This window comes from Hypanus sabinus, chromosome 15 (assembly GCF_030144855.1).
Source record: "Hypanus sabinus isolate sHypSab1 chromosome 15, sHypSab1.hap1, whole genome shotgun sequence".
In the NCBI taxonomy this organism is placed as follows: domain Eukaryota; kingdom Metazoa; phylum Chordata; class Chondrichthyes; order Myliobatiformes; family Dasyatidae; genus Hypanus; species Hypanus sabinus.
The window spans coordinates 15,097,245-15,169,333 of NC_082720.1; the positions used below are offsets into that span (position 1 = coordinate 15,097,245).

At 39.0% G+C, this 72,089-nt stretch overlaps 1 long non-coding RNA gene across 5 annotated transcripts; it reads right to left on the reverse strand.

Moving 5' to 3' along the window:
• Positions 1-490: 490 nt before the first annotated feature.
• On the reverse strand, positions 491-44,863 carry LOC132405312 (uncharacterized). Of its 5 annotated transcripts, none has more exons than XR_009515810.1 (6): positions 44,732-44,863; positions 23,093-23,174; positions 15,798-15,930; positions 10,285-10,390; positions 6,198-8,376; positions 491-3,072 (listed from the first exon to the last, which is right to left on the reverse strand). It is a non-coding gene; the product is annotated as an uncharacterized LOC132405312 (long non-coding RNA). The 5 variants fall into 5 exon arrangements; XR_009515809.1 differs by having other exon boundaries at positions 6,198-9,761; XR_009515806.1 differs by having other exon boundaries at positions 6,198-10,390.
• Positions 44,864-72,089: the final 27,226 nt, after the last annotated feature.

Below are 72,089 nucleotides of genomic sequence, written 5' to 3' on the forward strand. Positions count from 1 at the left end.
ATTCTTCCTTATCTTTGTTTTAAGGGGATGTCCTTGAATTCTGAGTCTGTGCCCCCTAGTCCTCGACTCCCCCTCTGTGCATCCTCACCATATCCACTCTATCTAGGCCATTCAGTGCCTGACAGGTTTCAAAATGAACCCTTTCCCTTTCATTCTTCTAATCTCTTGTCAGTTCCGACATTCCTAGTCTTGGTTTGAATGTATCTGAAGGGATTTCCATGCACAACAGTATCTAGAGTTTCAGGAGAAAGTGTGAAAAACAAAAACCATCCATTGAGCAGCTGTTTTGTGGGTGAAAATGCCCTGTTAATGAAAGAGGTCAGAGGAGAATGACCAGACAGGTTTGATCTGACAGGAAGGCAACAGTGACACAAATAAACATACGTTACAACATGCTTTATACTTAAAACACTTGCAACTGTTGACTGTCTGCATGAAGGGTTCTCCTCTTTCTAAGTCTTTAAAATTATACATAATGCTAAACTCTGAGTGAGTGTTTCAAGTTCAAGTTTATTGTCATTCACCTGTATACATGTATACTGTTAAACAAAACAAAGTCCCTCCAGACTAAGGTGCATAACACTGTACATATAACTCACACACATAACATATAAAGTAATACAGTATACCAAAAATAAATTACAAATAGTAAAATGCATATATGATACAACTTAAAAAGTAAACAGTATAATGCTACTGGCGCTTCCTATTTGATGAGACCTGCATGGTGACAGGGAGTTCAGTAGTCTCACTGCTTGGGAAAGAAGCTGTTTCCCATCCTAACTTGTCCTAATGCGACAGAACTTTATGCCTGTTGTTAGGGGGCCAAAGGGATTGTCGGATGGATGGGAGGGATCACTGACAATGCTAAGGGCCCTGTGCATGCAGCACTCCTAATGGCTATCTCTAATGTGTGAAAGAGAGATGCCTATGATCCTTGCACTCATTATTAGGTACTTATCAGATGACTTGTAATTGCCAGGCCAGATGGTGATGCATCTGGTCAGGACATTCTCAATGGTGCCCCTGTATACACTAGTTAAATGGAGGGGTGGGGAGAGGAGCCTCACTTGCCTCAATCTCATGAGGAAGTGGAGAAAGCTGTTGTGCTTTCTTGACCAAAGTGTGGTGTTGAGGGACCACGAGAGATCATAGGTTATGTGCACTCCCAGAAATATGGTGCACTTAGATCTCTCCGTGGAGGAGCTGAGTATGTGGAGTGAGGAGTAGTCAGCCTGCACAATCTTAATGTTCACAAGCATCTCATTGGTCTTGTTCACATAGAGACTCAAGCTGCTGTGCTCACACAGTTCTACCAGCTGCTCTACCTCTCAGTACACTGTCTCGTCATCATTGGTGATGAGGCCAACCACTGTTGTGGCATCAGCAAACTTGATTATTCAGTTTGAACTGGATTTAGCATTGCAGTCGTGTGTCAGCAGCGGGCTGAGCACGAAGCCCTGGGGAGCGCCTCTGCTCAATTCAGTGGAGCGCAGGATGTTCCTGCCAACACAGATTGACCATGGCCCTTCTGTCAAGAACATTGCAAGTTGCATTTCATAGTTTGATAATGGGAAGAGTTAGCTGAGAGCTCAGTTCCCAGAAAAGGCTGCAGCAGAGAGGCATAGAGCACTACAGCATAGCAACAGTCCTTTCAGTCCATCTAGTCAGTGTCAAACTATTATCCCACCAAATCTCATCGAACTGCACCTGAACCATAATCCTCCATATCCTTCCCATCAATTTATCTGTCCAAATTTCTCTTAAATGCTGAAATAGAACCTGAATCCACCATTTCCACTGGCAGCTTGTTCCACTCTCTCGCCACCTCCTGAGTCAAGTTCCCCTTCATGTTCCCTTTCACCTTTCACCCTTAACCTTTGCCCTCTACTCTCAGTGGCCTCTTTATTAATTAACTCCTGTACCTAATAATCTGTCCACTGAGTGAATGTTCATGATCTTCTGATGCTGTAGCCCAACCGCTTCAAGGTTCAACATGTTGTGCATTCAGAGATGCTCTTCTGCACACCATTATTGTAACGTGTGGTTATTTGTGTTGCTGCTGCCTTCCTGTCAGCTTGAGCCAGTCTTGCCCTTCTCTCTGATCTCTCCCATCAGCAAGGTATTTTTCCCCACAAATCTGCCACTCAATGGATGCTGCTTAAACAATAAATACATGAAATTCCCCAGAGATCAGTAGCTTCAGACAAAAAACAACACCCAGAAAATGTTGGAAGAACTCAGCAGGTCAGGCAGCATCTATGGAAAACAATCGAAGTTTCTGGCTGAGACCCTTCTTCAGGACTGAGAGGGAAGAGAGATAACACTAGGGTAAAAAAAGTGGGAAGGGGAAATAGACTAGCTGGAAGGCAATGGGTAAACCCAAGTGGGTGGGAAAGTTCAAGCGCTGGAGAAGAAGGAATCTGATAGAGAAGAGTGGACCATAGGAGAAAAGGAAGGAGGAGGGGACTCAGAGAGAAGTTTCAGCAATACTTAAGCCACGTCATATTGTCTTACCATTATTATTAGCCAACGTAAGTGGTGTATGTACTGTGTAGAGCAGTGATGAATGCCATAAGTATTGCAATAGGACGGAGTTAATAAACTGTACCAGTGGCTAATGTTCCACTGCTAACAGTAAGTCTGTAGATTGTGACAGAAAGCAACTTTAAAATTCATTGACTAAAGCATGGAATGACAGCGAGATGAACATCAACTGTAAAAAAATTGAGAACATGCAGACAGAGTTATATCAGAAACTAAGACAGGAATAAAGTATTCAACTACTTCAATTATTAATCAGGTTCATGTACTGGGAACAGTTTTTAGATTTTGCCAAGCTTTATATCCCTCATTAGCTGATGCCACTTGTCAGCATTGAGTGCAATTATCCAAATTTGCCATCGGCTCCAAAACAGGAAGTTACATATTAGAGAGAGTTTTCCTGTTCTCATTTTGAGTAACCGCACATCCTCCCTGTGCAGCACTGGTATGACTTCTGTAACAGGCAAAATTCCGCAGGTGTGGAGAGCAACAGAAAAGACAAGAAGCTCTCGATGGGTCATTCAGCATCTGTGCAGAGATAAATGGAGTTAACATAGAACATAGAACAATTCAGCACAGTACAGGCCCTTCAGCCCACAATGTTGTGCCGACCATTAAACCCTGCCTCCCAACTAACCCTCCTCCTTAAATTCCTCCATATACCTGTCTAGTAGTCTCTTAGACTTCACTAGTGCATCTGCCTCCACCACTGACTCAGGCAGTGCATTCCACGCACCAACCACTCTCTGAGTAAAAAACCTTCCTCTAATATCCCCCTTGAACTTCCCTCCCCTTACTTTAAAGCCATGTCCTCTTGAGTTGAGCAGTGGTGCCCTGAGGAAGAGGCGCTGGCTGTCCACTCTGTCTATTCCTCTTAATATCTTGTATACCTCTATCATGTCTCCTTTCATCCTCCCTCTCTCTAGAGAGTGAAGTCCTGGCTATGTTGTTAATGGTCTTAATGGTCTATGTTGTTAATCTCTTACAGAAAAGAAAAACATCCTTACATCAATGTGCTGAGATCTGAATTGAATTGAATTGACTTTATTTCCTACATCCTTCACATACATGAGGACTAAAAATCTTTATGTTACATCTCCATCTAAATGTGCAATCTGCAATTTACAGTAAGTTGTAATAAATAGAATGTACAACAGAACAGTCAACAGAGCATAGAAATACAACTGTATCAGCATGGATTAATCAGTCTGATGGCCTGGTGGAAGAAATTGGCACAGAGCCTGTTGGCCTCAGCTTTTATGCTGTGGTACTGTTTCCTGGATGGTAGCAGCTGGAACAGTTTGTGCTTGAGGTGATTCGGGTTCCCAATGATCCTTTGGACCCTTTTTACACACCTGTCTCTGTAAATGTCCTGAACAGTGGGAAGTTCACATCTACAGATGCGCTAAGCTGTCCCCACCACTCTCTGCAGAGTCCTGCGATTGAGGGAAGTACAGTTCCCATACCAGGCAGTGATGCAGCAGTCAGGATGCTTTCAATTGTGCCCCTATAGAAAGTATTTAGGATATAGGGGCCCCCATCAAACTTCTTTAACTGTCTGAGGTGAAAGAGGTTCTGCTCTGCCTTTTTCATCACATAGCTGGTATGTACAGATCACATGAGATCCTTGGTGATGCGAATACCAAGGAACTTAAAGCTGTTCACCTTCTCTGCCCCGATCTTTTGATGTCAATAGGGGTTAGCCTGTCTCCATTCCTCCTGTAGTCATGGAACAACTCATTTTATTTCTTTTACAGCTTCTTTTTATTTCAGATGTGGCTCTGCTACTTTTGGGGCCTGTTATCTGCATGCTGGCAGTGTTTTTGGATCAATTGGATGATCTGAAACTTTGCTGTCTCCAAGAGAATTCTACAAGTCTGCAAGCAAAGCTTGTGGCGTGGAGCCCAGGAAGACTAGAGATGGGTCGCGTGCCCAGGATCATCTCCATCTCTCTCCGATTAAAGCACCAAGTAAGATAGAAATCATCAATGCAGATTCAGAGGCAAGTGAGTGTCCAGTGCCATCTATGAGCCCCTCACTCTCTGCTGCCAGAGGATGGTGGAGGAGTGTAACAGTTTCTCTCTCCTTCTTGCCTGCTTTTCATGAGAAAAGTTCCTTGTATTCAAGTTACCTCTTTCTCCCTCGATACTATCAGAAGATGGGGCTGGCACAAGTTTTAATCAACGCTGTTTGTGGATTGTGCACTTTAGTTCACACTTATGATGTATTCCACTTTCCGGTTGCTCCTTTTTTATCATTGCTAGTTTGAGTGATTTTGAATTGGGGTGGCCTGTAGATAATGATTACTGAACTGAACTGAAATAAACCTTTTGATTCTGTGTTTCATTTCCTGTGTTTTCACTATCTTTTTAATTGCTATTTGCATTATTTGTCCATTTCTGCACGTGGGAGTGAGGGGGTATGATGTTTTATTTCTTTTGAATGGGTTCCATGGTTCTTCTTTGTGCCTTGGCTGTCCATGGGGAAGACAAATTTTGGAGTTGTGTAATCCATACTCATTTTGGTAATAAATGTACTTTGAGTCCTTTGAATCATCTCAAACTGTTAAGCTAGTTTAGTGCAAAATACATTTTGCATGGAGTTTAAGGCTGCACTAAGTTCTGCTCCCTGCCACCTGACTGGCTTATCAAATGGGTGCAAGTACCCGTTAAAGGAGGCAGTACAGAGTTATGAAGGCTAGTTTTTCCACCATCAATCAGCTGAGGATTTCAAATACTACCAAAACTCATGACTCCATCTCATGTTAATTAAAAGCACATCTGAGGTACAGTGGGAGCCCTGTGCCATTATGACAAAATATCAATAATGCTCAAGCAATATTTATTTGGAAATATTCTTTGTACTTGATATATAGGGTCTTCAGCCTTAATGAGACACTAAGAAAGATAGGAGTGCTTGATCACAGCATCATTATCAGTCAAGGATACATCTTCTCCACCAAGAGAATGGACTAATAATCTACATATATTCTCATAAAAAATGGAGCAAAATTAATCCACCTGACCCCTTGGAGCCTACCCTGCCACTCATTAATGCCATGGCTGATCTTCTGCCTCGGAATGATTTTCCAACACTCTCTCCATATCCCTTCATTCCTTATGTCCAAAAATCTGTCAACCTCTGATTTGAATAAACATAATAGTTCATCTTCCACAGCTGTCTGGAGGGGTGAACTTTAAAGACTTTTTACCACTAGAGTCTTTCTATCAACTCCAAGGAGTAGAAACTCATCCTTAGTTGCGTACATTAAATAAGTCAGTGGAATTGAATTTCAGAGACGCATCAAGCACATGTGGTTGTTAAGAGGTGCCACATTTTATCTATGTCTCATTCAGCAATCACCTACCCTGCCATTAGCTATCTTGCCTACAGATACACATCCTCAATATCACATTCGCCCACCATTGGTAGCTAGATCTTCACCTAACAAAGCCACAACAGTCTGGAACTTGCTCCTTTTAAGTTCCTTGAGATGACTTTCCTTGGCAAAGACATGATTAGAATGTAAATTATTCTTGTTAACTTAAAAAGATAGCAGATCATCAGTCAGTGTCCTGACCTAGCATAAGTGTTCAGTCAAATGAGTACATCATCATCATCACCACCACAACTTGGGGAAAACAATCTCCTACCTTAATGGGTGAGTGAATGTATACATTCCTTGATAACAGATAATTTCACTCCTGAAATGTTCTCTGGAAAGCAATGCCCTGTAAAAATGCAATGCAGCAATATAATTTCTATTTCAATAATGTGTTTTGCTTTGATGCATATTACATCGCTGGATTGTGAAGATAGCTTTGTATTAATTGTATATTGCAGAGAGATGGATGATATAATCTCCTCCCCAGCTCTGTTTTCTAATCAAGATTGCTTACAAATATTAATGCACCAAAGTAGCAAACATTCTGGAGTCCAGTAACTGTATAATTCAGATACAAACATTAAATTATAATTGGTTAAAATTATATATTACAATTTGAAAATTTACAGTGGTATCAATGTTTTTTTCTGTTTTTGTGGGGATAAGATGCATATGCATGAATAGTTTTCACCTTGGCACCAGTTTTTGATGCAAACTATAATTTGAATAATAATGATATCATGGAAACATATGAAATAAGCGGTTACCGAGAAACATTCTTTATTGATAAACCTCCAGTTTATTAAACCTGTTTTATACCTCCCATGAAAGCTGTGTAGATTCCTAGCCAAATGCCAGTTTAACAAATATGCCCACAATGGATTAAAAATTATCTCTTGTTAACAGTTGGTTAACAAGATTCACAAACTGTACCATTTATGGAAAACAAGACATTTCTCAGTGCTGCTGAAAATATATTCTCTCATGTCTAAAGACAGATTTGATATGATACCTGTTTTTATATCTTTAATAAAATCTTTATCTTTAATATTTCTGGTGGGATTATAATCACTTAGCTCAATTTTTCTTACCCATCATACAGTCTTAAACCAAAGAAGCTGATTGTTTGCCTCTAATAAAAAAACTTTTACTAGACTCTATATGTATGTGCACTCGTGGTAATTATATAAACCAATCAGCACTTTTCTGAAGAAACGGATTACAATGTTTGATTGTGATCCTGCTAACTACCTATAGTCATGAGAGTGTGAAAAAATTACTAGAAAGGTTCCAGGGATGATGACTTGCTGCTGGAAAATTAGAATGTGGAACAGAGTCATCGACTTGAAGAAAGATGCAGCACAGAAATAGGTACCCAGTTGTACACGCACACTTGCAATTTCCCACATTCGCATCAACTGCTGCTTATGTTCTTCTACACATTGTGTTCAATTAGTTGACCACCCAGTGCTTTGAGATGCAGGGACAAACCGAAATGCCAGGAGGAAGTCTTTGCAGTCTCAGGGAGTATGTGCCAGCTCTGGGTAGACAGCACCAGAGACTGGAATTTAACCTGATGGAAATTACAGCGGACATTTACAAAATGGAGAAGACAACAGCATCTGTTAATCATAAGCTGGAACAATTTGATTCATACTGGGAAAATGGTTTAACTACATAATGCCTCATAGGCCTGATTTTATTCTCACAAATCAATGAATATTTTGTAAAAAAAAGATCAGTCCCTATTTGTACATAGTTTTTTTTTTCCTTTTGCTTGTTTTTTCTCTCCACTCTTTATCTGTATACTGTATATCTGTATACCTCAGATAAATACTATGTGGAGATTTGTGACATATATGATTATATGATATATATGTACAATGTCTGAAATACATCTTATGGAAATGTTTGTTTGATGATGAACTTCAATAAAAAAATAAATTACAAAAAAAAAGAATTTAACCTGAGCTGGGTGCAGCAGCTCTACTAGCGTCTTTGGGAAATACTTCTTGAAGCAAAGAAAGTTAAAAGGTTTGATGGAGGAGTACTGGATTATGGTGGGACAATGGAGGTCAGCTCTTCATATATGTGGTCAGTTTAAGAACAAGAGATGGATTTCAAGTTTTAGAGAGAGGATTTAACTGGATGGAACAAAGGAACTATTTGTAACGATGATGAAAACGGAGTTAATCTGGCCTGTCAAATAGGATTTGGAAAAATAACTGAGGGAAAATAATTTCCAAGGCAATGGGGAAAGAAATCAGTGGAATGGAGTGTTCAGAATAATTGCTTTAGGAGTTGGCACAGATTTATTGGTCCAAGTATCCTTCTGTATTGTAACAACTAGTCTTGGACAACATCGGAGGCGTGGAGAGGGGAGACTTGCAGCATGGGCAACTGTTGGTCTTCCATACAACCCTGCCCAGGCCTCAGTCGATGGACAGCTGAAAAAGAGGAGAAGAACAACTACATGATTCATTTCCAACACCATTTCAAAGACGGGCTAGATGGTGCCTGCAAAGCTATGTATTAGGAGCAAGATTACCTCTCACCCCCTGGGGCCTGTTCCATTGTTTAAACAGGTTGTAGCTGAACATAGAAATCAACATCAAACTGCAAACTAACAGTAGGGTTGATTAATGTTTTTGTCTTTATTATTCTGATAGCTGACATTGATTCTGAAAGAATACCAAAACTACCAAAATGCGAGGCTGTTCTGGAGATCATTCCTTCTGCCAGTGAATTGTTTGAGGTGAGTAACCCTAGCCAAACCCAAAAAGAACCAATTGTATTTGCATGTATTTGTTTGCCAATGATATCAGCACTGACTTAAATTTTATTAACTGGTCACATTAAAACCTGGAAATAATAAAAGCTGCCATGGAAACGAAACAGAAAAGAGCCTACATTGTCCTATAACCAGCTAACCTTTATGTAGCCTCATGATGAAACGGCACCAGGAGTCAGATAATTATTTCAGATTTTTATCTGAGATGAACAAAATAAATTATGTTGTAGAGATCCAAGGAATGTAAGATTTGTAATCAAGGAAATGGTAACTAAATGATAACCACAGTTTTATGCAACAAGACAGCTTTGACAGTGATTTATATATATCAGCTCAGCTTTTGTGACTCAGGGACATCTTTCAGCAGTGCAGAGTTTTAACAGGATCTGTGAACTTACTTTGTTGAAGTATTGGCAATCTCTGTGAGTCTGGTTATTTTGTTTCAAACTTTGATTTTTATCTACTGCTTCTCATCATGTCCTCCAATAGCTGAATGACAAGTTATCGAATATTAGGGTATGACCAAGTATGACAGAGTATGATGCTGAAATTGTTGGAACAGTAATCCAGAAACCTGATTCAGAAATCATCATAGCAGCTAAGCGAGACAAATTCCATTAACATTTGGTAATTGAAGCAAATCAATCTTTAATAATGATGATCTAGATTTCCTAATGTTCTTCAGGAGAGGAAACCTCACCTGAGATGACTTCAATGTCACTTCAAAATCACCAGTGTGACTTAAACTTAAGTGCCCTCTGACATCGTTCACATTGACAATGGACCTTCTCGTTATGCCCAGAACCTAAAAGTGTATAAATAACAAAAATTCCCTGAAATCTGACCTTCACCTTTTTTTTAAACTGATGAATGTGGGATGATCTCGTTCTGATACAAGGTGGTAAATCCAACATATAATCACAAGCAAACTGAATTGATTTTTATTACGTTTGTTAGAAGTTCACTTTCAATCTCTAAAACAATTCTTTGCTTCAAGGAATCCTCCACAATCAGACTGATTCACTGGTCATCGTCGGTGGCCTGAAAAGTTATTTTAAAAGGAAGATTTGAGGTGGAGGTGAAACCTTGGAACTTTGCATTTCCTAGAAAATCTGATCACCAGGGAGCTAATCTGCAGGGTTCATCATTTATAACTTATATAGAATTTATAATTAATAGGAAATTAACAGATTTGATCTGCTTGTAAATTACTCTAGGCTCATTATATAGTTGGACTAATGACAGTGTTTCATAATTACTTTCATTTACAGTAATTTATAAGAATCCATCCACCTGTCTTGACAACTTGATGTCAATTCATTAGTGATTTACAACAGTCTTTAACTAGCATGAACTTTATCAAAAGGCCTTACATTTTTCTTCCAACACCCACTTTTAACCAGTTGTCATGCTCCCTCTCTAAACTTAATTTGAGAAATTGATTTTAAAACAACCAATTGACATCTACAAAGCTGTTGTAGATGATTCCAATCACATTGCAGCAAAATGGAGATATGGATGAAGGGCACTGTTAACTTTGCCAGTACTGATGAAGCTTACATACCCGGGTAAATCCACTTTTTACCCTACTCCGATGAGAACACCTGCAGCCGCTGGAAATCAAACGGCACACACACAGAATGCTGGAGGGACTCAGCAGGCCATATTTCCTATGGAAAATAGTAAACAGTCAACGTTTTGGGCCCAGACCCTTCATCAAGTGTGGAAGAAGAAGGTGAGAAGTTAGAGGAAGAAGGTGGGGAGAGGGCAGGGAGAGTACAAGGTGATAGGTGAAACCAGGAAAGGTGGAGGAGTGAAGTAGAGATCGGGAAGCAGACAGGTGAAAGAGATAAGGGGGAATCTGACGGAGGAGGGTTAACCCTATTCAGATTCCTTTGATAATAGAGCATTTATCTTGGAATAATATATTGGTCTGTATTTGAACACTTATCTAATTCAAGCATCTGGCCATTTTTCCATCTTTGACATCCTTCATTTAAAATATTTGGCCTAGATGTTATCAGGCTGTTTCAATTTGAAAATCATGTTGGACATGGATAACGTCAGCCTCCAAATCAGCTTGTGGAAGCGATTGAATTCAGGATGCTATTCCCGCCTGAAAAAGGCTCCAAATTCCATGGAATGGGAAAATGAGAATTTGAGTGAAAAATGGTACAATTCACATTCTATGAAGTAGTGATCTGCATGACTTGATCTTCCTCAACAAAGACAATGCTTAGAGAAACACTAGTACACGATACTTATAAACATTAAAATTGTAATGGATATTTTCTTTCCAGAGCCTGACAGGATAATTGCTAACCTCAGCTTTCTAGCACAGCAGCATGAACATTCCAAAGAGTCAAAAATGTTTGTGACAAAGTTAAAATTAAAAACAATATTTCTTGTTCAGATTCTTGGTGTAAACAAAAACCAGTGCTTTTGGGTTTAGGGCTTTGTGGATAGTGAACTCAATACTATCACATCATTATGTTGTATTTTGATAAATTACAGCCATACACCCAGTGTATTATTATACCTGTTCTCTGCTCCAGCTGCTCTCTTTTCTCATGTCCTAATTTTTCCCATTCAATATTCCTCAGCCCCTCTCCCTTAAGTGCAAAAACTATAAGTTTTAAGGTATAAACTTAGTTTATACCTTCACCCTGGCGTCCTTATGATTCTACAATCACCACATCACTGCCAGATGTAGAAGAACTTAAGTGAACATTTTTGGTACATGTTTAAAGTTGATCGTTAATTAATGCTTACACAGGAATGTAAAGAAAAAGTCTGTTTTTTCACTCCATGACAAGTTTCCCTTTTAAATCAACCTTCCAAATTCTTGTGCAACTTGCCAGCTCCACTCAAACAAGTGCAAATTCATCATAGTTTTTTTTTAAACTCAAAAAGATCAAGCTATCCATTTTATTGCCACTTCCACTTTAGTCCCTTTTCCCTCACAACCAGGCCAACCTTCTGCTTAGATTTTCTGTTGTCTTGGACCTGAAATCACAGTTGCTTCCTGAACCTGTTTCCCTTCCATCCTTGGCCTATTACTTAACATATTGTTGAGTGCCCAAGTGATTTTCAACCCAACTATCATGTCAGAAATACATATTCTTTAGAACCCTACTGAGATAAAACATCCCCCCGTCCATTAACATCGACACTGCTGCTATTGACACAGTTAGCCACCCTATCTTCTCTTTCTTTACGCATTTTGAGTCCCATTCTTACTTGTAGTGGCTTGCAAAGACTTCCCATCACAATCTCAAACTATTACCTCTGGAGTTCCCAAGAATCTCTTTCCAGACAATTCATGTTCCTCATACACATTGATGTTCCTTCTTAGGAAGAAATCATTTAAAGCAACATCATCAGGTTCCAAATGTATGTTGATGACACTCAGCTCTGATATGATCAGAGGCACTACATGGATGAAATTGTTTTTGGTCTGGAACCATAAATGTTCTTGAAGAACAATATCAAGAACAAGAGTACAAAGTAATATTCTGTTTAAGATGTTCCAGAATACATCTTACAATTTGACTGTATGTTGAGGGATCCTAAGGAAAAAAAAACCAAAAAGAAACTTCAAGGATAATTTTCCAAGCTTTAATGGTAAGCACACTAAATGCTTTGGAGGTCCACACACGATAAGGAAAACATGAATTTACCTGCAAACCAAAAAAATACTTTGTATGAACTCAATGCTACATTGCTTATATTGACTTCTGTATGTCTGTGATGTTTGTCTCATGAGAATCTGTTGAGGGAAGATGAAGCAAGATGAGTAATTAATCAATCTTTGGACTTCATTTGGAATCAGTCAACTCTACTTTTTGTATTGGGAAGGATTATTATTATTACCTTGAAGCAGAATGGGTGTCTATCAATTCATGAACAAATCAAAATCAGGTTAGCGAAAGAGGTTTATTTAATGATTTTTTTTTCCAGATTAATCTGTTGTCCTATTCCTTAGTTTTCATTGTTGATATGCTCTTGACAGCAATCTTATCTCCAGGTCAAAAGTTTTGATTTTAAGCCCAACTCAAGGTTTGAGCATATGATCCAGCCTCATCATTCAGTTCAATACAATGTTCAGAAACATTGAACTATGGCGTTCTCATAGTACCTGACAATGAATGTGATGATGTGCACAACACTATTTGATGAGTAGCGCTGAGTTCTAGAATTGTCCAGGCCAGCAATGATCAGCGCCAAAGGTTAAGCCGGTATTTAGAAAACATAGAAAACTTACAGCACAATAAAGGCTCTTCGGCCCACAAAGTTGTGCCAAACATGTCCCTACCTTAGAAATTACTAGGGTTACCTATAACACTCTGTTTTTCTAAGCTCTATGTACCTATCCAAAAATCTCTTAAAAGACCCTATCACATCCGCCTCCACTACCAGAGCTGGCAGCCCATTCCACGCACTCACCACTCTCTGAGTAACTTACCACTGACATCTTACCTACTTACCTACTCCCCAGCACCTTAAATCTGTACCCTCTTGTAGCAGCAATTTCAGCCCTGGGAAAAGGCCTATGACTATCCACACGATCAATGCCTCTTATCATCTTATACACCTCTATCAGGTCACCTCTCATTCTCCGTCACTCCAAGGAGAAAAGGCTGATTTCACTCAACCTGTTTTCATAAGGCATGCAAGGACAACATCCTTGTAAGTCTCCTCTGCTCCTTTTCTATGGTTTCCACATCCTTCCTGTAGTGAGGCGACCAGAACTGAGCACAGTACTCCAAGTGGGGTCTGACCAGGGTCCTATTTAGCTGCAACATTACCTCTTGGCTCCTAAATTCAATTTCATGATTGATGAAGGCCAATACACCATATGCCCTCTTGACCACAGAGTCAACCTGCACAGCTGCATTGAGCGTCCTATGGACTCGGACCCCAAGATCCCTCTGATCCTCCAGACTGCCAAGAGTCTTGTCATTAATACCATATTCTGCCATCATATTTGACCTACCAAAATGAACCACTTCACACTTATCTGGATTGAACTCCATCTACCACTTCTCAGCCCAGTATTGCATCCTATCAATGTCCCACTGTAACCTCTGACAGCCCTCCACACTATCCACAACATCCCCAACTTTTGTGTTATCAGCAAACTTAATAACCCATCCCTCCACTTCCTCATCCAGGTCATTTATAAAAATCACGAAGAGTAAGGGTCCCAGAACAGATCCCTGAGGCACACCACTGGTCAACGACCTCCATGCAGAATATGACCCGTCTACAACTACTTCCTACCTTCTGTGGGCAAGCTAGTTCTGGATCCACAAAGCAATGTCACTTTGGATCCCATGCTTCTTTACTTTCTCAGTAAGCCTTGCATGGGGTACCTTATCAAATGCCTTGCTGAAATCCATATACACTGTACCTACTGCTCTACCTTCATCAGTGTGTTTAGTCACATTCTCAAAAAATTCAATCACACTCGTAAAGCACGACCTGCCTTTGACAAAGCCATGCTGACTATTCCTAATAATGTTATGCCTCTCCAAAGGTTCATAAATCCTGCCTCTCAGGATCTTCTCCATCATCTTATCAACCACCGAAGTAAGACTCACTGGTCTAAAATTTCCTGGGCTATCTTTACTTCCTCCCTTGAATAAGGGAAAAACATCCACAACACTCCAATCCTCCGGAACATCTCCTGTCACCATTGATGATGCAAAGATCATCACCAGAGGCTCAGCAATCTCCTCCCTCACCTACCACAGTGGTCTGGGGTACATCTTATCCGGTCCTGGTGACTTATCCAACTTAATGCTTTCCAAAAGCTCCAGCACATCCTCTTTCTTAATATCTACATGCTCAAGCTTTTCAGTCTGCTGAAAGTCTTCAGTACAATCACTAAGATCCTTTTCCATAGTAAATACTGAAGAAAAGTATTCATTAAGTACCTCTGCTATTTCCTCTGGTTCCATACACACTTTCCCACAATTACACTTGATAGGTCCTACCCCCTTGCTATTCCCCCTTGCACTGTTTGTGAGACAATGTTTTGCAGAGATATAGCTGTTATGAATCTAAACTTTGAAGTAAAATTGAATTGAAATTGAAAAGTAAAAAAATTGAATGTGAAGCTCTCAGCGTTGTCCTAAAGACTTGTTTACAGTGTCTTCATAAATGTATTATGTTACAGTATATATTTCTCTGAAGTGGCTGTGATTTGTTTTCAAAGTACAACACTTAATCCACATGTCAGTTAAATCTTCAAGCATTTGGTGCAGTCCAACTGGCATAATTGTTACAAAGCAGTCACATTGCATGATTGTGTTGTTCAATAATATCATAGTAATGCCACATTCAGAGATACACAGAATCTCTGATGTTTTAAGTTGCAATTATCTTTACTTTAGTTTAGTCTTGAGTTGCTCCACTACATTAATTCCTCTGTAAGAAAGAGTTTTTCCCCTTTTGTATTATCAACAGTGCAGAGTAAGATTCATGTTCAAAGTAGATTTATTATCAAAGCGCATGCAGTATATGTCACCATATACCAACTGAGATGCATTTTGTGCAGTGTATTCACAGTAAATAAAAACACAATCAAGTCAATGAAAAATCACATACAACCAAGATGGACAGGCAACCAATATTGAAAAGAACAAATTGTGCAAATACAAAAAGAAAAGTAATAATAAATAAATAACCAAATAAATAACAAGAATATGAGTTGTAGAGTCCTTGACAGTGAATTCATGGTGTGTGAATGTGTTCTGTTTTGGGGTGAGTAAAGTTATCCCATCTGGTTCACTGATGGAGTTTTCCAGCAACGACATGAAAAGGCACTAAGTAGACTGTTCCTTGTTTGCTAATCGCAGCTCTCAATATATCAATTGTTTACTTAACATCTGCCTTTGGTAGTATGTAAACTGTAGTCAGGATCACAGAGGAGAACTGTATTCATAACAGATTCTCTTAATTCTACCAAGTGCTCATGAAAACTTTAAATATAACTGGGAGTATCAGGGGAATTATGCCATTAGTTACATCACATGTATGTTACCTGAGCTATTGCCTCTGGCTCTTTCCTACCTGCCAGTCTTTGTCATAGACTTTACTTTCATTTCTGCCACTTTCCCTTGTTCTCTGTTCAACAAGACTCCTTCTTTGGGTTCCTTTTCCTTTTTTTCTGCTTTTGCCTCCAATGTCTTCATTTCGTTTTGTCCTTTGGAACGGGAGATGGTAAGTGGAATGAGAAGGGAGGGATTGCACTGAGAGTGAACAGATGCTTTTTGTAGGTGATTAGTATTGCAATAAATGAATTTAGAAAGCAGTAATTTAATAATTATAATAAGTACTCAGTTATGGCATTTAAACAGAAGCATAGCTATCAATACTTACTTTTGAGATACTGTGCATCCACCACAAGCAGAACTTCCTGGTGGCCAAACATTTTAATTTTAATTCCCAATCCTGTTCTGACATGTCAATCCATGGCCTCCTCTTGCACCAAGTTGAGTCCACTCTCGGTGGAAGAACAACATCTTATATTCTGTCTGAGTAGCCTCCAATCTGATGGCATGAATATCGATTTCTTCTTCAGGTGAACAAATCCCAACTGCCACTCTTCCTTTATTTCCTACTCTGATCTTTTACCTTTCCTCACTTACCCTGAGTCCCCTCCTCCTTCCCTATCTCCTATGGTCCTCTCTCCTGTCCCATCAGATTCCTTCTTTCCAGTCCTTGACCTTTCCCACCAACCTGGCTTCACCTCTCACCTTCCAGATAGCATCCTTCCCCTCCCCCTACCTTTTTATTCAGGCATTCGCCCTCTTCCTTCTCAGTCCTGAAGAAGGGTCTCACCCCAAAACATCAACTGTTCATTCATTTGCAAAGATACTGCAAAGTACCTCTGACATTTTGTTTGTGCTGCTTTGGATTTCCAGTGTCTGCAGACTTCCTTGTCTTTATGAGATCTGAGGAGAGGCTGCCTGACCTGTTGTTCCAGCATTTTGTGTATGTAACTTTTGAGAGAAACATCTTTCACAAATAGGGTGACAGCGTGGTGCTGTGGGTGGTGCAGGTACCTCTCATCTCATAGAGCGATACTGTACTAAAGCAAACTCTCTGGCCAAACAAATCTAGACAACCACCAAACACCTATTTTTACACTAATACTACTGTAACCTATTCTATCCCTCCCCCACATTCCAATCTTCTCCCCATCAAATCCTACTATTCACCTAGATACTGGAGACACAATACAGTGGCCAATTAACCTACCAGGCTGTACATTTTTTGGTTAAGGGAGGAAACCAGAGTATCTGGAGGATACTGGCATTGTCACAAGGAGTGCATGAAAACTCCACATTTTCAGAATCTAGGATCAGGCAACAACTCATCTAGCTGGGCCATTGTTCCTCCAAGGTTCAATCCTGACGGTCGATGCTGTCAATGTGAAGTTTACGTGTTCTCCTCGTGACTGAGTGGTGTGCTTCAATACTTCCCCACATTGCAAAGACATAATTGTTTATAGATTAAATAGTGACTGCATTGTAGGTGACTGGTGAGCGAGGAAGGAGTGGCCTGTGGGGAAGATGTTGATTAGCATGTGCGAGACAATAGTTTACAAGGAGATTAGTAGATGAATTGAATTGATAAGATCAACCTAAGAACCAGCATAGGCTTGATGGAATGAACAACCTCCTCATTGGAAATATGAACAAAATCTTTCCATTTTCTGAATAGCTCAGTATTGCCAGTATTCTGTTATTTTGTTTTCTGTTTTATGTTTCTACTTTGTTTTTCCAACATTTTCTATTTGTGTTCCAATTTCTTTCAGCTTATATTCTAAAAACTACAAAGAATTAAACTATAAAGCATGGGCAGATGTTGAAGAAGGAAGCATGGAAATAATTCATCCAATTTTGTGTTTTTAAGAATGCATTTAAAATACAATGAAACATCTTTAGGATGTCACTTGCCTACAGCAGCCAAGAAGTGTGAGAAGGTAAGAAAGGCTTTGGATCCTAGGTTCATCTGGTGTCCCTGGTGAATGTCAAGGAGTTTTCAGATACATTTCCAAAAACATTCATTTGAAGTCAGTGACATACAACATGGAAAGAGATTTTTCAGCCCACTGAATCAATGTCTACCATCAACCATGTTAACCCTAGATTAACCATATAACCATATAACAATTACAGCATGGAAACAGGCCATCTCGGCCCTTCTAGTCCATGCCGACACTTACACTCACCTAGTCCCACTGACCCACACTCAGCCCATAACCCTCCATTCCTTTCCTATCCATATACCTATCTAATTTTACTTTAAATGACAATACTGAACCTGCCTCTACCACTTCTACTGGAAGCTCATTCAACACAGCTACCACTCTCTGAGTAAAGAAATTCCCCCTCGGGTTACCCTTAAACTTTTGCCCCCTAACTCTCAAATCATGACCTCTTGTTTGAATCTCCCTACTCTCAATGGAAAAAGCCTATCCACATCAACTCGATCTATCCCTCTCATTATTTTAAATACCTCTATCAAGTCCCCCCTCAACCTTCTATGCTCCAAAGAATAAAGACCTAACTTGTTCAAAGACCTGTAACTTAGGTGCTGAAAGCCAAGTAACATTCTGGTAAATCTTCTCTGTACTCTCTCTATTTTGTTGATATCTTTCCTATAATTCAGTGACCAGAACTGTACACAATACTCCAAATTCGGCCTTACCAATGCCTTGTACAATTTTAACATTACATCCCAACTCCTATACTCAATGCTCTGATTTATAAGGGCCAGCATACCAAAAGCTTTCTTCACCACCCTATCCACGTGAGATTCCACCTTCAGGGAACTATGCACCATTATTCCTAGATCACTCTGTTCTACTGCATTCTTCAATGCCCTACCATTTACCATGTATGTCCTATTTGGATTATCCCTACCAAAATGTAGCACCTCACACTTATCAGCATTAAACTCCATCTGCCATCTTTCAGCCCACTCTTCTAACTGGCCTAAATCTCTCTGCAAGCTTTGAAAACCTACTTCATTATCCACAACGCCTCCTACCTTAGTATCATCTGCATACTTACTAATCCAATTTACCAGCCCATCATCCAGATTATTAATGTATGTGACAAACAGCATTGGACCCAGTACAGATCCCTGAGGCACACCACTAGTCACCGGCCTCCAACCTGACAAACAGTTACCACCACTACTCTCTGGCATCTCCCACCTAGCCACTTGCATACAAACTAAGGACACAATGGTTGTCAGCCTATCTGATCAATAAGCTTTGGAAATTTCAACACTGAAAGGAAATTCACACTCTCGCAGAGAAAGCATCTAATCTCTTCATAAATAGAAACTGGGATCAAGATTCAGTCCAGGACTCTATTGCTGTGAGGTTCAAACTGTACCAGTTGTATGATATAACACCCCAGCTCTTGCTCTTCATTTCTTCTTGCAGCACGTTGACCCATTTTCCATAGACCATAAACCATCAGTATGATAACAGTAACTGCAAAAGTTATTGCAAGCAATGTTGTTACTATATAACACTTAGGGATTTTCTAATCAGAAATAGACCATAGATTAATACAGCACAGTACAGGCCCTTCAGCCCACAATGTTGAGCCAGCCCTCTAACCTACTCTAAGATCAATCTAGCTCTTTCTTCCCCTATAGCCCTCTATTTTCTTTTATTCCTGTGTCTATTTAAGAGTCTCTTAAATGTCCTGTACCGCAACCACTAGCAGTGCATTCCATGCACCTACCATTCTCAGAAACACCTATTTCTGACATCCCCCTCCATTTTATTTTCCTCAAAACTTTTAAAGTTATGTCCACTCATCTTATCCAATTCCACCCTGGGAAAATGTATCTGGCTATCTACGCCTCTTACCACCCTATACACTTCTATCAAGTCACCTCTCAGCCTCCTTCGCACCAAAAAGAAATGCTCTAACTCACTCAACCCAGCCTCATGAGACATGCTCTCTAATCTAGGCAGCATCCTGGTAAATCCTGCACCCTCTTTAAAGCTTCTACATCCTTCCTATAATGAGGTGGTCAGAAAAAAACACAATATTCTGAATGGCATCTTACCAGTTTTATAGGGCTGCAATATTAACTTGTAGCTCTTGAACTTAATCCCCCGTGTAATGAAGACTAGTACAGCATATGCCTTCTTAACCAACTTACACTGCAACTTTGAGGGATCTATGGACACGAACCCTGAGATTTCACTATTCTTCCACACTACTAAACATCCTTCAACTTACCCTACATTCTGCCTTCATGTTCAACCTCTAAAGTGCATCACTTCACACTTTTCTGCATTGAACTCCAGCTGCCACTTCTCAGCCCACTCTGCATCCTATCAATGTCCCGCTGTAACCTACAACAACCTTCTACACCAAATTTTCAGTCATCTGCAAACTTATTAACCCACACTTCTACCTCTTCATCTAAGTCATTTTTGAAAATTACTAAGAGAAGGGGACCTAGCACAGAATCTTTTGAAATGGCATCGGTCACTGACTCCAAGTAGAATATGCTCCATCTACTACCACCCCTTGCCTTCTGTGAGAAGCCAATGCTGAATCCATGCAGCCAAGTTTTTCTGGATTCCATAATTCCTGACTTCTGATACGTCTAACATGGAAACTTTGTCAAATGAATTACTAAACTCCTAATACACCACATCTACCATATTCTGCCGTCATCAATTTCTTTTGTTGCTTCTTCAAATAACTTAATAAGGGTTTTGAGGCACAACCTGCCCCTCAGAAAGCCATGTAAATCTTGTAAATGCTCCAAATGCTTGTAAATCTCAGCTAGAATCTTCTCCAATATTTTGCCCACCACTGACATAAGGCTTTCTGGTCTATAATTCCCAGGGTTATACCACTCCCTTTCTTGAAAGGAATGACATTTACCACCATCTGATCATCTTGTGCTACTCTGGTGGTCACTGAGGATGCAAAGATCATCACCGAAAGCACAGCAACAGTCTCTCTCATCACTTCCGGTAGCAACCTAAGGTACATCCCATCCGCCTAAAGGAATTTATCTCTCTTAATGTTTTTCAAAAGTTCCAGCAAGTTCTTGTTCTTAACGTCAACATATTCTAACCTGTTCCAGCCTGTTCTGTGATGTCCTCACATTCTTCAAGGTCCCACCATCTTGTGAATACTGATGCAAAGTATTCATTAAGTACCTCCACTACCTCCTTCAACTTCAGGCACATATCTCCTCTTCTATCCTTGACTGGTCCTACTCTCACTCCAGTCACCCTCTAGTTCTTTAAATATGTGTAGAAAGCCTTGGGGTTTTATTTACTCTTTCTCACCAAGGTCCTTTCATGTCCCCTTCTACCTCCTTCCTGGAAAAATAACTTTGAACAGTTTGACTACAACTTAGTTAAGGAAACCTCCTGAATCAACATGTATTTACTGGATTATGTCATAATAGCCTAACATAAAAACATAGCATCCATGCAAAATGTCAACAGTATTGGGAAAATATTTCCAAGTATATTGTAGCAGTATTTAGCTAAAAATAGGTTCTTTATAGAGCATATCTTGGCAATAGTAGTTAACATCTAATTCCTTTTTACTATTTCCTTAATGACTCTCAAAGCGATACTTGGAAATTATGCAAGCCAGTTTGTGACATTCATTTAACTGACTATAAATTTGAAGATACCACAACTGCAATTTAGTTGACATTTAATGTGAAAATAATGCTTATTTTTTTTTATGGATAAACATTTTTTGAAGTTGAGATCCCTTTGACCATCTGATATAGTAAATTCTCAGGAGCGGCATTAAATATCTCATACTTAACTGGCTGAAGTTTTACTATGGATTTGCCATCACTAGAGAGTTAAGTAGCAAATTCAGAATCAATTTTAAGTTTTCCAATTAATTTTAAAACTTGCGAAGCTTTATTCCAGTTCTAATGAAAGGACATTGACTTAAACCATTAACTTTCTTTTAGCTTATTCTACTTTTTCCAAACCAGTCATACCATGGGCACCTGCATAGGTCTCCACTATGCCTGCCTTTTTGTCAGCAACATGGAACAGGCTATGTTCAAAGCCTGCACTGGTAATGATAACCAGCTTTTATTCCACTACATTGACAACTCATTGGTGCTGCTCACTGTATCCATGCTGAGCTCGTCAATTTCATCAACTTTGCCTCCAATTTCTGCCCTGCCTATCAAATTAACCTCATCCATCTCTGACATCTCTCTCCCATTTCTCAATCTCCCTAGCTCCATTTTAAGAGACAGGCATCTTTTACAAACCTACTGACTCTGCAAGTAAACAAAGAAATTCAAGAGGATGATAAAAAAAATTTCTCCCCATCAATTGTTATACCATCTAAGAGCCAATATCCATTAAGGTATGGCTCAGCTTTTAACTCCAGGAGTACAGTTTGCATTCTCTTTTATAATAAATTAAAATCAATTGGAGTATAGTAGCTTAAGTATTCAAAGGCCCAGACAATTGATCTTGGACAATGAGATTGAATCTCATATCAGCAGTATAGGAATTGAAGTAATTAAATACATTTGAACTTGAAACTTGACGCCGGCAATGATAAGCCTCTTGATTGTTAGAAAGAAACCAACAGGTTCCATATTATCCTTTGGGGAAAGAATTCTGCTGTCCTGAACTCTATACTATCCAGACATAGCAATAGCACTTGATTTATAACTCTTATCTGAATGCAAATGTCAAGATTAAAATATAATGCAGCAGCAGCATTATAAGGCAGGTTATAAGGCAGGAGCAGAAGTAGTCATCGGCAGTGATCTTCAAGTATACAACTACTTCATCAATGAAACTTTGATGCAAATAAATGATCCATTCAATTCTATTCTTTGCATCCCAATATTTAATCTGACACAGTAACTCCTCTGGTATCCAGAAGTACTCTGATGGTTGTTTATCATAAAACAGCTGAAAATTCTCCTACTTCTTGTTCTTGACACTTAATCCTAGCTTTCATGTTATCTTCTATCTGGGTAGCCTCAAACCTGGTGGCATGAATATCAAATTCACCTTCTGGTATTTTCCCCCTCCACTTCCCCTCTTCATCTATTCACCACTCTTACTTTTACCTCTTCTCTCACTCTCCCTTGGTCTCCACCTTTCCTTTATCTCAAGGTCCACTTTCCTGTCCTCTCACATTCCTTTTTCTCCAGCCTTTCCCACTCACCTGGCTTCACTTATCACATACCTACTCTCCCCCTCACCCCACCTTTTTATTCTGCCATCTTCCATCTTCCTTTCCCATCCTGAAGAAAGGTCTCAGCACAAAACATTGACTGTTTGTTTACTTCCATAGATGCTGCCTAACCTGGTGAGATCCTCCAGCATTTTGTTGTGTTGCTTTGGATTTCCAGCATCTGAAAATTTCTCCTGTTTTTCACCTGAAATGTCTAGATGCAAAAGGTAATAAAGGATAGACAATAATTATTGAATTTGCAGGTGCCGTTGACAGCATATAAAAAAGTTAGTAAAACAAAATCAGCCTCTAGGTAAAATCTAAATACTGTTCAACATCTTTTATACAGCAGTCAGGCAAATCCTCAAGTCAAAATCGAAGTTGAGTTTATTCTCCCATGCAGAAGTAAATATAGGCACAGGTGCAATGAAAACTTACTTGTAGCAGCATCTCAGGTACATTGGATCATAAGCAGCATTCACAAGGAAAACTAACTTAAACATAAATTCTGTATGCACAGATTCTACCGGAAGCACAATTACAATCAAAAATTACAAAGTCCATTTTAGTGCAAAGATATTAAAGAGGTCGTAATGTTACTAAAATTCAGTGATTTGAGTTTTGTCCGTGGGTTTAAGGAACAAATGGCTGAAAGAAAGCAGCTGTTCTTGAACCTGTTCAGACATTCTTGATGGTAGCTGTGAGAAGGTGGCGTGTCCTGGATGGTGGGGATCTTTGAGGATGGACATTACTTTCTCGAGGCAAAGCCTCCTGTAAGTACAAATGGTGGGGAGGGATGTGTTCATCAGGTAGTCGGCTGAGTACACTGCTCTCTGCAGCTTTTTATGCTCCTGTGCATTCAACTTGCTATACTAGGCCACAATGCAACCAACCAGAATGCTTTCAACTGTGGAACTGTAGAAGTTTGAGTGTTCAGGAACAAGGCAACCTTCCTAAGAAAGTGAAGTGCTGGTGTGTCTTTCTATTGATTGCAACTATGCACTAGGCCAAGGTTGAGGTTGGTGCATCCAATATGTTAATGATGAGCTGCCAATGCCCAATGTAGACTGGCACATGTTTCCCCTCCTTCCCCTTCCTGAAGTCAATAGCCACTTCTTTAGTTTCACTGATGTCAAACAGGAGCTTGTTGTTGTGACAACATTCAGTTTGGGTTCATACTTCATTCAAGGTGAGCTGGTTCATCACCGCTGTTGATTCAGCCAACAACAGTGACGTTGTTGTTGAACTTGTCTGTGTCATTGAAGCTGTGTTTAGCCATACATTCATGTGTATACAGACTAACTGAGAGGTCTAAGCAGACAACCTTGTGGCACACCTGTGTTGATGAGAAACATGCTAAACATCGGAGGAACTCAGCAGGTCCAACAGCATCCATGGAAGAAAACAGAATGTCAACATTTCAGGACAAGATCCTTACATCTGGACTGGGCCCTATCAAAAGCACCATCAAAAATGTTCTTTCTGCTTCAGATATTAAGTGCCTGGAGTTGCTACCCTGTCTGAGAAGTGCTTCAGTTTATAAAGCTGCCCGACCTTTGAGACCTCTTGCAGCTCCAAAGCCAATGCTACCAGTTTAAAAAGTAGAATCAAAACATGGAGCAAAATATGCAGGCAGTGGAAATCTGAAACAAAAGTAGAAAATGCTGGAAGGCAGCTCCTGTGCAGGGGCAAACAGAGTCAATACTTTGAGCCAAAGACCTTACAAGAAGGTTTTTTAAACTGCAGAGAGAGGAAGAAATGGAGAGGAAAAAAAGCAGAACTTGTGATAGAATCCAGACCAAACTGTTCAAGGCAACGATTCCTTTAAAAAGTGGCTGCTAGGGATGGTGAAGTAGAAAGAAACAAATTGAACTGGAATGATATAGCCAAATCACTCATAAATACAGGGTAATTACATGAAATTGTTGAATTCAGTATTATATCCAGTATTATGTTCCTAGACAGAAACAAGGTTCATTTATGTTGGGTTATCAGCTAACAGCTCTCAGAGCAGCAAATGGTACTGAAGACAAGTCAGACAAATAAAAGGCAATAAAAGGTAATTTCAATTTAGGAATGCCTAGGTAGAATTCAATTTGACGCAGACTGTATCTAGAGTTCCCTTTATCACATTTCCAGTTTGAATCTCTTTCCAAGCCTGATTGTAATTTTCCTCTCACCCCAACCCTCCCCTCCCCACTAACACTACCAACCTCCCTCCCTCTCTGATGCCAGCTCTCATCCGTGCCCAGTCTTCACCAACCCCTCTGACCTGCCACTCTCTGTCCTCAGTGAGGGCCTCACCTTTGTCCCCCTGCGCCCACACCTCAGCAGGTTCCACATACGTCATGACACTGAATTCTTCTTTCGCTGGCTCCGTCTCCAAGCTTACTTCTAATTTCATGTACATCTGCTCTCACCTCATCCTCCCGCCATCCCACTAGGGATAGGGTTCCTCTTGTCCTCACCTACCACCCCACCAGCCTCCGTGACCAACTTATAATTCTCCGTAACTTTCACCACCTTCAACGGTGTCTCTCTGCAAACCAAGGAGAACTGGTAATGAGCCTGTCTTAGCTAACTGCTGAGGAAAGAGTTTTCTTCAGTTCAATAATTCCTATTCAGTCCCAATTATTCCTTTAGCCAGAGGTTGCCTAGGCTCAAAATGATTTTTTTATATCCCCAATTCCTCTTAAATATTAGCAGTAACCTGCCCTGGTCCAATCACACTGACACCAAGGGCAAGAAAGCTCACCAGCATTTCTACTTCCTCAAGAAGCTTAAGAAATTGCAAAGGGTTTGACCCTCACTGATTTTTATTAATGGATATAGAAAGTACCCTATTCAAATGCGTCATAACTTGGAATGGCAACTACTCTGCCCGTGACTGGAAGAAAATGCAGACAGCAGTGGACAAAACCCACCATCACAGAAAGCAGCTTCCCTTCCATGGAGTCTATCTGCACTTCTCACTGCCTTGCTAAAGCAGCCAGCATAATCAAAAATCCTACCCACTCTGGGCATCCCACCAGGCAGATGATAAAAAGCCTGAAGGCACGTTCCAGCTGGCCAAAGGACAATCTCTATGCAGCTGTTATAAGACTGTAGAATGTTCCTTAGCATATCACGATGGACTCGTGACCTCACCATCTACCTCGTTGTGACCTGACATCTCACCTGCACTATATTTTCTGTACTGTAAATTTTATTCTGCAATTTGATATTGTTTTATCTTATACTACCTGAATGCATTATTGTAACACATTGTATGGATAGTACACAAGAGTTTTTTTCCAGTATATCTCAGTAGATGTGCTAATAACAAACCAATTTACTTAGTTAATATCAAAGTATTGTACCATCTTCCACAGAGACCAAGAGTTTGCAGATGACATCGCCCTATTGTCTAACTCTTACCAACAGTTGCAAGAGAAACCAACTCTCTCGCCTGCAACTCCACCATGCTGGGTCAAGTGTACATAAAACGTAAGTGATGAAGATAAACTGCGCCAGCAATAGACCCACAGTGATGAGAGAAGTGACTGCCTGATCTGCTTGGGAAGCATCATGAGTATTTATGGTGCAACAGATGAGAATGTCAAAGCCAGGATCAACAAGTACGGAGTAGTTTTCAACATCTTGAAGAAAGTACGGCCATCCAAGGAAAACCAAAATCATAATTTTCAACTCAAATATTAGAACAGTATTCCCATATGTCTCTGAAACCAGGAGAACATCATAGAAGTCACTACAGAAACTGCAAAACTTTCATCAACCGAAGCCTGAGAAGGAATTAAACCATCAAATTGGTAGAGCAACCAACCAGACACTGTGGGAAAACACCAACCAGGTATCCATAAAGATACAAATACGTAAACAGAAATGGAGGTGGATTGGCCACACCTTGAAGAAGACAACTAACAACGTCAACAAGCAGGCATTGAAATGGAATCCCCAAGGACAGAGGGAAAAGCAGGGTCCAAAGAACATATGGAGGAGAGATGCCAAGGCCAAAATTAGATGATGGGGACACTCCTGGCCCATCCTTGAGAAACTAGCTCCAAACAGAGGATAATGGAGATGGGAGGTCATCAATAGCCTATACTCCACTGGGAGATAAAGGTCCAATAACAACAGCAACTGATCATAAACCACTAGTGTCTATTTTCAATCCACAGGAGGGTGTTCCACTAACATTGGCAGCATAAATGCAGAGAAGAGCTCTATTTTTTGGAGGACGTAATTAAAAGATTGAAGTCAAGAAGTCAACTAATCATGGAAATGATGGATTGTCTCATTTAACCTTGGAAAAGGAAATAATTACAACAGTTACAAAGGATGATACTCCATTTGACACAAATCTTAAGTCTTCTTATGAAAGCAGAAATAATCCAAATGGAAACCAGAAAAAACCCCACACAGTTTCAAGTCTAGATGGCAACCCAAAATGGCTGGAACGTGCAGCAGAAACTCCAGTTCGCCCATCTTTACTAGTACCAGGATGAACTTGCTCTTGACGGGGTTCCCTTATGTTGGGATTGAGGGTTGTTGTACTATACAAGCTGATACATGCCCGTCATCGAGACATGGTTAAAATGAAAGTGTTGGTTTGAAGCTTTGTCAAATAATAAAGTTCAATATTTCACTTCTAGACAAGCAGTCCTGCTGGGTACTTGGAAAGATTAATGACACAACTGGACCTCTCTCCTACACAGTGGAGATTGCATTTGATGCCATCTGGAGACAACTCATCGATCAGTTGAGGACAGCAGAGAAAATGGAGCAGGCCCCAGAACCTGAGATTGTTTCACAGCCACAAGTCTCACCTGCCAACTAGAGTGACTCACCCACAAGAGCAGGAAATCCTCCACAGCAATTAAATCTTTCAGCCTGAATGGGACAATTTAAAATTTACTATATTGTGAATCTCTGTATCATTGTTGTGTTATATAGATGACTAGAGAGCAATTTGTTAAATATTTGAGTTGAGATGCATTCTATATTGAGTTGGAGATTATAACTAAATCGGGAGGACTGAAGTGCATTTAATATTTCAGTAATATTAAAGTAATATTGTAAATATATTGTTTGACTAGACATAATTTGTTTGTTTACATAATTAATTATGGGTTAACTGTACAAAGTACACGAATGGCATATGTCACTATGCCATGATGTCTTATGTGCACATCTCGCTAAAGAGAAATCTTGGCCCCTGTGTTTTTCTATTGATTAGTTTCTGCAGTTGCAAAACATAGTAGTATATGCATTTTATTGTTTGTTAATTACTTTATATGGTAGGTGTGGGTTGTATGTGCTGTGTTGTGCATTTTGCTCTGGAGGGATGCTTTTTTTGTTTGACAATAAACTGCACTTAAACTTCACATAGAGAGTGGCAGTTATGTTAGTGGCAGTGCTGCTAGTGGTTAACAGGCAGATATATATTACAGGGACATTAAAGAGAATCTTAAGTGGGGCTATGTAGGAGAAAAGAGTTAGATTGATCTTAGCGTATGTCAAGAGGTCAGCATGACATTGTGTTCTGACAGGTTTGTACTGTGCTTCTATATTCTATAGATTTATATTCCTTAGAGATTGTTTATAATTGATAGTGCTTGCACAAGATATGATCTTCAAACTGTTTAAAACTCATCACTGTTCTTATTTCAGATAACTTAAACTATTCCACAAGTGATTTCCCATCTTTGCAGAATACTGATTTGTATGGACATTCATTTAGTACTCAGTCTGGACTCAATATAACCCTGGCTGGCTCCTCCCCCAACTTTAGTTCAGCAGCTGTTTGCTGGGGAGGGGAACGAGGATAGCTGGAAGGTGATAGGTGAAGTCAGGTGGGTAGGAAAGATAAAGGGCTGGTGAGGAAGAAATCTGATAGAAGATTAGAGCAGACCGTGAGAGAAGGGGAAGAAGGAGGGAACCTGGGGGGAGGTGATAGACAGGTGGGAATAGATAGGTAGTGACAGTGGAGAATAGAAGCAAAGGAAAGGGGGAGGGGAAAATGCTTTTATCGGAAGAAGAATTTGATGTTCATGCCAACAGATTAGTGGCCTCCAGATGGAAAATGAGGTGTTGCTGCTCCACACTGAGAGTAGCCTCATCTCGGCAAAAGAGGAGGCCATGGACCAATACGTTGGAATGAGAATAGGGATAGGAGTTAAAAATGATTGGCCACTGGGACATCCTGGATGGAGCGGAGGCTGCATTGGGAGCATTAGATATAACTGATTCACAGGTGAGGGATTGCCTCAACTGCAAGGACAGTTTGGGGTCCTGAATGGAGGTGAGAGAGCAGGTAAATGGCAAGTGTAGCATATCTGTCACCTGCAGGGATATGTGCCATGAGTTCAATTAGTGCAGAGGAATGAATGGACAATGCAATCACGGAGGGGACAACAGAATCACCTATGGAAAGTGGAGAGTGGGGGGAGAGTAAAGATGAGTTTGGTGGTAAGATCACATTGAAATTGGCAGAAGTTGCAGAGAATGATGTGTTGGAACTCTGTCCCTGTTAAGGTGTGGGAAGATGGGGTGAGCACGGATGTTCTGGAAAAGAAACAGATGTGGGTGAGGGCAGTGTCAATGATGGAGGAAGGGGAACCTCATTCTTTGAAGAAGGAGGACACTACTGATGTACTGGAGATGAAAGCCTCATCCTGGGAACAGATTGGGCAGAGATGAAGGAACTGAGAAAAGGGTAGAAAGTGGTATGGCAAAGATAACCATGGGAATTGATGGGTTTACAAAAGATGTTGGTAGATATTTTGTCTCCAGAGATAAACACAGAGAGATTGAGAAAGGGGAGGAAGGAGGAAGGTATTAGAAAGGGATCAAATGTATCTAAGGGGAGGGTGGAAGTTAGATGCAAAATTAATGAAATTTATAAGAGTATGGATGCATGAAGCAGCACCAATGCAGTCATCAATGTAGCACAGGAAGTGTTGGGGAGGCTTCTACCCATGGACTATTCTACCTAGCCAATGAGCAGGTAGACATAGCTGGGGCCTGTGTGGGTGCCCATGGCTACTCCTTGTACCTGGATAAAGTGGGAGAGCTGAAGGAGAAATTATTGAGCTTGAGGACTAGTTCTGCCAGATGAGGGAGGGAATTCATTGTTCCTTTTGTCAAGAAAGAAGTGAAGAGCTTTGAGTTCTTGATGGGAACTAGAAGTGTATAGGGACTGAATAACCATGGTGAAAATAAGACAGAAAAGGCCATAGAATTGAAAGTTGTTGAAGAGATTGAGAATGTGAGAAGTGGCACAAATGTAGATGGGAAGGGACTGAACCAAGGGGGATAGAATGGAGTTGAGGTATGCAGACAAGTTTAGTGGGGCAGGAGCAGACAGAGCCAATAGGACTACCCGGACATCTAGTTTGTGGATCTTAGGTAGGAGGTAGAAGCCATCATTGTGGGATAAGGGAACTATGAGTTTGGTGGCAGTGGGTGGGAGTTAATAGGTTAGTGATGGCATCTGATAGTTCAGAGTCCTTTACAAGGGGTAGGTACGAGGAGTGTCTGATAGTTGCTGCCCGGCCTCAGCGAGGTACAAAAGCACCCTCTTTGTTTGTGGGTTTAATGGTAAGGTCAGGATTGTTGCCAAGAGATTGGACGGTAGTGCGTTCTGAGCAGGGAGGGTTTGAGGAGGAGTGAGAAGTGCCGAAGTTGAACCAGTTGATGTTTCAAGGAGGGGTGAGGGGTCCTGATCAGCTTTGGATTCTCTACAAGCAGTGAAGACCTCTGACACTTTTTGGTGAGCTGTGTTAGACCATTAGCATAAAAAGCAGAATAGAATTTCTTGAAACAAGGAGAAAAATTATTGGTTGGAACCAAAGCGAGTTTATTTAGTATAATAATTGGTAAATTTTACTTAACAATATCTGATCTCAATCAAGTTTTTTGACATCTACCTTTCAACTCACTGTTGGTCTAATGCAGGGGTGTCCTACCTTTTTTATGCCATGGACTAACACCATTAAGCAAGAAGACCGTGGGCCCCAGGGTGGGATCCCCCCTAGTCTAATGTCTTATTGTCAATCATACTCTTGCCTAGAAATTTGATAACTTTGTTAGTATGATTAGATGGTGCATTCAGCCAGGCAAATGTCAAATATACTTGTAAATAGAAAAATGTTGGTCAGGATATGAGTCACAATCTAACTAAACATAAATAGGATTGTAATACTGGTTGAAAATTAATCATTCCTGCACTAAGTTCCCGTTGCATTCTCTTTTTTTCTCCTCTACATACTTTTAATACCATTTATCTAAAATGATTTTGTTTTGATGAATGCTCACTGACCTGAAATACTCACCTCTGAGATGGCCCCCATGTTTTATTTAGTTAATCATGTATTAATAGTCTGGATGATTCAGTAATCACTTAAATGGCCCCCATGGTTGCCTTATTCAGTCTTGACTCAAGTTTATTTTATAACAGCCCCAAATATCAGGTGAATCCAGCTCCCAAAAGATTCATAAAACCACAAGGATCAAAATATTTTACAAGCACAAGCAAACTTTAAAGATGTTGCTGCTACACATCATGTAAGCAAGAACAGCAGAAACTCTTGTTATCGATCCTCAATATATTGTTGAAGTATCTTTATAGGTAGATTCAGTATACTAGTTCTTCATCAAAGGGATTATGATACAAATAATTAACATCCAATTCTACCAAATGGACATGATAACTTTGTGTAATATTGGAATCCATTGTACTATTTTTATCCTTTGCACCCCAATATTCAAACTGACACCTCTTGTATCCATTCCATGAATCATAGTACCACCCCCCTCCGCCACTACCCCAAACCAGCCATGGACTCCTCTACTTCTTCTGGTAAGATGGTGGCCCACTATAGGTCTAATCAAAGATTTGCTTTTCATGTCTTTTTTTACAATCACGAATCACTACTGGAACATCAAGTACTACAAATCTACCCCATCAGTGAGTTGCTAGCCAGCTGGTGGCACAGACTTCAGAGCAAAGGCTCCCAAGTTCAAACCCAAGTCGGGCCACCCCCGAGCACACTTTCCATCCGTGACGGGTTGAGCGTCAAGCTAGCCACTCAGCCTTGTAAAAAACAAGGGTCGAGTCAGGAACGTTCATACCGTGACAGGTTAATCCGAAAGGAGACTGATCCTGACATCATGCACCAGACATGAATGGCTGATTGCTATCTGGTGTGACAAGCTATGAAAAATGAAGTGAGTTGCTCAATAGTGACAGAGCTGGACTTTTCGCATACCATTGTTGTCTTGTTGCCTGGACTTGTTGCATGCAATTGTTGTGCCGAGACAGTGCATGGGAGCAAGTGATTGTCTTGGATTTATTTTGTGATTGCAAGGCACATTTGGACATTGATAATATAGAGTACAGTACTGCAAATCCAGTTCACCGGTTCATTGGCATGACCAATGGCAGGGGAGTTGCATTCCCTTGGTTGTGGCAAGGTCAAGGCCCTCATGCTACTGGGAGATCTGTTGCAGCTGCCCAGGGGAGGTGATGCCAGAGGTGGTGTGCGAGAGAGCAGAGGTCGCTGTGTGTGCACTGGAATCATGGCTGTGTTAGGGGCTGGCTCCTGCCATCAGTTCTGCCCTCCAGAGCTCATTGAATGCTGCTTGCCATGTTCACCCAGTGGTGCCATCCAGTGTCTGTTCAGTGTTGCCCCCCCCCCCCCAATGTTCGCTCCAATGGTGGAAGAACAAGCTGTTCCAGGATAACCTACCATCAATCTAAAGGCTATGCCACTCGGGGACTTGGGCTACATTATGTTTTTCTTTGTGAATAAATTTTTTATGTTGCTTTAACCATACTTGCTATCTATGCTATGTGTAGGGTGCTGTGGGCTGTTGGTAATGTGTTTTGCACCTTGGCCCCAGAGGAACACTGTTTCATTTGGCTATATTCACATGTGGTTGAATGATAATTGAACTTGAACTTGAAGCTCATACCTCTTTTATAGAAATGCTCTGTTTCAGACCATAATGGGTCAGGGGTTTATTAGATCTTTGTGTTAGCCCAGGGATTTCTTGTCATTGCTGGAGAAGAATTGATGTAACTGCCAGATATAAAAGGGAGTGGTAATGTAATGGTGTTTGGTATAAGAAGTTGATCTATCAGATGTTAGACAGTGCAGTACAGGAAGACAAATATAATTACTCCAAATCTGGAGTTAAAGTACTAAAGACAGGAGTAAGGTTAGAGACAGGACATTATACAGACTGTCTTCAGTAAACATACACATCAGGAGCAGAGACTGGCCAAGTGACTATGAAGGAGGAGTTTCCTGCCAGCTGTATAAAGGGACGTGAAATCTTTATTATTATTCAATGATGGGCATAACCACCAGGTAACGTATGACCAGTGCAATTACTCTAGGAGTTCAAGTATCATAGAATTTCAGTTATAAAAACCAGGATTAATATGATAAAAAGATTCTTGAAATAAGTAGTATCAACTAAATATAGGATAATTATATATCATAAATATATACTTGATAATTAATTATCAAATAAATAAGAAATAAGATTAGCCTGTGTAATTGTGATACCATTTTGTGCAAACATTATACTGGTATTCTAGCTCCTTCTGTTTCATTATACTCCTCAGTGTATCACCTCGAAATTATCTGTAGTAAAATCTATTTGTCACTCCTCAGCCCGTTTCCTTAACTGATCAAGAACCACATGTAATCTATGATAACTTTCTTCAATATCAACAATTTTTCTGTCATCCACAGGCTTACTGATCAGGCCTTGTGCATCCATTTCCAAATGATTTATGTAAATAATGAATGACAAGGGTCTCAACTTTGACCCCTATGGCATACCATTAGTCACCAACCTCCATTCCGAGAAACAACCTTTAGCTAGCATCCTCTCTCTTACTTATTTAGAGATACAGCGTGGAACAGGCCCAAGGAGTTGCACCATTGAGCACCCCACCTATTTAACCCTAGCCTAATCACAGGACAATGTACAATGACCAATTAACCTTCTAATCAGTACATCTTTGGACCATAGAAGGAAACCTGAGCACCCAAAGGAAACCAATGCACTCATTGGAAGAACATGCAAACTTTCTTACAGAAGACATCAAAATTGAACTTTGAAATCCAGAATGCTTAGAGCCGTAATACAGTAGCTTCCATGTCCTTTCTTTCTATTTCCAAGCCAATACTGATTTTAACTAACGGTAGCTTGCTACACTACTGTAGCTCGTCTCCCTGTTTCCAAGACAATTTTGATTCTAGCTTGCCCTGGATTCTATGGAAATGAATGTTTCAAGCTAGACTAGCATGCAGGTCCTTGAATACCTTGTGAAAGTCCAAATAATTAACATCCACTGCCTTATCTTCGTCTACATTTTTGGTTATTTCTTCAAAAAAGCAAAGATGTTTATCAAGACCAACTTTCCACGCACAAGTCTATGCTGACTGCTCCCAATCAGATGCGGTCTATCTAAAAGCTGTTAGATTCTGTCCCTCAGAATTCTCTCCAATAACTTCCCCACTACTGACATCAGACTAACTGACTTGTTGTTCCCCATCTTGTGTTGCCACCCATTTAAAACAAGCAAACGGCGTTCCAGTTTTGTGAACCTCACCAGTAGCTAGCAATGAAGCAAATACCTCTGCATATGCCTCCACAACATCTCATCTAGCTGCTCAGATTCCAAGGGTAGACATGATCAAGCCCTGAGGATTTATCTACTCCAATGAGCTGCAAGGTTACCAATACCTCCTTGGTGAAATAAATGTCCTCCAAAACATTTCCACTCGCTTCCCTTATCTCTTGAACAACCATAATTTTCTCCTCAGTAATCATATGAAAAATAATTGTCAAAGATTTCACCCATCAAGAAATAGGTGACCCTGCTGATCTTCAAAGTGACTAGTGTAACCTAATTGTTCACAGCTGGAAAGGAGAATTTCCAATGCTAAGTTTGGGAGTTTCTTGCCTGGACAATAAGTGGGTGGGAATGGGCTCTGACAATACTGTCTAGAACTGTTCTTGTCCATCTGCACATCAGGAGCAAAGCCTGTTATGTGACTATATAATATGAAATAAAGCCATTTTATGACAGAGACCTTGTCTGGTTTGCAATAGGCTGTTTTCAGTTTGCGATGTCAGTTGAAAACTTCATTACATCTCTGTTCACACATACTCCCAGAAATGATGTGCCAGTATGTGGGGTTGGCAGCCTAGAGGGTCAGTGATCTTACTCATGTAAACAAGTGAAGGGAAAAGAACAAATGGATATAAAAGCAAGTAATTCGATCAAAAAATACTTGTGATAAATATATTCAAATTAAATATCACAGTCACAAAAGTAGCTTTGAGAATGATAAACAAAGAGACTTCAAGTATTGAGAAAATGAACAAAGGGCAGTAAGTTCATGGGTTTAGATTAGTGGTTCCCAACGTGGGGCATATGCCCCACAGGGGGGTAATTTGATTTTTAAGAGGGGCAATTCGAGAGTGAGCTATTAACAGTGAATTTTTTCTAGTAAGTCTGTGTGAGTATGAGTGTGTGTGCAAGTTAATGCATATGTGTATATACAGTATGCATACATAAAAATACTTGTGTGTATGTACATGTGTAATTGCGTATGTACTGTATATATAGTGTATCACCATCTTTACAACCATCAAATGGCTTTCATAATTAAATTAATGAATTGACTGATGTAGGAAGGAACGAATGAACAAGTCCAAACGCGTAAGAAACTCGTACGAGGTCGCACCAATGCTGCTTTTTGCAGTAGCTTTCGGTTCTTGGTGGTGTGAAGGTGTGTACATTGTGTCATCTCTTTTAAACGGTGTATCTGCCTTTGTATGCTGTAGAAACGAATCGGCATTGTTTTATTTATTTATTATTATTATTTTAATATCACTTAATGTTCTTTTTTTACAAGTTCTTAATAATTTCTTCCTCAGAACTTTAACAGTCCTTTGGTTCTTTTATTTTTCTCTTTCATGAATGCCATGTTCTTTGGAAGCTTGTTTAAACCAAGTTAATGGTCTTTTAGGCTTCCTCCAGGTGAATAGGAATTCACTTTTTGAATAATAAGAATTATATACCACCACAGGGAGCATCAGGATTTTAGAGGTGATTAGGTGGGGCATGGCCAAAAAAAGGTTGGGAACCACTGGTTTAGATGGATCCATCAGACCTATGAAAGAGAATACGTTAACGATGCAAAGCTAAGGAATTTCACTGAATTTGTCATGATGTTACTGAGGTGCAATGTGGCATATTGTTGCAAGTTCTTCAATGAAAGCCATGGGATTCATGTTTTGATCAAATAATATGGTAGGTAATGCTATTTTATACATCAGCTTTGTGTATTTGACACCAAAACACAAAGATTTATGTTCTGACTTCAACCCACGCTCAACCTAAGCTGATGTAGTTTGATAATGACAGAAGAACCTCTATTCTATTTAATATATATATCTATTGTTAAATAAAAAAAGATTTAACTTTACACTGATTTTAACTCAAGATGTCCCTGCTGTGTGATTGATCAAATAGAATAGATGAAGTGGTGTTTTATTTCAAACTCTTGGATGTATTTTCTAGAATTATTTAATCACATAACATAGAGATATCTATGAATTATAGACCATTTAATACACATGGCTTAGTAACATTTATGACATTAAATTTGATTGTTCTATGACTGGCTCCTTTGTGATGTCACAGAGCCAGATTTAAGTCTCTGGTTACTCATAATCAGAAAGTTATTGTGGAGGTACTGGCAATGTGAGTAACTTCAGTCCATTTAAAAGGGAATTGGATTAAAAGGACAGATATAATATTAAGCTCCATTAAAAATAATTATTTTCAAATTAAACATGATTATGGTCACCAAAGTAGTGACAGGTGCTATTAAAGGATTAAAGGATTATTAAAGGATATTATGTATTAAAGGATCTTTGAAGTGAATAATGTTTCAGGAAAGTATGTTATTCATTTTAATACTCTGAAAGAGGGGACAGAACGTAATGTGCCCAAGTCTGCCAAAGATAAAAGAGCATGTTGTGAGTACTGTGAATGTACAATGAGATATAAATAAGGCAAAATTTGGCAAATGGAGTTCAGCAAGCAAAAGTGGAATGTCCTACGCTTCATAAGTAGAATCCAAATACAGACAAGTACCTATTTACAAATCTATTAACTCTAACAGTTATCCCTATTTCCATGCTATCACCTGCAAAAAATGTTATTCGCTTCTCCCAGTTCCTCCACTTCCACTTCATCTATACTCACGATGAAACTTTCTATTCTAGAACCTTTTTTCGTAGAATGGGGTCCCCTTACATCACCAACTATGCTGCAACTATTAACTTCAAATTTTCTGCATAACCACTCAAAGAGTTGAACTGCACGTGCATGAAATGAGAGCTGTATAACTCATCTCCTTCTACCTTAGGCCATGAACTTACCAATCACCCCTGCTGTCGACCACTTCTGGAGGTCCAAGATGCCGACTTCTACAAAGAAGGGATCCGTATGCTCCACGACTGCTGGAGTAAGTGTGTAAATGTAGGCACAGACTATGTTGAAAAATAAATGTGCTAGGTTTTCTAAAATTGACTCCTTCTACCTTAGGCCACAAACTTACCAATCGCCCCTCGTACGTACGTAGGAAGAGTTTACAAATGAATCGAACACTGAGTTATCTAGATGTTCTTGATGTGGATACAAATGTTAACACACAGGTACAGGAAGCAGTTAAGAAAGCAAATAGTATTAGCTTTTATTGCAAGGGGTTGGAGTTTTTAAATAACAAACTATTGTTACAGTTGTACAGAGATTTGGTGAGACCACCCATGGAGTACCTGGTTTCGGTCTCCTGATTTTATAGAGGTTATGGTAACAATGGAGCCTATCCTAAGGAGATGCGCCAGGCTAATTCCTAGGAATAATTAGATAGTCCAGTCATAAGAGGCCAAAGAATTTGGATCTGTACTGCTTGAGTTTTAGAAGAATGAGGGGTGATCATATTTAAACATGTCCTAACCCCTTGGATCTTAAAGCATAAAGGTTGAGTGAGACTCTCTCGTGATGGGACATAGTGTATATACAAGAATTGCGGGCAGCCACTTAACGTTTCTTCTCATAGACCAGTAGGCCTCTGGAATTCTCCAATCTGGAAGGTCATCAAGACAAGATCACTGGAGGTAATTTAAATTGAGGTAAATAGTTTTGTTTTAAAAGATTAGGAAATTGTTAGCAATACAGAACTAGCACAGGATAGCAGTAATCTAGTGTAGTGGTTAGTGTAACCTCAGTACAATGTTAGCAACCTGTGTTCAATTCCCACTGCTGTCTGTAAGGATTTTGTACATTCTCCCCATGACCCTAAGGCTTTTCTCCAGTGCTCCAGTTTCCTTTCATATTCCAACAATGTACGGATTGGTAGGTTAATTTGTCACATAAGTGTAATGAGGTGGCAAAGGCTCATTGGACCAGAAGGGTGTGTTATCGTGTTGTATCTCTAAAAAAGAGTTGTGGCCCAGACCAGACGAGCATTAAACATACTGAATGCTAGGGAAGAACTGAGGGCCCAAATGGCTTACTTCTACTGCTATTTTCAGGTGTTGTTGCATTACTTAGACCTGTGTTCTTTACATTTGATCTCAGATTTTGCAACATGTTTAATAATTTACTTTACATATTTATTGGTTTGACTTTAATCAGCAAACAATTAATGCATTGTTGTCAACGTAGAGAACCAGTTTAGTTAGGGGGTTACATTGTACCTAACATGACTGGTCTGTTACCTATGTGACACAACGGCAGCGTTTTGATTGGATAATAAGTTGCAACTAATCCTTATTTTATCAGTGCTCAGAATATTTGATAAGGTAGTGTAGTTGGAGAGCTCTCCATTGTCATGCTTGCTGCTAAGTTAAGAACTGTACTTGGCAGTGCAGTGGCACAGTTATAATGCTCCAATGACCTGAGTGCAATCAGTGCTTTCTGTGCAGAGTTTGCACGCTCGCCCTATGACCACATGGGTTCTCCCAGCTGCTTGGGTTTCTTACCAGTCGCAAAGGTATGAGAGTTGGTGGATTAACTGGCCACTCTAACTTGCTCAAGATGTGTAACTGCGTGATAGAATCTTATAGGGAGATGATCAGGATGTGCAGAAAACGAAATGGGTTGGGGGTATGATTAGTGTGAAGTACAATGCTTGATTGACTCAGTGGGCAGAAGGACCTATTCCATGCTGTATCTCTCTTTGTCTCTAAGGCCAGGTGGGAAACTCAGTATCACCAAGCCACCTTTGATACTATTCTCTGAGAGTAATTTTAATTTGCAGAGCAAATCAAAGACAGACAATCTGATACAAGCTCTCCATAATATAAGCAATGTTCCTGGATGATACAAATTTGGTAATAATTTAAAACTTGAAGGATGACTAGCAGAAATAATTTGATCCCTACTGGCAAGTTTGGTTCATAGTGCCAGTGTTGAAGTTAAGACTGGGTACCAATATCTCTGAAGATGTATTCTGGGTCAAACAAACTGATGTAATTACAAAGAAGGCATGGCAGCGACTATATTTCACGGATGTTGAGGAGACTTGGTAAGACAGCAAAGACTCCTGTGAATTTCTGCATATATACAGCAGAGGACATTCTAACTGGTTGCATCACCCGCTAATATGGAGGGACCACTGCACAGGATAAGAAAAAGCTGCAGAAAGTTGTAAACTCAGCCAGCTTCGTTATGGGTACTAGCCGCCCCGGCACCCAGGGAGAAAATGAGACTTCAAAAAGCCAATATCCATCATTAAGGACCCACATTGCCCAGGACCTGCCCTCTTCTCATCAGTTCCATCAACAAGGATGTGCAGAAGCCTAAAGACACACAATCAGTGTTTCGTTAACACCTTCTTCCTTCTGCCATCTCATTTCTGAATGGATAATGAACGCATGTACACTACTTTATTATTTATTTTCTTTTATTTTTGCTCTCATTTTGCATTGCTTTATTTAATTTAATTGATAATAGTATTTGTGTAACTTTTGGGTTCTTCTTTTTATTCTGTATTGCAATGAAATTCAAATTTCAAGGTAAATTTATTACTGAAGTACATATATGTCACCATATACAGCCCTGCAATTCATTTTCTTGCAGGCATACTCAATAATTCTGCTATAAAATAATAACCATAATAAAATCAATGAAAGACTGCACGAACTGGTCATACAATCAGTGTGCAAAATACAACAAACTGTACTAATACAAGAAGAATGAAGTAATAGTTATAATTTAAAAAATAAATAATATATATTGAGATCTTGAGATGAAGAGGTTTTTGGAACATTTCAGTGATGAGGCAAGTGAAGCTGAATGAACTTATCCCCTTTGGTTCAAGAGCCTAATAGTGAAGAGGTAATAATTGTTCCTGAACCTGGTGGTGTGAGTCCTAAGGCTCCTGTACCTTCTTGTAATGAAGGACAGTGAAGTGTGAGGATATTGGAGGATGGAATTGATTAATTTTCAGTACATGGGAGCAATGCTAAGAACAGGACGTCCTGTACTCATTCCCAATGGGAGATACATCAATAATGAGCCTGACCATGTGATCAATTGGGTGGAGCTCCTCTTTGTGACATCATCCTGGCTCCATTATGACAGCTTTGTGATGTCACACAGTAAATGCTTTGGACTCCTGGTTACCAGATCAGTAAACTTCAAAGCAGCTGGATTTGGCAATGGTCCAGGAAAATGGGGATAATGAAAAGTAAGGAACAATTTAACATCATCATAAGACAAAGTACAAACAGATATCATTTGATATAATTGTAATATTAAAATAGTCACACCTTTGATGTTACAGCCTCTAGAGGTTATCACTTATATAGTTAGAGAGATTCTTGAAGTGAATGGCACGTAGGGAACTGAAACTAGAGTGGCTACAGCACTGAATGAGTCCAAAGGAAGCTTACTGGTTTCGCAGCACAGCTGGTTGGACCAAAAACCTGCTTCAAAGAAGACTGTAATCATGGAGAAATTTACTGAGTTTCCTGGCAGTCACGGAAGGATCTTGCTGAAGTGAGATTATAATCAGCTGTTAGAAGCAGGAAAGTCAGAAGCAATTTATTTTGATCTTTAATGCAACAATATCACATTGACATAATTCCTGTGCATAGGTAACTCGTACCTCACTTGCAGAGAGATTGCTATCCTGTCTCTGTTCTGTGTTTCAGTGGTGCAGTTAGGGGAGTCTTTGGCAAGGAAGCACAATGTTGATGACATGAAATCTCAGCTTCAAGCACTGTGATGAACTAGGGAGGGGTAAAGTTACCTGGACAGTTTGTTTCAGGAGGCAATTTCACCCACTAGATCCAACTGCTTCAAATTCAGGCTGTGGCCAATAACAAGAGTGAGTGACTACTAGTAAGGCAGGTAGGTGGATCCAAGAGGTAGTGCTAGTGGGGACTCAGCCCTTGAACTTGCCCAACTGGTCTGAGATAATTGATCCCTATGAAGATAGGAGTGGTGTCTGTAGGAGGAAGGATGAACAACTGAGCGATGGCACTGACGTTCAGCGAGCCATTAAAGAGGGAGAAGAGAACTGTAGTTGTAAATGGGAATAGTATATTACTCAGTTCTCTGTTACAGGGATCAACAGACCAAGGGCTGTATTATCTGATTCGTGCCCGGGCTCAGAACATCTATTTGACCTGCAGAGGAATTTAGAGTGAGAGGGGAAAGAGTGTGTGCCTCTGAGATAGTGACACACAGGAAATAAAAGTTACTGACTCTCTCCACCTCTGATCCTCCAACAAATACTGGCTCATGGACCTATGGTTTCCTACTCCTGAAGGCTACTATCAGTTGTTTGGTCTTGTGATATTGAGTGAGGGGTTATTTCACCATTGAGTCAAGTTTTCAGTCTCCCTCCTGTATGTTGATTTATCATCCCCTTTGACACAGCCACAACAGTGGTATCATCAGCAACCTTGTAATTGGTGTTGGAGCTGTACTTAGCCACATAGTCATAGGTGTAAAGCAAATAGAGCAGGAGCCTAAGTACACATCCCTGTGGTGCTCCTGGGCTGAATAAGATTGTGGAGGAGATATTTTTACCAATTTTAACTGACTGGGTTCTTCAAGTGAGGAAATCCAGGAGCCGGTTGCACAAGGGGGCATTGAGGCCCAGGTCTAGGAGTTTACTGATGTGTTTAGAGGGGATGATGGTGTTAAATGCCGGGCTGTAATTGATAAAGAGCATCCTGATGTCTGCATCCTGTTGTCCAGATGTCCCTGGGTTGTGCAAAGAGCCAATGAGATGGCATCTGTTTTTGTGACAGGAGCTGATATGCTTCAACACCGGCCTCTCAAAACACTTCATCACTGTGGATGCAAGTGCCACTAGGTGATTGTCATTGAAGCAGGTTACCATGTTCTTCCTGGACACTAGTATGATTGAAGCTTGCTTGAAGAAGGTGGGCACAACACACTGCCAGCGCGACAGGCTGAAGATATCCATGAGTACACCAGCCAGTTGATAAGCACAGGTCATCAGTACTCAGCCAGGTACTCCATCCAGACCAGATGCTTTCCTTGGATTCACTCTCTTGAAGGCAGCTCACATGTATCTTCAGATACCGAGGGCGAAGGGTCATCAGGAGATATGGGTATGCACGATGGTTCCTCCCTGTTCTGGTAATCAAAGCGAGCATAGAAGGCATTGAACTCATCTGGAAGTGAGGCTCTGCTGTCCCCTATTTAGCAAGATTTAACTTTGTAGGAGGTTATGTCATTCAATCCTGCCACAGCTATCGAGAATTCCTTGTTGATTTCAGTCTAGTCTGGAATCTCCACTTCACCCGAGAGATGACTTTCCAGAGATCATACCTGTCCCTCTTGTAATATTCTTGATCTCCAGTCCTGAATGCCTCTGATCTGGCTCTCAGCAGATTCTGGATTTCAATTATTTCAGGTTAAACCCTGAAAAGAATTGTGGGGACAAACTCATCTACTGCTGCTTTAATTAAGGTTATAACAATCTTGGTGTAGTCATTCAGGTCCTCAGATGAGTTCTTTAATATGATCAGTCCACTCGAGGCAATCCTGTAATCATCCCTCTGCATCCTCGCGACTAACTCTGACTTGTCTTGATCTCTGGAGCCTTACTCTCTAGGCTCTGTCTGTATAAAAGTAGCAGGAGTACAGCCAGATGATCCAACTTGCCAAAATGTCTCAGGAAGGAATGATAGACATTCCTTATCGTAGTGAAGCAGTGGTCTCGTGTGTTGGGACCTCTGGTGCCACAAGTTATGTGTTGGTGATCATTAGGCAGGTGATGATTTCCCAAGGCAAATAGAATGGTCTACATTTAATCACTAGTTGTTCTAAGTCAGAGAAACAAAAGGGAAGGAGAGCGCTGGGTATGTTACAGAAGTGTCCAGAATAAAGAAATAGATAAACATTTAGAAAGGGATAAGAATTCAAGTAACACAGGGACAAATTGAAAAGGGTGATGAATAGAGGGCTGAAGGTGAATGCACACAGTGTACAAAATAAGGGAGATGATCTTGGAGTGCATTTACAGAATGGCACTTATGCCATGGACATCATGGAATCATCATAAAGAAATAAAAGATGGAATATGAAGGAAACTAGCCAATAATATTAAAGAGGGAATTAAAAGGACTGGCAGCTGGGCAGAGGGGGTGGGGTTGTTGGTAAAAAATGAAATCAAATCCTTAGTAAGAAGGGACATTGGATTGGAAGATTTAGAATCCTCGTGGATAGGGTTAAGAAACTGCAAGAGAAAAAAGACCCTGTTTGAAGTTATATACAGGCCTCCAAACAGTATTCAGGATGTAAGTTGCAAATTATAAATGGAGATAGGAGAGCCATATAAAAGGGCAATGCTACGATGGTCATGGGTGATTTCAATATGCAGGTAGGTTGGGAAAATCAGGTTGGTACTGGATCCCAAAAGAAGGAATTTGTAAAATGGCTATGAGTTTGCATTTTAGAGCAGCTTGTGGATGGTCCACTGTGGAATAGGGAATTCTGAATTGGGAGTTGTGCAATAAAGCAGATTTGATTTTGGAGTTTAAGGCAAAGGAATTCTTAGGAGACTGTTATCATAATATGATAGAATTCACCCTCAGTTTGAGAGGCAGAAGCTAAAATCAGATGCATCAGTTTTACAGGGAAGCGGTCAGCAGGAGACGCTCATGGAGTGAGCACTGTTTCAGATTCGCTCCATAAACTTTACTTTTGTTAACCTATGATCACCCTTATTTAACTTACTTTTACCTACACCAAAAGATTCTTGCTACTTTTTTGGACTTATCTTTAAGAGTTTATTGTGAATTTTGAAGAAATTAATACAGAAATGGCTCTGAGATCTAAAGGGCGAGAACCTGGGAAAGATTTTAACGGGAACGGGAAGAAGAAAAAGACCGATCCTAAGAACACTGAATTGACTTATGAAATGTTATTGGAGGTTTTAAATGAAAAATTTAAAGAACAACGACAAATTTTCAAACAAGATATAAAGGCCTTTCAGGATTATATGGATAAGACGGATTCAGTAGTTAACCAGCAGCAAGCTCTAATCGCAACTTTGCAAGAGGACGCTCGGAAGCGAGACTTGATAATCGAAAAACTGGAGCAGAAATTATCTTTGATGATTAAACAGGTGGAAACACTTAAAGCCAAGAGTGTCAACTTTGAGAATCGGTCCAGAAGACAGAACTTACGCTTACTTGGTCTTCCGGAAGGTATTGAACAAGGGGACCCCTCGAAGTACTTTGCTAAACTTGTAAAGGATGCGTTCCCTTCTGTATTCCCAGACAGTCCTCCGTTACTTGATCGCGCCCACAGAATTATGCGTCAATCACCAAGTGCTTCAGCTAAACCACCGGTTGTAATTGTCCGATTTCATTATGTGCATGTTAAAGAGCAACTTATTCGTGTGGCTTGGCGTGTAGGGATGGTCAAATTCCAAGAATCCAATTTTCGATTAATGGAGGATTTTAGTCCAGAAGTAATGAAGGCAAGGCTTCTTTTTAAACCTCTGATGTCCAAATGTTATGAGAAAAATCTAAAACCTGCGCTCTTATACCCTGCGAAGCTCAGAATCTCGCCTCCGAATGCATCACGGCGTATTTTCTTTTCTACATCTGAAGTGAGAAGCTTTCTGAATGAGAACTTCTCTACTGCTACGGATTCTTATCTCTAATAAATGAGTGATTTTGATCGTTGCAAGATGGTTTTTGTTTCCAAAACCAGATTTTGTTTCTGGCTATTGGTGTAGGTTTACTCTATATTTTATGCTCTGGATAAAGTTTTTTTTTGATGTACTAATCTTTTTATTTTACTTACTTTAATCACTGTACTTTATCTTTGGTCATTATTATTAATCCTTCGAAGGTGAATTTTTTTTACTAAGATGGCAGTTTCTTCTCTGAAATAATTTTGGCTTTTTTTTGATTTCGCCATTTTTTTCTCGTCTTCTTCTTATAATGCATCTCTTATCACAGTTTAAATATTTTTTTGGTTTGTTTGGGTGTTAACCCAATTTATAAGTTACCAGTGATTATATTCTTTTTGTTTTTTTATTAGCAATTATATTAAGAAGTCTGGTTTTAGTATAGTGATTATCATTTCTTTAGAGTTTGGGTGGATCTTTTTTATCCTTTATATATGGAGTTGCCTTCTGCTGATATGGGGGTAGAGTTAGTTTCATTTCTCTTTTTTCCCAACCTACTTGGACAGATTATCTCCTACTCCGTTGGTCTGAGAAAACGCATTAAGAAGGAAATTCTTTTATTGGTTGATAAAATTAAAGAGATTGACAAGAAATATTCGACTATTCCTAGTAAGGAGCTTTACAAACAAAGGGTTGAACTTCAAATGGAACATAGTTTATTACTTACATCTTCGATTGAAAATCAATTAATGAAAACGAGATCTGATTTTTATATACATAATGATAAATCGGGTAAATTGTTAGCTAGTCAATTGAAGAATGCTTTGGTTAAACGTCAAATTACTAAGATTTGTCAGCAGAATGGGGATCCGACAGTTAACCATGATGAGATAAACAAATCCTTTCAAGATTTTTATACCTCCCTGTATAATTCTGAATTCCCTCATGATTATAATACCATGTATGATTTTCTTGGGAAATTGAGTTTTCCAAAATTATCATATGATCTTTCAATATTAGAAACTCCTATTACGGATGCAGAAATTAAAGGGGTTATTTCCTCTATGAATTCTGGGAAAGCACCAGGTCCAGATGGGTACACAGTAGAATTTTTTAAATGTTTATCCGCTACTCTTTCTCCTTGGTTATGCAGGGTTTTTGAAGAAGCAATTAGATCGGGTAATCTGCCACAATCTTTTTATAGAGCTTCCATTTCTTTAATACTGAAGAAAGATAAAGACCCTACTGACTGACCCTATAGACCAATATCTTTATTGAATGTAGACTCCAAGATCTTTTCCAAGTTACTGGCATCCAGGTTTGAGAAGGTATTACCTCAAATTATCTCGGAAGATCAACCTGGTTTTATTAAAAATCGCTATTCTTTTTTCAATGTTAGGAGATTATTGAATATTGTTTATACCCCTTCACATAGCACTTCAGAATGTGTCATTTCATTAGATGCGGAGAAAGCATTTGATAGAGTTGAATGGCCATACTTATTTACTGTGCTTGAGAAGTTTAATTTTAGTCCGACATTCATTTCCTGGATTAAACTGATATATCATACTCCAGTAGCCTCGGTGCTTACTCACAATCAAAGATCTCCCTTTTTTCATTTATTTCGGGGTACTAGACAAGGTTGTCCTCTTAGTCCATTATTATTTGATATTGCTTTAGAACCCTTGGCAATTGCTATCAGAGAATCACAGAACATTTTTGGCATTAACCGTGGGACGGATATACATAAGCTATCATTATATGTAGATGATTTATTATTATTTATTTCTGATCCTGAGAAATCCATTCCTGCAGTTATATCATTGTTGGCTCAATTTAGTAATTTTTCAGGGTCTAAATTAAATCTTAATAAGAGTGAATTGTTTCCTTTAAATAGACAGGTTCCAATTTATGGAAAGTTACCTTTTAAATTAGTTAATGACTCTTTTATTTACTTAGGGATTAAAATCACAAAAAACTATAAGGACTTATTTAAGGTTAATTTTTTACCCTTAATCAATCAGATTAAATGTTTGTTTACTAAATTGTTAACAGTATCTTTTTCTCTGATAGGTCAGATTAATGCTATTAAGATGGTTATTTTACCCAAGTTTTTATATATATATTTCAAGTGGTATCAATTTTTATTCCGAAATCTTTTTTTGCTAATGTTGATTCAAAAATTTTCTCATATATATGGCAGAATAAAAATCCTAGATTAGGTAAAAAATATTTACAGAAAGCAAGGAAGGAAGGTGGATTGGCATTGCCTAATTTTATATTTTATTATTGGGCAGTCAATATTCGATATTTGATATGTTGGTTAATGGATTGGGATTTATCTTTTTGCCCTCATTGGGTGAATCTGGAAATTAAAACTGTACAAGGATTTTCACTGGGTTCTATTTTAGGGTCTTCTCTTCCCTTTGCTCTTTCTAAATTGCAGAAACGAATTGACAATCAGATAGTTAAACATACTTTATGTATATGATTTCAATTTCGGAATTTTTTTGGGTTGACTCAGTTTGTTTTAAGTATTTCTATTGTATCTAATTGCTTTTTTTATCCTTCTATTATAGACCAAGCTTATTCAGCTTGGAAGACTAAAGGATTACAATGATTTTCCGATTTATTTTGGATAACTGTTTTATGTCTTTTGAACAATTATCTAATAAATATAATTTGCCTAGATTTAATTTTTTTAGATATTTACAGATTAGGAATTTCTTATATACTGTACTTCCTACCTTTCCAAATTTTGTGTCTTCAGGTATTTTGGAGAATTTGTTTGAACTAAATCCTTCTCAGAAAGGGCTAATGTCAAAACTTTACAATATAATTATGAAGATATGTTCAGAGCCCTTCTATAAGATTAAAAATGATTGGGAAAGAGAACTTAACCTTACTATCCCTATTGAGAATTGGGATAAATTTGTTCAATTAGTTAATACATTATCTATATGTACATTCATTAATACAGTTTAAGGTTGTGCATAGGGCTCAGATGTCCAAGGATAAATTGGCTCATTTTTATTCCTATATAAATCCTATTTGTGACCGATGTCATTCTGAGATAGCATCTTTAACTCATATGTTCTGGTCGTGTCCGCTTTTGAAAAAATATTGGAAAGACATTTTTGATATTATTTCCGCGGTATTGAACATTGATTTACAATCTCATCCTATTACTGCAATTTTTGGTTTATCAATGATGGACTCACTCCATTTATCCTCTTCTGCTTTTCGAATGACTGCATTTCTTACACTAATGGCTAGAAAATCTATTTTGTTGAATTGGAAAGAAATTAATCCTTCTACCATATTTCATTGGTTTTCTCAAACTACGTTATGTCTAAATTTAGAAAAAATTAGAAGTGTTGTATTTGATACTTGTATTAAATTTGAAAAGATATGGAGACCATTTATTCAATATTTTCATATGATGTAATGTGACCCTGTTCCAAGCCTATTTGTTTTTCCAGTTTTGATTTTACATATGTTGAGAGGATCAGAGTTGACAACACTGATGATTTTGTATTTTTGTGAGATATTATAAACAGCCCTTTTTTCATTTTTTCTTTTTCCCTTTTTTCTTTTTTCATTTTTTTCCTTATTAGTTATTAGATTGTTAGATTAGTTTTTTTGCCTACATTTTTTTCTTTTTCTTTTTTTTTGTTTTTTTTTAATATATATTATGATATACCTAGGTTTGCCTTGTTTATTTGTTACTTGCATCGTCCATGATTTGGGAAGACTCATTTATACTGTAACTACTGCTTATGTATTCTTTCATGTTCAGTTGAAATGTGTATGTTTGTAATCCCATTATCTATGTATCACTTTTATTATGTTGATATTAATAATAATAATAAAAAGATTGAAAAAAGAAGTTTTACAGAGAAGCAAAGGTCACTCCAGAGGAATGCGAGAGGAGCTGGTCAAAATTGATTGGACAGAGACAGTAGAATAGCAATAGCTGGAGTTTTTGGAAGTAATTCAGAAGATGCAGGATCATGTCATCTCAAAGAAGAAGTATTCAATAGGCAGATGAGGCAACCATCGTTGACACGGGAAGTCCCAGACAGAATAAGAGTAAAAGGGAGGCTGTATAATACAACAATAATTAGTGGGAAGCTAGAGAGTTGGGAAACATATAAAAACCAACAGAAGGCAATTAAAAGAAACTATAAGGAGAGCAAAGATGAAATATTAAGATAACTAGCCAAAGATATAAAGGAGGATACCAAAGGTTTTTCAGATATATAAAGAGTGAAAGGCAAGAGTGGATATCATATTGCTAGAAAATGATGCTGGAGAGGTAGGACTGGGGTACAAAGATGTGGTGAATGAACTCAATAAGTATTTTGTTGAAGACAGCAGCAGTCTGCCAGAAACCAAAGAGTGTCAGGGGCCAGAAGTGAGAGCAGTCATTATTACCAATGAGATGCTGCCTGGGAAGCAGAAAGGTCTGAAGTAGATAAGTTTATTCGGATTTTCATGAGGTCTTTAACATGTTAACAAGTTTAACACATGATGCTGCTGAGCAAGGTAAGAGCCAATAGTGTCCAGGACTTTCTTTATCATGTCAGTAGCTTTCTCTCAATTTTCACTACAGTCAGTCATGCAAGTCCCGAGTGGAGACCCAGGAATACTGTTGCACTCAAGCATAGAAGGATTCTTCTGTACTGTTTCCATAAAGCTTTTGTTTTACCAGTGAGGATGGTTAATGCTGAGCTGAACCCCTCCACTTGGAGACCACCCTGAGTCTGGCATCTACCCTTTGACCCTACCATGCCACAGCATAAAACTCTGACTCCAGCCCACATAGCTGTCTGGGTCATTGAGGCACACAAGCCTCCAAACCATGACAAGGTTGTGGTCCTCTTCAAGGATAAGAACCAATAGTATTATTGGAAAAATACGAGCATGGACAGAAGATTAGCTGACTGGCAGGATGCAAAGAGTGGGAATAAAGCGGGCTTTTTTTCTGTTTGGCTTCTAGTAACTAGAGGTGTTCCACAGGGGTCCGTTTTGAGAATGATTCTTTTTACATTATATGTCAATGATCTGGATGACGGAATTGATGGCTTCGTGGCCAACTCTGTGGATGATACAAAGCAAGGTGGAAGGGCAAGCAGTGATGAGGAAGCAGAGACTGTGCAGAAGGACTTGGACAAATTGCGAGAATAGGCAAATAAGTGGCAGATGCAAGACACTGTAGGCAAATGTATGGTCTTGCAATTTGATAGAAGGAATAAAGGTACGGATTACTTTCTTTCTTTCTTTTTCCATCTTTTTATTATCATTATTAATAACAATAAAATAAAATTGGTACATAGATAATGGGATTACAAATGTACATATTTCAACTAACTATAAAAGAATACAAAAACAATGATTACAATATAAATGAGTATTCTCACATCATAAATGATATAATATACAAATAAACAAGGCAAACCTAGGTGTATCATAATATAGAATAAAAAAGAAAAAAGAAAAAGGAAAAAAAAATTATGTGAAAAAAACTAATCTAAAAATCTAATAACTAATAGAGGAAAAAAACAAAAAAAAAGAAAAAGAAAAAAGAGAAAAAAAGGGCTGTTTATAATATCTCACAAAAATACAAAATCATCAATGTCGTCAACTCCGATCCTCTCGACATATATGAAATCAAAACTGGAAAATCAAATAGGCCTGGAACAGGGTCATATTACATCATATGAAAATATTGAATAAATGGTCTCCATATCTTTTCAAATTTAGTAGAAGTGTCAAATACACCACTTCTAATTTTTTCTAAATTTAAACATAACATAGTTTGAGAAAACCAATGAAATACAGTGGGAGGATTAATTTCCTTCCAATTCAACAAAATAGATCTTCTAGCCATTAGTGTAAGAAATACAATCATTCGACAAGCAGAAGAAGATAAATGAAGTAAGCCCATCATTGGTAAACCAAAGATTGCGGTAATAGGATGGGGTTGTAAATCAATGTTCTATACCACAGAGATAATATCAAAAATATCTTTCCAATATTTTTTCAAAAGCGGACACGACCAGAACATATGAGTTAAAGACGTTATTTCAGATTGACATCTATCACAAATAGGATTTATATAGGAATAAAAATGAGCCAATTTAACCTTGGACATATGAGCCCTGTGCACAACCTTAAACTGTATTAATGAATGTTTGGCACATATAGATGATGTATTAACTAATTGAAGAATTTTATCCCAATTCTCAATAGGAATAATGTTAAGCTCTCTTTCCCAATCATTTTTTGTCTTATAAAGGGGCACTGAATGTATCTTCATAATTATATTATAAAGTTTTGATATAAGCCCTTTCTGAAAAGGGTTTAGTTCAAACAAATTCTCCAAAATGCCTGAAGACACAAAATTTGGAAAAGTCGGAAGTACAGTATTTAAAAAATTCCTAATCTGTAAATATCTAAAAAAATGAAATCTAGGCAAATTATATTTATTAGATAATTGCTCAAAAGACATAAAACAATTATCCAAAAATAAATCAGAAAATCGTAGTAATCCTTTATTTAGTCTTCCAAGCCGAATAAGTTTGGTCTATAATAGAAGGGTGGAAAAAACAATTGGATACAATAGGAATATTTAAAACAAACTGAATCAACCCAAAAAATTTCCGAAATTGAAACCATATATGTAAAGTATGTTTAACTATTGGGTTGTCAATTCGTTTCGGCAATTTAGAAAGAGCAAAAGAAAGAGAAGTCCCTAAAATAGAACCCAGTGCAAATCCTGGTACCGATTTTAATTTCCAGGTTCACCCAATGAGGGCTAAAAGATCCATCCCAATCTTTCAACCAACATATCAAATATCTGATATTAACTGCCCAATAATAAAATATAAAATTAGGCAATGCTAATCCACCTTCCTTCTTTGCCTTCTGTAAGTATATTTTACCTAACCTGGGATTTTTATTCTGGGATTTTTATTTTTATATGAGGAAATTTTTGAATCAATATTAGTAAAAAAAGATTTCGGAATAAAAATTGGTACCACTTGAAAAATGTATAAAAACTTGGGTAAAATAACCATCTTAATAGTGTTAATCCGACCTATCAGAGATAAAGATAATGGTGACCACTTAGTAAACAAGCATTTAATCTGATTGATTAAGGGTACAAAATTAACCTTAAATAAGTCTTTATAGTTTTTTTGTGATTTTAATCCCTAAGTAAATAAAAGAGTCATAATCTAATTTAAAAGGTAAGTTTCCATAAATTGGGACCTGTCTATTTTAAGGAAACAATTCACTCTTATTAAGATTTAATTTAGACCCTGAAAAATTACTAAATTGAGCCAGCAGTGATATAACTGCAGGAATGGATTTCTCAGGATCAGAAATAAATAATAATAAATCATCTACATATAATGATAGCTTATGTATATCCGTCCCACGGTTAATGCCAAAAATGTTCTGTGATTCTCTGATAGCAATTGCCAAGGGTTCTAAAGCAATATCAAATAATAATGGACTAAGAGGACAACCTTGTCTAGTACCCCGAAATAAACGAAAAAAGGGAGATCTTTGATTGTGAGTAAGCACCGAGGCTACTGGAGTATGATATATCAGTTTAATCCAGGAAATGAATGTCGGACTAAAATTAAACTTCTCCAACACATTAAATAAGTATGGCCATTCAACTCTGTCAAATGCTTTCTCCGCATCTAATGAAATAACGCATTCTGAAATGTTATGTGAAGGAGTATACACAATATTCAATAACCTCCTGACACTGAAAAAAGAATAGTGATTTTTAATAAAACCGGTTTAATCTTCCGAGATAATTTGGGGTAATACCTTCTCCAACCTGGATCCAAGTTACTTGGAAAAAATCTTGGAATCTACATTCAATAAGGGTATTGGTCTATAGGATGCACAATCAGTAGGGTCTTTATCTTTCTTCAATATTAAAGAAATGGAAGCTCTATAAAAAGATTTTGGCAAATTGCCCAATCTAATTGCTTCTTCAAAAACCTTATATAACCAAGGAGAGAGAGTAGTGGAAAAACATTTGAAAAATTCTGCTGTATACCCATCCGGACCAGGTGCTTTCCCAGAATTCATAGAGGAAATAACCCCTTTGATTTCTGCATCCATCATAGGAGTTTCCAATATTGAAAGATCATCCGGTGATAATTTGGGGAAATTCAATTTCCCAAGAAAATCACACATGGTACCACAATCCTGAGGAAATGCAGAATGATACAGGGAGGTATAAAAATCTTGAAATGATTTATCTATCTTATCATGGTTAACTGTCAGATCTCCATTTTGCTGACGGATCTTAGTAATTTGACGTTTACCCAAAGCATTCTTCAATTGATTAGCTAGCATTTTACCCAATTTATCACTATGTATATAAAAATCAGATCTGGATTTCATTAATTGATTTTCAATCGAAGATGTAAGTAATAAACTATGTTCCATTTGAAGTTCAACCCTTTGCTTGTAAAGCTCCTTACTAGGAGTGATTGAATATTTCTTGTCAATCTCTTTGATTTTATCAACCAATAAAAGAGCTTCCTTCTTTATGCGTTTTCTCAAACCAACAGAGTAAGAGATAATCTGTCCACGTATATATACTTTAAAAGTATCCCAAAGTGTTCCGCAAGAAATATCATCCATGGAATTAGTTGAAAAGAAGAAATCGATCTGTTCCTTCATAAATTTAATAAAATCCGGATCTTGCAGTAAGGTAGAATCATATCACCATTGTCTAGCACTAGAAGCTGTATCCGTAAATTTAATAGAAAGTTTTAATGGAGCATGGTCAGAAATAGCTAAAATATCATAACAACCATTTACCCAAGGAATCAAACAAGAGTCAATAAAAAAATAATCAATTCTTGAATAAGAATGATAAACATGTGAGAAAAAAGAAAACTATTTGTCCTTAGAATGCCGAAATCTCCAAATATCAAAAACTCCATTATCAGTCAAGAAAGAGTTAATATAAGTGGCTGATTTATTGGGTAAAGTCTACATAGATATAGATTTGTCCATCTGAGGATTTAAACAACAATTAAAATCACCACCCATTATTAACTTATATTCATTTAGATTAGGTAGAGAAGTAAATAAGGACTTAAAAAATCAGGACAATCCACATTTGGAGCATAAACATTAACCATAGCAACCTTTTTATTAAAAAGTAAGCCCGTAATTAACAAAAATCTACCTTTCAGATTGGAAAAGATATCATGTTGAACAAATGCAATAGAGGAGTCAATAAAAATTGAAACTCCCTTTACTTCAGCATTTGAATTCGAATGGTACTGTTGACCCCTCCAAAACCTAAAAAAGCTATAATTATCCTCCTTCCTCACATGAGTTTCCTGTACAAAAATGATATGAGCATTAAGTCTTTGGAATACTTTGAAAATCTTCTTTCATTTAATCGGATGGTTTAAACCATTAGTATTCCAAGAAACAAAATTAATGGTCTGAGCCATATTTCTAAAATCAATCCTTTGTTATAAAAATGGTTAACCAAATTATAAACTCATGCACCCGGAAGAGGAACAAAAATAAAGAGCGGACCCGGAAGTGACGACATCACGGACATATTTGTAGTTCAAAATCAGCCCAAATGAAAAAACTAAAAAAAACTGGTAAAAGAAATATAGAATTAGAAAAACAACCACCCACCTCCCAACCAAGAAGAGAGAGAAAAAAAAAACACAGCCAAAAATAGGCTGGGAAAAGGGAAGGATGAAACTAACTCTACCCCCATATCAGCAGAAGACCACTCCATATATAAAGGATAAAAAAGATCCACCCAAACTCTAAAGAAATAATAATCACTATACTAAAACCAAGCTTCTTAATATAATTGGTAGTAAAAAAAAACAAAGAGAATATAATCACTAGAAACTTATAAATCGGGTTAAAACCCAAACAAACCAAAGAATATTTAAACTGTGATAAGTGATGCATTATAGAAAGAAGAGGAAAGAAAAAAAAGCGCCATCTTAAAAAAAACACCAAAAATGTTTTTAAAAAACAGCCATCTTAGTAAAAAAAAATTCACCTTCGAAGGGTTAAAAATACGCCTTTGAAGGAATAATAATAATAGCCAGCGATATAGTATAATGGTTAAAGTAAGTAAAACAAAAAGATTGATATGTCGAAAGAAAACTTTAATCAGAGTATAAAGTATAGAGTAAACCTACACCAATAGCCAGAAACAAAATCTGGTTTTGGTAATCAAAAACCATCTTACACAATCAAAATCACTCATTTATTAGACATGAGTGTCCGTAGCAATAGGGAAGTTCTCCTTCAGAAAGCTTCTCGCATCAGAAGTAGAAGTGAAAACTCGTTATGGAGCATTCGGCGGTGATATTCTGAGCTTCGCAGGGTATAAGAGCGCAGGTTTTAGATTTTTCTCAGAACATTCAAATATCAGCAGTTTAAAAAGAAGCCTTGCCTTCATTACCTCAGGACTAAAATCTTCTACTAAACGAAAATTGTGATCCTGAAATTTGACCATTCCTACACGCCGAGCCACACGAATAAGTTGCTCTTTAACATGTACGTAATGAAATCGGACAATTACAACCGGTGGTTTAGCTGAAGCACTCGGTGATCGATGCATAATTCTATAAGCGCGATCGAGTAACAGAGGACTATCTGGAAATACAGACGGGAATGCATCCTTCAAAAGTTGAGCAAAGTACTTCATGGGGTCGCCTTGTTCAATACCTTCCGGAAGACCAAGTATACGTAAGTTCTGTCTTCTGGACCGATTCTCAAAGTCAACACTTTTGGCTTTAAGTGTTTCCACCTGTTTAATGGTCAAAAGTAAGTCCTGTTGCAATTTTTCAATTATCAAATCTCATTTCCAAGCGTCATCTTGCAGAGATGCGATAAGAACTTGCTGCTGGTTAATTACTGAATCCATCTTATCCATATAATCTTGAAAAGCCTTTATATCTTGTTTAAAATTTTGTCGTTGTTCTTCAAATTTTTGATCTAAAACCTCCAATAGCAATTCATAAGTTAATTCAGTGTGTTGCGGATGAGCTTGCTTCTTTCCATTACCATTCGGGTTCCGCCCAGGTTCTCGTCCTTTAGATCTAAGAGCCACTTCTGAGTACATATCTTCAAAAATTCACAATAAACTCTTAACAATAAGTCCAAGAAAATAGCAAGAATCTTTTGGTGTAGGTAAAAATAAGTTGAATAAGGGTGATCAAAGGTTAAAAAAAAGTAAAGGTTATGGAGCGAATCTAAAACAGTACTCACTCCATGAGCGTCTCCTGCTGACCTCCCGGATTACTTTCTAATAAGGCACAAATTCAGAAATTGGAGTTGCAAAGTGACTTGGGACCCTAGTGCAGGAGCTCCTAAAGGTCAACTTGCAGGCAGAGTTAGTTCTAAGGAAAGCAAATGCAATGTTAGCACTGTTTTTGAGAGGACTAGAATATAAAAGCAAGAATGTAATACGAGTCCTTATGAGGCATTGGTCAGACTACATCTAGAGAACTATGAACATCTTTGGGCCCCTTATGTAAGAAAAGATGTGAGGTATTAGAGAGTGTCTAGAACAGGTTCATGAGAAAGATCCCAAGAATGAAAGGGATAATATATGAAGAGTGTTTGGTGATTCTGGCCCTGTACTCACTACAGTTTAGAAGAATATGGGGGTGGGGGGGATAGAATGGGGGAGAATCTATTGCATATTGATGTTGAGAGGATGTGAGTCTAGGATCAATTGGTATAGCCTCAGAATATCAGGATTTCCCTTTAGAAAAAGGAGTAATTTATTTAACCAGAGAACAGTGAATCTGTTAAATTCATTGCCACAGATGCCAAGTCATTGGGTATATTTAAAGTGGAGTTTAATAAGTCCTGATTAGCAAGTGCATCCTAGGTTACGGGGGGAATGGAGGAGAATGGGGTTGAGAAGGATAATGAATCAGCCATGATGGAATGATGGAGCAGACTCACTGAGCCAGCTGGCCTAATCGTACTTCTATGTTTCACAATCTTATAGTGTTATTGTCTCTACCTTCTTTCATCTGAACGATTATATTTCATTTAAAAGCATCCGTTTTATCAGAATTGGCTTTGTATTTTTCTAAGGCATGTGGTTGTGAGTTTGCATTTGATGAGGGTAAGCTTTAATCTGCATTTATTCCTTGCTATTTTGTCAGAGCCTGTTTGATGGACATTGTAGAAGCACTTTTACTCACTTCTCTACAGTAGTTTTAGCCTGTGAAATATTTCATGAGGCAGCTAAAACAGTTTTATTTAACTAATACTATTGGAGACCCAGCCAATTAACCTTTGTTCATATCGCATATTGCTTCAAAATCCCTTGGTGTTACAGGGAGAGATTGATTTTAGAATGCAAGAATAATTAAAGTTTGCTAACTTGTTCCATATATATTTTTCTTCTGATGATCGAAATTTCTCTGTTATAATTGAATGTGAGAAAGCACAGCTGGTTAATGATAGAAGAAATTCATAATTGGTAACTGTTTCTAACACATGTTATTCCTTTGTGAAGGTAACTTACATTGATTCAAGTGGAGATGGGAAAAGGGTTCATTGTAAATCCCACATGAAGAAAGTGACCACTGCAGCATTTCTACAATTAAATATTGCAAAGGTACATCCAATACTGCCATGCAATGACAGTGAAAAACTAACTTGCGTCTTTATTTGAATTGACCAGATTACTGTAATGCACTGTTTACTGGCCTTCCAAAGCAATGTATTGACAGATTTCAGAATCAGGTTTGATACTATTGGCATTTGTCATGAAATTTGTTGTTTTGTGGCAACAGTACATTGCAAAGCACAATAATATAAAAATGGTAAATTACAATAAGTAGGATATATAAAAATTAAATTAAATTAAATAAATTGTGCAAAAAGAAAGCAAAAAAAAGTGAGGTAGTCACATTGAAAGGACAATATGAGCACATTGTCCTTTCAGAATTTGTTTCAACTCATTGCCACTGCGAGACTTACATGTAAACTCACAATGAGAGAGCATATCACTCCCATTCTATCTCTGCTGCATTTGCATCCTGTATCTTTTAGAACTGATTTTAAAGTTTTCTTACTTGTTTTTAACAGCTCTCAATGGTCTCGGCCTGGAGTATGTCACAGAATCACTTTTGTTTTATAATCCCGCTTGAGCTCTCAGGTCTTCTTCCACCAATCTCTTAAATTTAAATTATCTTCCTCAAAAGATAATTGACAGACCAGCTTTTTTGAACTATGCTCCTAAACTATGGAATTTCATACATAAAAGTATTAAGGATGCAGTCTCAGTTGACGCTTTTGAGGTCTCAGGTCTCAGTTGACCAGCTCGAAATCTACTTATATAATATTGCTTTTAACTAACATCTTTTTGTCATTTATTTTCATGTTTGCACTTTACCCCATTGTGAAATATTTTGAATTACATCATTTGTATGAAAAATGCTCTTTAAGTTACTATTGTTATTATTATATTTTGTAGCCTGGGGAAAAATACGCACACAGGACAACAAATACTTTTTCAGGTCTTAATTTCCTTTATCTGTTTGAGATCCTTTATTGGAGAAAGAGGGTATCAAAATAAAAATGACAAAATAAATTAAAATAGTTCCCGCCATTACAATCTCAGTTTAACTTTAGACCACACCATCGTTACGTATGCAGTATGAAAATAACTGAAACAAAATAAACAAAACCAATACGGTAGTGACAAATCTGAAAACAACAATACAAACAACGTTAGAATCCCACCAATCCTGTACCTTATAAACAACATCAAAAATATGAATAAATACATCTCATCTCAACTAAGAGATATACTCACATTTGGCACATACGTGTTTAACTTCTAAACACATATGGGCTAGGCCTTGAAATGAGTTCTCGTTCATGCTATGAACAGATTAACACATTCACATTACTCTGTTACATTCACATTCAGTCATGAAACAATAAAGAAAGACAAATAAACTTTTATAATATGTTGCCTTGTAGTTGAATTGCAAAAAAAAACTAACCTAGTAGGCCAATTAAGAAACTTTTCAATCATGCAATCCTGCACTGATCAATTTATTTGCGGAACTCTAATGCATCCTCGTAACACACATCAAATTATTGATATTCTAGATTTACAAACAAATATAAATGACTTTACATGGATATTATGGAGGAATTTAAGGTGGGGGGTTATATGGGAGGCAGGGTTTGAGGGTTGGCGCAACATTGTGGGCCGAAGGGCCTGTAATGTGCTGTACTATTCTATGTTCTATGTTCTATGTTAAACCTGGGAAAAGCATTCGAACATCGCCCTTTCTAGACCATGGCAACTCTTCGTTCTACTTCACCCATGCAAAATGACAATACCATTTTCTCTTAAAGGCACATGACCAAAGTGAATATATAAAAGCATTTTAACAATAAAAAATGGATATCCAACGGTTACGTGGTTACAAATATGTGCGTTGAAATTGCTCACAGTGAACAGATCTGGTCACCTCAAGTGTGAACAACTAGCTTTATGACATTGCTTCTAGTTCCCTTGTGATTTAATGGGAAGACGGAGGACTGGACTGAAGAAAACTAAGAAAGTTATTAGGAAAGGAAAGATGAATTATGAAAGGAAGTTAGCAAATAACATAAAAAAGGATACTAAGAATTTTTATAAATATATGAAGAGTAAAAGGTAGATATAGGACTGATTGAAAATGATGCTGGGGAAATTATAATGGGTAACAAAGAGATAGCAGAGGAACTAAATGAGTATTTTGCATCAGTCTTCACAGTGGAAGAATTAGCAACATACCTGATAGCCAGAAGTCTCAGGGAATAGAATTAGGTACAGTCAAGATTACAAGAGAGAAAGTACTTGGGAAGGTAAATGGACTAAGGATAGGTAAGTCTCCCTGACTGGATGAGGTGCACCCATGAGGTGCACACATCTGAAGGAGGTGGCTTTGGAGATTGTGGAGGCATTGGAAATGATCTTCCAGGAATCAATAGACTCTGGCATGGTTCTGGAGGACTGGAAGGTTGCAAATGTGGTTTTGCTGTTTAAGAAAGGAGGGAGGCAGCAAAAAGAAAATTACAGACCTATTAGTCTGACATCGGTAGTTGGAAAGCTATTGGAGTCGATTCTCAAGAACGAGGTTATGAAATACCTCGAGATGCATAACAAGATAGGCCCAAGCCAGCATGGTTTCATGAAGGGAAGATCCTGCCTCACCAACCTATTGGAATTTTTTGAGGTAATCTCAAATAAGATTGACAAGGGAGAGGCTGTGGATGTTGCGTATTTGGATTTTCAAAAGGCCTTCGATAAGGTGCTGCATAAGAGGCTGCTTATTAAGATGAGAGCCCATGGAATTACAGGAAAGATATTAGAATGGGTGGTGCATTGGCTGATAGGCAGAAAGCAAAGGGTGTGAATAAAAGGATCCTATTTTGGTTGGTTGCCAGTTATTAGTGGTGTTCCGCAGGGGTCGATGTTGGGGCCGCTTCTTTTTACGCTGTATATCGATGATTTAGATTATGGATTAAATAGTTTTGTGGCTAAGTTTGTGGATGACACCAAGAAAGGTGGAGGAGCAGGAAGTGTTGAAGAAATGGAAAGGTTGCAGAGAGACTTGGTCAGTTTAGGAGCGTGGGCAAATAAATGACAGGTGAGATACAATTTCGAGAAATGTACAGTTGTACATTTTGGAAGAAAAAAATTGGGCAGATTATTATTTAAATTGGAAGAAAATTCAAAAATCTGAAGTGCCAAGGGACTTGGGGGTCCTCGTGCAGGATGCCCTAGAGGTTAACCACCAGGTTGGATCAGCAGTAAGAAAAGTGAATACTATGTTGTCTTTCATTTCAAGAGGAATAAGAGTAAGGAGATGTTGATGAGGCTCAATGGGGCACCGGTGAGACCTCATTTGGAATACTGTGTGCAGTTTTGGGACCCCTATCTTAGAAGGGATGTACTGATGTTGGAGAGAGTTCAGTGAAGATTTACAAGGATGATTCCTGGAATGCAGGGGCTAACATATGAGGAGTGTTTGTCAGCTCTTGGACTGTATTCATTATAGAAGAATGAGATGAGATCTCATAGAAACTTTTCAAACGCTGAAGGGGTTGGACAGAGAAGATGTGGAAAGGTTGGGTGAGTCCAGGACAAGAGGCCACAGACTTAGAATTAGAGGGTACCCATTTAAAACAGAGATGAGGAGAAATTTTTTTAGCCAGAGGGTTGTGGATTTATGGAATTTGTTGCCACATACAGCTGTGGAGGCCTGATCATTGAGGGTGTTTAAGGAGGAGATTGATGGTTATCTAATTAGTCAGGGTATCAAGGGATATGGGAAAAAGCCAGAAATTGGAACTGGATGGGAGAATAGTTTAGCTCATGGTGGAGTGGTGGAGCAGACTTCATGGGCTGAATGGCCTACTTCTGCTCCTTTGTCTTGTGATCTTGTGATTTCACCTGATAATAGTTTCACATACATTAGAATATCTGCAGATGTTGGAAATCCAAGCAACACACACAAAATGCTGGAGGAATTCAGCAGGCCAGGCAGCATCTATGGAAAAAAAAAGTACAGTCAGTGTTCGGCAGGACTGGAGAAAACAAGCTGAGGAGTAGATTTGAAAGTGGGGGGGGGGGGAGAGAGAGCAGCACCAGGTGATAGGTGAAACTTGGAGGGGAGGGATTGAAGAACTAGGAAGTTGATTGGTGAAAGAGACAGAAGGCCATGGAAGAAAGAAGAAAGGGGGGGGGGATGAGCACCAAAGGCAGGTGATGGGCAGGAAAGGAGATAACATGAGAGAGGGACAAGGGGATGGGATATGGTGAAGGGGGGTTTTGTGGAGGCATTACTGGAAGTTTAAGAAATCAATGTTCATGTCATCAGGTTGGAGGCTACCCAAATGGAAGATAAAGTGTTGTTCCACCACCCTAAGTGTGGCCTTATCCTGACAGTGGAGGATTAGGTACAGTCAAGATTACAAGAGAGAAAGTACTTGGGAAGGTAAATGGACTAAGGATAGGTAAGTCTCCCTGACTGGATGAGGTGCACCCATGAGGTGCACACATCTGAAGGAGGTGGCTTTGGAGATTGTGGAGGCATGGATGGACATATTGGAATGGGAATGAGGAGCAGAATTAAAATGGGGGGCCACCAGGCGATCCCGCTTGATAAGGCGGATGGAGAGTAGGTGCTTGGCAAAGCAGTCTCTCAGTCTGTGTCGGGTCTCATTGATATACAAGAGGCCTCACTGAGAGAACTGAACATAGTGTATGGCCCCCAACAGCCTCACAGGTGAAGTGTCATCTCACTTGGAAGGACTGTTTGAGGCCTTGAATGGTAGTGAGGGAGGAGGCGTAGGGGCAGGTGAAGCATTTGTTCTGCTTGCAAGGATAAGTGCCAGGAGTGAGATCAGTGGGGAGGAAACGGATGGACAAGAGAGTCAAGTAGGGTATGATCCCTGTGGAAAGCAGAAAGTGTGGGGGGGGGGCGGTGGAAGATGCACTTGGTGGTGGGATCTAGTTGGAGGTGGCAGAAGTTTCGGACAATTATGTACTGGACGTGGAGGCTGGTGGGGTGGTATGTGAGGACACGAGAAACCCTATCCCTAAGAGCAGACATGCGTGAAATGAAAGAGATGCATTTGAGGGCAGCGTTGATGGTGGATGTATGAAATGGAAGAGATGCGGTTTCACATCCTGGTTGCAAGAATCTTTGAAGTAACTGCACAGGGTGACAGTTGCCAATAGTTTTAACTCAAACTGAAAAAAACATTTGATGTTAAGTAAAATCAGAAATCATTAATTATGTTTTTATTCAAACTCGATATCTAGTTAATTTAAGATGTTACACTGAACTTTAGTTATGAATTTGAGAATTAATTTTACATATGTTAAGAATCGTGTTGAAAGAACTCAGGAATACTGCAAGAAACAGTTCAAATTGTCTGAGGGATATTAATATTCAGATGGCACTAAGATCCCCAGTTACAAAAATGGAACAAAATAATTAACATCAGTTATGATTGTGAAGGTGTGAAATTTTACAGAAATTTCCCATCTCCCCAGAGATTACCAAGGTGAATGGATAACCAATAATTAGAAAGTTCTTTAACATGTCCTACCCTCACTATCTGGTATAATATATGAAAAACTTAATGGATCTGAACTCATGCAAAGCTGGAAGAGCAGAGCCTGATTAAGGATGAAAGCAATTTGCTGGGGCAAATCTCATGAGCCTAGAAAGAAAAGGACTATGGGTAACTTTGGGAGATAGATTTGTAGAAAGCCATATAAGAACATCTTCAGTTGCTGAAGGATATAATTACATGAAAAACAATGATAGGAAGCAGACTGGGCGTAAAAGGACTTTTTCTATTTGGGAAGATGCAAAGTGTGCAAGATGTGTCACAGGAATCAGTGCTATGGCCACAACTATTTACTGTTTATGTAAGTTTGATAAAGATACAAATCACAATGTGAAAATAAGTTCTAAAGGCATATAAGGAAAATTAAAAGTGAGCGACAGTCCGGTGAAAGGAATATAATGTGAGTTATCCATATTGTGAGCCATAGGACTGCTCCTGTGCTGTACTTTTCTGTCCATTTTTGGGAAAAATCAGAAAAGGAAGCTTTTATACAAAGATCAGAGGATGCAGAAGGATTTGACTGTCCTGGTGCATATTTCACAAAAGAAGGCGCATCGACTTATCAGGAAAGCTAACATACAGTATATTATTGTTACTAAGTTTAGAATTTAAGCTTGAATCTTATTGGAAGATGGTGAGATCACACTTGGATAACTGTATACAATATTGTTTATCTTATGGAAGGATATTAATGTTTTGGAAACAGCTTAAAGAAGGCTTACTGGATAGACACTTGGAATGGCAAGATGTTCTCATGGGTGCTTATTGCTCAGCTGGGTTTATATCCACTGGAGTTTAGAAGAATGAAAGATTGAAAGATCATGACGAGTCTTGACAGGTTGAAACTGGAGATTTTCTTTTTCTTGTATAAAAAATCTAGACTTATGTTTCACTCTTTGAAAATATAGAGATACCAGTTCCTCCTCTGTTTTGGGAACTGACATCACAAATGTCACAAATGCTTATTTTCAGAACATCCAAGTCAGTGATTCTGATACTAATGCATATCAACACTTCCAGCTTATACATGAAGCAAAGGCTCCATGTTAATGATGCAAAAAAAGATTGTGCCTTAGGCACTGCTTGGGAGAGCTACTGTAATACACTGGGGCAGTAATGATTAACTCACAAAAAAATCTTCCTTTATGCTTGCCGTGGCTCTATTCAGTGCAGAGTTCCAACCCACGAACACTACAAAGTAACTATATTCTTTCAGGCTTTCAGGCAGCTTTAAGCCCCATTTTCTCAATAAGTGATCTTTCTTTTACATTTGGATAAGGCCACAGTGATGTTTGGAACAAAATTGTCTTGGCAAGAGAAAAATCTGACATCCATTTGATAAAGACGGAGTAGACTGAAAGTGGGCCAGCTGGACTGGATTTGCTTTCATGTGATGACAATATTCCTTTTCAGTTTTCCACCAAGAGACACATTACAGAACTTAAATGGATCAACTTGGCTAGTTCTGAGCACAACTTTAGATTTCTAGCCACAATATCATCATACATTCAATGCACTTAGCTATTAACAGAGTTATGAACAGTTACAAAAGAAGTGTCCAGTTATTTAAAACGGAAGTGTGTAGAAATTTCTTCTCTGAGGATAGGGAATCTCTGGGATACTCCATCCTAGAAGGTGTTGGGGTCAGATCATGACATATGTTTATGGTGGAGAGAGATAAATATGAGGAAAATGTATGAATTAAAAGGCATACATATCCTGATAGATATAAGGAGTTGAAGTCAGAATAAATCAACCATTGAATGGTATGCTAGACTTGTAGGCCCTATTCCTGCTCCTGTTTTCTTGTATTCGCAATAGGATATGGATATGTCAAAGGCTGGCATTTTTGCTTGAGAAGAGGATCTGAAGAAGTGTCTCGGTCCAAAACATTGACTGTTTACTCTGTTCCATAGATGCTGCCTGACCTGCTGAGTTCCTCCAGCATTTTGTGTATATTGCTGCAAATAAAGCACCCCTTAGGAGTGAAAAGATGAAATATGAAAGTAGGCTAGCTAATACCGAAAGTTGTTTTTCAGATATATGAAGAGTTATAGGCAGGTGAGAGTAGATATCAGACTGCTGGAAAAAGATGCAGGAAAGGTAGTAATAGGGGACAAAGAAATAGGGGATGAACTAAATAAGTATCTTGCATCCATCCTCACTGTGGAAGAAGCTAGCAGTATGCTATAAGTTCAAGAGTGTCAGGTGACAGCGGTGAGTGCATTTGCTATTACTAGGGAGATGGTGCTTGGGAAGCTGGAAAGTCTGAAGGTCATCTGGACCAGGTTGTCTGCACTCCAGGATTCTGAAAAAGGTAGGCCAGTAATGATCTTTCAAGAATTACTAGATTCTAGCATGGTTCCAGAGGACTGGAAAATTGCAAACATCACTCCATTCTTGAAGACGGGAGGGAGGTAAAAGGAAGTAAATTTTAGGCCAGTTAGCCTGACCTCAGTGGTTGGGAAGATGTTGGAATCGATTGCTAAGCAAATGGTTTCGGGGTACTTGCCTTCTTAACAACATTAAAACCAGCTTCAGAAATTTGGTAACTGATTTGTGAACTCAGTGATCCTTGCTTAGAATACAGTGTATGAATTGGCAGTAACAAGACTTGTGATAGGAAAGTGGGTTTGAAGGATATGGGGATGAGGGCAATGTGAGGAAAATAATGACAGGAGTGTTGTTTTACTGCATGTCAGATAAAAGGAAGTTTGGAGGGATGTGACTTTTCAGTTAGGACATAGTAATTTATTTGATGGTTAGAGTATTGAGCCACCACAATTACAAAGCAAGTTAACATTAAGTGCTTGGCAGCAGGGGAGCGTAGTGGCTAGCATAACACAACTGAGTGCCAGCGATAGGATTGGGGTTCGATTCATGCTGCTGACCAGGAGGAGTTCATATGTTATCTCCATGAGTGCATTCATTTCCTGCAGGTTCACCAGCTCATTTCCGCATTGCAAAGACACACAGTTAAGGACAATGAATAGTAGACAAACTACCTTAGCGCCATAAACACCAACAATTTAATTTGATGCAAATGATGCTATTTATTGTATGTTTTGATGTCCCAGTGGCACATGAAGCCCATTTTCCTTCATCTGTAGGTTAGTGCAGATGGACAAGTTGAACTGCATATAAAAAAAGTACAATTTAGTTTATAGTGCAGGGATATGAACACAGATTTTTAAAAGAGTTATAATGGTTTCAAGCAAATTTTGCTATCAGGATTACAAATTAACAAATGTTTGGATGGAATAGGAGTAGAAGTAGTTGATAAATTATAATGTTTGTAATTTCCTGTGAAACACCCGGTTTCCTCGGCTGCGTAAGTCTAGGGAAGACAATCTCTGGCCCCGCCAAAAGTGTGAGAGTGAGGCGCGAGCCCACCCCAAACCCCCCTGTTTGTGTGGATGCTGTGTAATTTGTACAGTGCTTCAATATCATAGTGTAAAATTGTGGTTGTTGTCTTGCAGTTACAGCAGATAGCTGTGCAGAATAGAGAAAGAACCAGATTTAACACAAAGGAAAGCTGAGATCTTCTCTCCAAAAGTGTCTCTGAGATCATCCAGATCACAATCTACAGACTTCAGTTAATACAACGTAGTCCAGATGTTAAGTGTGCATTCACCAAATAATATTGGTGACCATAGATCACCAGTGGTCATGAATGCATTAAACTGTGATAGTTCAGGTATGCGTGAGCTTAGAAGAGCTTTGGCTAATAACAGTGTTCCCAGAGAGCGATCATTTTCAGAAATGTTGAGATTCAAGTCAAGCCAAGTCAACTTTTATTGTCATTTCGACCATAACTGCTGGTATAGTGCATAGTAAAAATGAGACAATGTTTTTCAGGACCATGGTTTATATGACACAGTACAAAATACTAAACTGAACTACGTAATAAAAAAAACACAGAGAAAGCTATACTAGACTACAGACCTACACTGGACTGTATAAATTGCACAAAAAACAGTACCGGCATTACAATAAATAATAAACAGGACAGTAGGGCAAGGTGTCAGTCCAGGCTTTGGGTATTGAGGAGTCTGATAGCTTCGGGGAAGAAACTGTTATATAGTCTGGTCGTAAGAGCCCGAATTCTTCAGAGCATTTTCCCAGACGGCAGGAGAGAGAAGAGATTGTATGAGGGGTACATGTTGCCTTTGCGGATGCAGTGTGTAGTGCAAATGTCTGTGGTGGCGGGAAGAGAGACCCCAATGATCTTCTTAGCTGACCTCACTATCCGCTGCAGGGTCTTGAGATCTGAGATGGTGCCATTTCCGAACCAGGCAGTGATGCAGTTGCTCAGGATGCTTTCAATACAACCCCTGTAGAATGTGATGAGGATGGGGTGTGGGAGATGGAGTTTCCTCAGCCTTCACAAAAAGTAGAGACGCTGCTGGACTTTCTTTGCTATGGGCTTTTCTTCACCTGGTGTTGAGGGACCAGGTGAGATTCTCCGTCAGGTGAACGCCAAGAAATTTGGTGCTCTTTACAATCTCTGCCATGGAGCCATCGATGTTCAGTGGGGAGTGGTTGCTCCATGCCCTCCTGAAGTCAACAACCATCTCTTTTGTTTTGTTCACATTAAGAGACAGGTTGTTGGCTCTGCACCAGTCCGTTAGCCGCTGCACCTCCTCTCTGTAAGCTGACTCGTCGTAGTTGCTGATGAGACCCACCATGGTCGTGTCATCGGCAATTTTGATGATATGCTTCGAGCTGTGTGTTGCAGCACAGTCGTGGGTCAGCAGGGTGAACAGCAGTGGACTGAGCACACAGCTCTGGGGAGCCCCCGTGCTCAGTGTGATGGTGTTGGAGATGCTGCTCCCGATCCGGACTGACAGAGGTCTCCCAGTCAGGAAGTCTAGGATCCAGTTGCAGAGGGAGGTGTTCAGGCCTAGCAGTCTCAGTTTTCCAATCAGTTTCTGAAGGATGATTGTGTTGAATGCTGAACTGAAGTCTCTGAACAACATCCGAACATATGTGTCTTTTTTGTCCAGGTGGGTTAGGGCCAGGTGGATGGTGATTGCAATGTCGTCGTCTATTGAGTGGCTGGTACAGTATGCAAACTGCAGGGGGTCCAGTGAGGGGGGCAGCAGGGTCTTGATATGCCTCATGACGAGCCTCTTGACAAACTTCATGATAATGAATGTAAGTGCAAAGGGACGGTAGTCATTGAGGCAGGACACTGAAGACTTCTTCGGCACGGGGACGATGGTGGCGGCCTTGAAGCACGTTGGAATGGTGGCTCTGCTCAGGGAGATGTAGAAGATGTCAGTGAGAACATCTGCTAGCTGGTCTGCACATCCTCTGAGCACTCTACCAGGGATGTTGTCTGGTCCAGCAGCCTTCCGTGGGTTGACCCTGCACAGGGTTCTTCTCATGTTGGCCACGGAGAGACACAGCAGCTGGTCATTTGTAAGAGGTGTAGACTTCCTCGCCGCCACGTCATTTTCCGCCTCAAACTGGGCGTAGAAGTTATTCAGCGCATCGGGGAGGGAGGCATCACCTGCACAGTCAGGTGATGTTGTCCTGTAATTGGTGATTTCCTGGATGCCCTTCCACATGCCCTTCCTGGAAGTAACTGTGGATCAGCTGGGCGTGTGCACGCTTTGCCCCTCTGATGGCTCGGGACAGTTTGGTCTTTGCTGATGTTAAAGCTGCCTTGTCATCTGCTCTGAAGGCAGAGTCGCAGGACCTCAGCAGTGCTCCCACCTCTGCGATCATCTATGGCTTCTGGTTGGCACGTATAGTGATGGTCTTGGACAGAGTAACATCATCAATGCACTTTCTGGTGTAGATTTTTTTCTGTGTTTTTTATGTAGTTCAGTCTAGTTTTTGTACTGTTTCATGTAACACCGTGGTCCTGAAAAAACATTGTCTTATTTTTACTGTGTAATGTACCAGCAGTTATGGTTGAAATGACAATAGAAAGTGACTTGACATGACTTGATAATCACTCAAAGAGTTGAACTGCATGTGCATGTACCGAGAGCTGTATAACTCATCTCCTTCTACCTTAGGCCACAAACTTATCAATCACCCCTCACAAGTTATGCTTGCTTCCATGCTGTACACCATATCTGTGGTATGTAGTCATTGAGAGTACCAAAAGTGGTTGACAACAAAATCCAGGAGAGCAGAACTGGATGGTAGATATTTCACTCAGAAAATGTGAAACTCCCAGACTACTCAGTGCAAGCCCTGGCCTCTGTCGTTTACTGGAATTTTTTTTTACTAATGAGCCAATAACCATAAAATTGTTTGACCCAATGACAGTGTGCTCACTCTGTACTAAATATATATTTGACTTTTCAAAACAAACATCAAATATGGACTGAATCATATTCAGCAGAACTCATTTTCCTGCTTGCCCTTATATGGCATAATACCCACTTCTTAGAAAATGAGAATATTACTTGTGGAAACTCACAGGAAATTAACACATTGAGTATTCAATGAGAAAATCTACATACTACAGTTAAGTGGTGTTCAAAATCATAATGGTCAAGTTTAACAAGAGAACTTTTAACATTTACCCACCTACAGTCTGACATCTCTGGCTTAACTCATGGCAACTCAGATGTATTTTTCCCCTTGGAGATGTTGGTTTTATTTGATTTGGTATTTTTGTCTAATTCATTAGTAGAGTTTGGAAACAGGAGCAAGGAGTTTCTAGTCGTAATGTTGGGAGAAAAATCATGAGTTAAGAGGAATCTGCAGATCAGGGTGAGAACCTGAAAACAGATTGTTTTAATAGACAGTGGGCTCAGATGAAATTTACTTTCCTTGCATGCCAGCCAGGTTGGTATAGTCACTTGAAGTCCAAGTTGAACTCGGAGTGCTCTGTGATGATGTCTCTATATCAACCTGGACCAGGTTTCGCTGGGATGCTTCAAAGGTGCAGGGCAATGGGAAGGGTTAGCTGAAATTCCTCAGAGATTTGAAACAACCTAGCAAAATTAATATTCATTTTGCATGACAAAAACAGAAATGTTCTGTTATTTTCCATGTAAAACAAAGGAGAGCGATTCATTGATAACCTCTCCCATCTTAAGGCTCCACACAACAATATCCATAAGGTAGATATCAAAGACTCCTAGATGCTATTTCAGAAAGCAGTACCAGAGTTATCTCTGGTGAAATGGTCAACATTTATTCCTCAGTCTCATTACTTAAGTATTGAAGGAAAGATCAGAATAATCAAATTGCTGTGTTTCATTCACTGCACTTCCATAATTAGAATATAATTTATGTATTTAAAAAGAGAATCTTTGATAGTGAAGTGTGTTGGGACCTTCTCAAGAGATGTACTTTGACATTTTCTGAGGTGAATTCAGGTAGTTAATTCTGCCTGAAAAATAAATGCATTTGTGCTACAAATGAAAAATGAAATCAGCTGAGCTGCTATGAAGCTTAATTAGGCTGGTTAAATCTTACATTATTGGTAGTGAGTTCACAATGTGGTGCTGTTGTCCTTAGCTGTGTTCTGATAACGTGGAGCACACAACCCTTAAAAAGCAGTCACATGCTGTTTCAGCCAAAGCAAGTGCTAATTTGGCAGTAATCCAGGTTGAATTTACTGAAGTGATATTGAAGAGCATATTAAATGCCCTTGGGGAAAAGCAGTCTGCCACTTGACAAATCAGCATATAAATGGGTGACTGAAAATCTGACTGAGTAGTGCCACAACAACTTCTTACCCAATGTCAGCAAGACCAAGGATTTGATTATTGACATCAGGAGGAGGAAACTGGTGGACAACGAACCAGTCATCATCTGAGGCGGAGAGGATCAACGACTTTAAATTCTTCACTGTTAACATTTCAGAGGACCTATCCTGGGCCCAACACACAAGTGCTACTGCAAAGAAAGCACCTCAGTGCTTCTACTACCTTAGAAGTTTGCAAAGATTTGGCATCTAAACTTTGACAAACTTCTATAGGTGTGTGGTGGAGAGTACTGGCTACATCACAGCCTGGCATGGAAATACCAATTCCGTTATATGGAAAATCCTACAGAAATTGGTGGATATGACGTAGTCCATCATGACTAAGATCCTCCCCACAATGAGCACGTCTACATGAAGTGTCATTGCAGGAAAGACTCATCTATCATCAGGGCCCTACACCATCAAGGTCATGCTCTCTTCTCGCTTCTACCATCAGGATGAAGGTACAAGAGCTCAGGATTCACATTAGACAGACAGACAGACATACTTTATTGATCCCGAGGGAAATTGGGTTTCGTTACAGCTGCACCAACCAAGAATAGTGTAGAAATATAGCAATATAAATCCATAAATAATTAAATAATAATAAGTAAATTATTCCAAGTGGAAATAAGTCCAGGACCAGCCTATTGGCTCAGGGTGTCTGACACTCTGAGAGAGGAGTTGTAAAGTTTGATGGCCACAGGCAGGATTGACTTCCTATGACGCTCAGTGTTACATCTCGGTGGAATGAGTCTCTGGCTGAACGTACTCCTGTGCCTAACCAGTACATTATGGAGTGGATGGGAGACATTGTCCAAGATGGCATGCAACTTGGACAGCATCCTCTTTCCAGACACCACCATTAGAGAGTCTAGTTCCACCTCCACAATGTCGCTGGCCTTACGAATGAGTTTGTTGATTCTGTTGGTGTCTGCTACCCTCACCCTGCTACCCCAGCACACAACAGCAAACATGATAGCACTGGCCA